The sequence below is a fragment of the Sapajus apella genome, unplaced genomic scaffold (assembly GCF_009761245.1).
Source record: "Sapajus apella isolate SASKATOON/1434 unplaced genomic scaffold, GSC_monkey_1.0 scaffold13, whole genome shotgun sequence".
NCBI classification, from domain to species: domain Eukaryota; kingdom Metazoa; phylum Chordata; class Mammalia; order Primates; family Cebidae; genus Sapajus; species Sapajus apella.
The window spans coordinates 33063402-33126951 of record NW_022436953.1 but is presented as its reverse complement, the minus strand read 5'-3'; the positions used below and the strand labels follow the sequence as shown (position 1 = coordinate 33126951).

Here is a 63550-nt window from a genome sequence, read left to right as displayed (position 1 = left end):
CACACACACACACACACACACACACACACACACACACACACACACACCCCAGGCACAGTGGTGCACGCCTGTCATCCCAGCTACTGAGGAGCCTGATGTGGGAGAATCTGGAGCCTGGGAGGTCAAGGACACAGCAAGCCATGATTGCACCACTGCACTCCAGCCTGAGTGACAGAGGAGACCCTATCTTAAGCTTATAACTTTTGACTGTCGAGATAGGTCTTATTTGTATAATTCTTTTAAATCAGGCAGGTAATGATTGCAAACTGTTTAAAATGTATTAAAGTTGTTTCAGAGATTAAACATTTTTTAAGTTATTAAAATGAGATTTTCTAATTATTAAAATATGCTATTTTTAAAAATTAGTCTACTCCTCAGTAGACTTAGACATTTTTGTAAAGAATGGAAATGGCAAATAATTTTTTTCTTTCCTTCTTAAGTTAATGATCAATCCAGAGGGACCACAGGGGACTTCCTGATGGTTCTACAAGGCTCAGTGTTCAACCAAAAGAGGCAAAAGCATGTAAGTCACATGTGGGCAAAGCCAACCAAACCCACCAGGTCCTGTTAGTTTAACAAAGAGCATTTACATTATGATAGCAAGTTTCAACACATTCATCAACAAGGCAGTCTTCAAATCAGGGAGTCAACCCCCAGAGTTTAAAAAGTAGAGCCCTGAGGCAGAGCTGCTCGGTTGTGCCCTCTAATGCGGCTAATGCCCTCTAATCCCCAGAAAAGGGGCGGATTTAAGCCAGAGCCAGAATCCTGGCAATTCACCAGTTTCTCATCACAGCTGAAAATGTAGCTGCATCCCACACAGCTCTGAGGGGGAGGCCTCGGAGGGGTAAGCCTCAGGTTTGGGAGTCCCAGACCCGGGATGCAAGCCCCAGCTCCAAGCCCGTGGCTGTGTCCTTGAAAGGGCTGCTTTCTCCCCTCACCTGCAAAGGAGAATTCCACAAACTATCTAGGCCTCTTTCATTGGTTTTCATTTTTCTTTCCATGTTTTATTACAAAGCAAAATCAAGAGTTTTTATTAAAATAAAAAAAAAAAAGTTCATTCCTGCAGGCTTATTTCCCTTAATTCCCTAAGAAGCCTTCCTACAAGGAAGGCACAAACATGCAAGAGGAGTTAACGGCCCTGCCTGTATGAGGGGCTTTCTGGTTCCTATTCTAAAAGGGAAATTCTGACATGTGAGGTTTGGCTTCTAGGTTAATGGGCAGATGGAGGGCAGCCCGCATCACCAAGAGCCGCCCACAGCACCAGCTCTATCCTAAGCACCACCGCTTTAACCCGTCAGATGCCACACAGAGCTCCACTACAGACTCAACAGAGCAGGTGGAGGAACGGAGGGCAGGCAGCGCTGGCCACAGGCTCTGCCAGGGTCCACACTCCCAAAAGCGCAGCAGTGCTTCTGGGGACAGAAATGTGTCCAGACATGAAAACCCTCCATGCAAAACCTGCCTGGAGGGTCCCTCCCGCCACAAGCACCCCACAAAGCCTCACGTGTGGGACAACATCCAAATGACACATTGTCATCTTTCCTTGTGAACTGATTTCTCCAATTCAGAAAACAACTTTGTCTAGAATTTGAGGATCAGAGAGGATTTCAATCCCAGCCTAACAAGGGCAGGCTCAATCATAAACCCATTCGCAAACTCTCTCGTTAGAAAATTCAGTAAGGGAAGTTCAGTTGGGCTCAAGAATCTTACTTGACTTCCTAAAATACACTAATAAAATCAGATTAGGAATGGCCATCAATCCCTTTGCATGAACAAGATCTCTTGAGTATCCCCCGCCGTCTGGCCAGAAACCACTGGAAAATAGAAATATGCTGCACTGTCACCCCAACTTACCTGGAGTCAATGGTGCCAATGACTATCAGAATTTAAGAGGATAAATTCATATAGGACAGTGGCAACTCCCCAAAAACTCTCAACACTCACCCTGACTCAGACCAGGATGGCTCAACAAAGGATGAACGTCACTGATGTCTTATGTCCTGCAGGAGTCAAAGGGAAAGGGGGTCTCCCTAAAATGCACTAACCAAATAACATTATCAGAGCAATGGCCTCTGGGCCAGAGCAGTGTTTCCCAAACTGGAGGTAGCCATTTGTGTTAAAAGTTGTGCATTCCGCACATATTGAAATTTAAAATGCTTAATTAAGAAAACCCACTGGTGGTGTTTTTCTTGTATACCAATAATTAAGCCACTACTGTTGGCACTGTTTGGTTTTCTATTTTAACACTGAAGGAGTGAAAGTACTTCCCATATTTATGAATTTACTACTAAAATCTTGGCAAAAAAAGAAAAAAAATGGTCTAAAATGTGTGGGTAAAAACTGTTAATCAAGTGTGTTTCTAGCCCCCCCAACTCCACCCCCGAAAGTTGGACACCAACTGTATACCCTAAGTTGCTTAAGGGGATTTCACCATTATATAAAGTCAACAAAAATGAAGTAGTTGTATATACGTAACATTGTATCCAGAGGGAAGATAATGAATATTAAAGAAACAGTCTCGTCTTCCTTTACCTTTTGTCCCCTAATACCTAGTCTACTTTTTAAATTTTCAGACTTCACTGCTTTTTGAATTCCTAATTCTAATTTTCACATTATTGTTAAGGGAAAAGCATATATAATAAAGGTTTGTTATTCCCATGCACAGTATGAAAACAAAAGTTGTACATTTTATTTATTTGTATGCACATTAGAAAAAAAACTGGCTTATTGAATCTGTGATGGCAAAGATATTGCTTAGGATAAAGTTAAAAGCTGACTTAGAGGGGCCGGGCGCAGTGGCTCAAGCCTGTAATCCCAGCACTTTGGGAGGCCGAGGCGGGTGGATCACGAGGTCAAGAGATCGAGACCATCCTGGTCAACATGGTGAAACCCCATCTCTACTAAAAATACAAAAAATTAGCTGGGCATGGTGGTGCGTGCCTGTAATCCCAGCTACTCAGGAAGCTGAGGCAGGAGAATTGCCTGAACCCAGGAGGCGGAGGCTGCGGTGAGCCGAGATCGCGCCATTGCACTCCAGCCTGGGTAACATGCGTGAAACTCCGTCTCAAAAAAAAAAAAAAAAAAAAAAAAAGCTGACTTAGAAAATATACTAGGACAGAAAAACCAGTATACAAATGATGTGTCTGAGATAAGTAAGCAAAAAAGTATGCAGCCCTCCTCCATGAAAACACATCCCTGCAGCCAATGGCTTCATAAAATTGCAGTTAAAATTCTATTTCTGTCTGCATTTTAAAAGTTTTACTTATACAATGATTTTCATGTAAAACAGAAACAAGGAAGTTCTCATGGACCAATGCACTAAATAAAGAGCCTTATCTAACTACACAGAATGCCAAGAAAATCCACCATCATGGGCATCCTAACTCCTAGCAGAAGGCAAGGCCACATCCAGCTTTATGACTTGTACAGACCACCCTGTGTAACACACAACATAAATCAGCGCTCCACTCTTTACACAATCAAAACAGAAGGAAACAGCCTGAGCTCAAGAGACAGCAGCAGTGCGCAGGTGGTGGGCTGATCTTACCTAGGAACAGATTCATTTCGTCCTCTTTATTCTTGTCTAAATTACTGACGTCTGCTCCCTTCCTTATCACCCCCAGACAGTACAGCGTCTTAACTACCCAGACAACGGGGGGGGGGAGGTAATGTAATGAAGGGAATGTGCCACAGCACAGAAAAAACTCGGAACCATGAGGTGAATTTAGCCATCCCATTTGAAGCCTGAACTGTGGAAGCCTAGTGGAGCAACTATTTCTCAAATATGTTAGATTCAGGATCAAAAACTGTGTTAAAATGTTCATGAACTTCAAACTGCTCTCAATAGAAGGACCAAAGGACTGTGAAGGACCAAATCAACATTCATTATAAGTATGTGGGCCAAGTGCAGTGGCGAATGCCTGTAAATTCTAGCACTTTAGGAGACTGAGGCAGGAGATCTTGTCTCTGCAAGAAATAAAAAAATTAGGTGGGCATGGTGGTGCATGCTTGGTGGTCCCAGCTGCTCAGGAGGCTGAGGCCGGAGGGTCACTTGGTCCCGAGAAGACGAGGCTGCAGTAAGCCATGATCGTGCCACTGCCCTCCAGCCTGGAAGACAGGGCCAGATCCCGTCTCAAAATATAGATGGATAGATAGACAGATAGATAGATAGATAGATAGATAGACAGACAGACAGACAGACAGACAGACAGACAGACAGAGGCTTACAACAAACACTTTTCTGTTCTTTTTGTCATGACTACCCATTCTTCTAGGCCTTATGAGAAAAGTGCCTGCTGTACCATATTCAATGAGAAATCATTTTCCTCTTAAATGTTTCTTGATAATTCACTACTAGTGCCTTGTGAAATGAGTCTGAACCTGCAAACACCCTACGCTGCCTCTGCAATTTAACCAGTGCCAAGCTCAGGCTCATCAATGACAGAAAAATATTTCGTTGTTTTTCCAAAGCTGTAAAGAGATCTTTCACCAGCGAGGGGAGCCATTGTGTTGGTGCAGGAGTTGTTCTAAATACTGCTGTGTACTGCAGCCCGCCACCATTCTCCATTTTCTGAAGACGGCCTTAACTGCTAGAAGGCACTCATGTACTAAGAAAAAGAGATTTAAGGTGGGTTAACTATAGTAGCTATATGTTAATATTGCTGTAAAGACACACTTTTTTCATACAATTATTGTTAATAATTTGAAGATGTTTATTGCATTCTATTTTTGGTGGGAAAAAATTCAACATACATTTATTTAGCACGACATTGTGAAATACACAAAACATGTAACTGAGTCAGCAGGATTTTTCTATTCCTAGTCCATCTCTGAGGACTAAATCATGAACTGCTCCCAATGTTATTAAATATGTCTTGCAATAGTTGGGCACCAAGTTTAAGATTAATTTTCTCCTCTCAGTATAGGCAGCAATTCACCATTTTCTTTCAGTTCCTAAAAATAAAAAACAATAATAATATGTATATGCATATATAAAAAGATGAAAACATCTAAAAATCACAGCTTGTATGTAAATCTGAGAACCAAAAGAAACACATATTGGATTAAAACTCCAGTCTTTTAACACTCTCAAACTAAATAATGCCATAAAAATTAACAAGGTATTCTTGGCCGGGTGAAGTGGCTCACACCTGTAATCCCAGCACTTTGGGAGGCCAAGGCAGGCAGATCACCTGAGGTCAGGAGTTCGAGAGCAGCCTGGCCAACATGGTGAAACCGTGTCTCTACTAAAAGTATAAAAATTAGTCAGGCGTGGTGACGGGTGCCTGTAATCCCAGCTACTCGGGAGGCTGAGGCAGGGACAATCTCTTGAACCTGGGAGGCGGAGGTTGCAGTGAGCCGAGATCATGCCATTGCACTCCAGCCTGGGCTATTGTGAGACTCCATCTCATAATTAAATTAAATTAAATTAAATTAAGTGAGTTAATGTATCCTAAAACCAACAGATTGTTTAGTATTAAGAAACGCAGCAAATGGAGCTAATGATCCCCTATTTAAACTATAGCAATAAATAAGGCAAATAAATCAAGTGACTTTCAAGGCTGAAGAATGAAGCAATGTGGCTAGGTGCAGTGCCTCATGCCTATAATCCCAGCACTTTAAGAGGCCAAGGGGGCAGATCACTTAAAGTGAGGAGTTTGAGACCAGCCTGGCCAACGTGACGAAACCCCGTCTCTACTAAAAATACAAAAACTAGCCGGGCGGGCATGGTGGCATGTACCTGTACTTCCAGTTACTTGGGAGACTGAGGATCGCTTGAACCCAGGAGGTGGAGGTTTCAGTGAGCCAAGATTGTGTCACTGCACTCCAGCCTGGGTGACAGAGTAAGACTCTGTCTCAAAAAAAAAAAAAGTAATGTGACATGAAAAGCCTACTCAAATATGATGCTTGTTCCCCTCCCACTCTGCCACTCACAGGGAGGAAACAGCCTTTGTTATTGAAACCCAACCTGGGAATATATTTCTGTCTTGGGAAAAGCTATAGTACCAGTAACATGGAGAGGCAGAAACTATTAAAAAGACCTAACAATTCAGAAACAGACATGGTATCAACAGAGCTACCACCAGCTTGACTGGAACTGCAGCACAGGCTCTACGCAGGCTCCATGCTCCTTGTGCCTAATTTCCAGATTTAAATTCTGGAGTATAGACACCAAGTTTGAAAGGTGACAAGTGATAAATAAGATTTTCTGGTTTAAAACAAACATTTAATATAACATTTCAGGTTATCACTGAGCTGCATAAACATCAATCAATAAAACCATTAAAATCCACATGACCTCCTCTCTGGATTAAAATCAAATATGAATGATGCTGTCACACCAAACCCAGACCACTTTCAGTAATGTCTAGGGATCTTCTACCTATTTAACGAGGAGACACCCTGCCGCTCCAAGGGACCCAGCAGAGGGACTTTTCAGAGGACACACTCAAGAAGGCAGAGGACCATGCAGCTCAGTGGGAAAGGGCAGGTGGCCCTCAGGAAGAATCTGGACTCAATGACTTACAGGTTATGGGATGGTGGACAACTCATCTGACCCCTCCATGTCTGTTTCCTCATCTACTGACTGAGAAGAAGAATTCTGCTCTCTGAGGCTGCTTGGGATATTACATGAAGCAGCCTCTTAAAAGCACCAAAACAGTGTGCCTGGCACATTGAGGGTGCTTCAAAAAGGCAATCCTCACCATCCTCACTGCTGTTAATGTGAGCCGGCAGGTGGAACAGCTAGACCTAACCAAATCTTCTAAATCTCTCTCAACAAAGTGTCTTAAGTCCAAACATTCTGTAACAGCAGTAGTTAACTGTTTACTCTTCAGAGGCAAGAATAACTCACAATTTTCTCAGGACACTAGATTGACCAAGTAACTAAGTCATTATTTATTCACTTATTTAACGAAACAAATGCTCATTGCTCCAAAGAGGCCACCCAGATTAGACCGTTTCAAACATCTTTTAACTGAACCATGAATTACTGCATTCTGCAAGAAACAGATCAAAATGGCATTGTAAGAGCCAGTCCATATATCTTCTCAAGGAAAAATGTTAACAATATCACACATTTCAAATGTATATGTTCTTAGCAGGTAAACATAAAAAAATCATATAACACTCTGTTATATAACTAAAAAGAAGTTACCCACACAGCTTAGCTTTAGAATTAAATGAGATTTATTGATTGTATCTTCCCAAGAGTTACCAATGGCTAAGGTACAGGCTGTAAAACATTCAGAGAAGAACAGGCTCAGGAGTATTTGGGGTTTGAGTACTGTTTGTGTCTTACAAAAATAAAATTATATCTATAGAGAGAGAGACAGAGAGAGAGAGGGAGGGGGACAAATGCAGATCTGTTTTAACTGCTTCAGGGCTATTCAAGAGCTATAGTATTAAACATTTTTCCCCCAGGAGTGAGGCCGTTCCCCAGGAGAAACGTCTCACTGGCTGGTTTAACAAGTGTGATATCAAACCTGGAACTCCACAGGAAACAAACCTGCACAGAGGCAACCACAGAACAAAAACAGCCTCTGCAATCGATGGAGCTCAAGCTTTGTTTCCATAAAACATAATGGTCCAAAAAAGTGCTGATGTTATTTCAGTGGTAAGCTAGTGCCTTCACTTTACAAAAGCATGTGTTAAACACTTTTACTCTGGCCGGGCACGGTGGCTCACGCCTGTAATCCCAGCACTTCGGGAGGCTGAGGTGGGTAGATCACCTGAGGTCAGCAGTTTCACCATGGCCAACATGGTGAAACCCCATTTCTACTAAAAATAGAAAAACTAGCTAGGCAAAGTGGCGGGAGCCTGTAATCCCACCTACTCAGAAGGCCAAGGAAGGAGAAACACTTGAACCTGGGAGGCAGAGGTTGCAGCGAGCCGAGATCACACCACTGCACTCCAGCTGGGCAACAAGAGTGAAACTCTGTCTCCAAAAACAAAAAACTTATTTTACAACGTAATTAGAAGCAGTACCACTTTGTTTTCCATATAAAACGCCAAAGATCTGATCTCAGAGAAAATTCTCTAATGGATCAAGGCAAGAGGAAGGCCTGAGGGCAATCAGCAGCCCGCCTTTGGGGCGGTTTTGTTCATGTTCCCAAGCAGAACCTGGCATTCGGCTAGCTCCTCTCTATACCCACTTGGCTACCACCCTCCTCCTTGACTCCACCATGCCCACAGTGGGCCTGGGGTGCAGTGAAGGGTTTGTGGGTAGATATTAAAGCTACAGTTTCTGTTTATTGTTTTGGGCTAATCGAGAGAACTATGGAGTACACAGGTGCTAGTTGGTGAGCCTGCCCTAAATTCTAGACATTAAATATAAGCTAAGTCACATCCATTTAAAACGCAATCAAAGTTTACTTAAAGCAAGAAGTAAAGTCATTTATCCATCTAACAACCATTTAATGAACTCCTAAAATACACAAAGCATCAGGAAGGACTCAAGGTATTTAAGAAATGGTGTCTTCTCTAAAACACTTACAATCTAACAGATAACAGATTTCCAAATATCTGAAAATCAAAAAGGGACCTATATTTCCGGGGCAGTGATCTTTAGTCTCTGTGGCACGGATGGGCAGCACTGGCCACAAGCCCCACGCTACTGTCACTCCACACACCCAAGGGCAGGTGAGTAAGGCAAGAAAAAAATAATCTGTTGGCCGGGAGCTGAAGCAGGATCTAACAGGGTGACAGGGAAGAGCACCCCATGGAAAGGAGCTGCAATGGCTAGTTCAGGTGTGGAAGTAAGAACAGGCTGCCACGTGGGGACAGTGAGAACAGCAGGATACTGATGCACACAGAAATGGTGATACTGGTCCAGAAATGCCTGAGAGTCAGGCTGGAAAGAGGAGTCAAAAACAACTCTTGAGTTTCCATTCAGGAAATAACTTTTACACATACCAAAATCTTTTCTGTTCTGTGGAATAGTGAAAGAGCTAGCCTTACCTTCACGATATCCAATCCTCCCACCAGCTCCCCTTTCACATACAGCTGAGGGTATGTTGGCCAATTTGAGTAAGCTTTTAATCCCTGCCGAACCTAAAGAAACAACAGGAATCCTGAAACCATTCCATCAGACCCTTATGATTCAAGCTAAGGCAAGGGTGAAACATCAAACACAAAACTTACTTCTTCATCCTCCAATATATCGAACGTTTCATATTCAACACTGCAAAAAAGAGAAGACATTTTAACAGGAAATACAATACAGTTGAATAAAAATTGTAAAACCTCTATGCATTTGATGTTTTTTAAACAATTAAGAAAACTACTTCATTGCTAACAAAATGTACTACAGACCAATGGAAATGATTTTACTTCTTAATCTGCCAAGTATTACACAGAATTAGTCATTCCAACATATGACTTTATCTGGACTTTTCTCAGACAATACTGGGTTAGACCAGGGGTGAGCAAACTTTTTCTTAAAGAGTATGACAGTAAACATTTCAGGCTTTACAGGCCAGACAGTCTCTCCTGCAACGGCTCAGCTCTGCTGGACAGCACAAAAGCAGCCACCGACATTTAAATGAAGGGATGTGGCTGTGTGCCAATATAACCTTACTTACAAAAATGGGCAGCCAGCTGCAACCTGCCAACCCCTCGGTCAGACTGACACGCCCATTGCACAAGCCTTCATTAACTGAACACTCTCACCCACTTCTCATACCTGCCCCACCCCAGGCTGCTGCTTCTTAACCTCCTGGAAGCTGCTCGTGGAACAGGATGGAGTAGTGCCTGTGGATGGAGGCTGTAGGGGCTCGGCAGCCAGACAACACCCACACTGCCAGCTCCCTCCACCATAGCAAGACACGCTTTCCACACTTAAATCAACTCATGTCAGAGAGGGTGCTGTTTTTAATGTACAAAAGACCAATGAAAGCTTTGTGGCTTTAAGCTGTACAGTGAACATTATTTGTACAAAGCATGAAAAAAATCACTGCATGAATATCCAATTGTATCTACTCAGAGCAATTTCACTGTTAGATAGTCAGGAATTAGCAAGCATGTATGCCTAAATCCTTGCAGGGTGACTGACAGTATACAGGTGCAATTCCCAAAGGTGGCCAAAGAAAATGCTACAGGTAAAAAAACTAGACTTTCCATAAAACTAAAACCATCATAGGGAAATCTTGTTTATTTACTAAACAAGTTCCCAAGGAAACTGTCTACGGGTGCAGGGAACAGTCAAAAAACTTAAATGATCAGATAAATCAGAAGCAATTATCAAAAAAAAAAAAAGGAATTATAAAAAAAGAGCAAAAAAAGACCCAATGTAAACCTAATTTTTTAAAAAATCCACTGTAAGTCTTCACTCAAGTTGAACTAACTAAAGGTGGCAAATCTCCTAACACTGTGATAAAAACAATGAGTTATAGAACTATTCATAAAGGATCCAGGAGGCACTGGGCCCAAGTGTGTGTACGTGGAGTCCTAACAGCCAATACACTTCCTAAAGGTTACTCGTAAAGGGTCCCTTTCAAATCTCAATATATACTTGGTTCTCAGCCCCTCATGCATGTGTATTTTGGCTACTAAAGAAATGAGAAAAAGTAAAAAAGAGCTTTGTCCACATACTTATGACACCCAGCAAGACCATGGTCTGTTCAAATTAAAAGAAGCTGAGGTCCTGGATGGCCTCACTCATCCTAGAGCCAATCATGCTTAGCAACTCCAGAGCTGGGAGGTCATTCTCTCCCAAGGCAGCCTCCTGCTCTGGGACAACAGGGTGTTTTCAATACAATGAAGATTAGACAGATAAAGGCAAGAAAGCCAAGTTACCAAGATGTTCCACCAAAGACACAGGCTGGGTCAGGCCCACTGTGTTGGCTCAGAAAACACTATTGCCATGAGGAAGCTGGTGCTGCTCTGCAGGATGAACTGTGTGTATCTCACTGTGGACCGCAGCAGAGGGTTGACAAAGAAAGGTGGAAATCAAAAATGACCAAAAGCAAGCCAGCCCCTACTGTACGGCCCAGGCCAGGGATGAAGAAAAGAGCAGGCTTGAAGTTACAATAAACTGACTATACTTGCCTCTATAAAGTGTCCCAATAATCTGAAGAAATCAGTCACAACTTTTTATTTTTTTTAGACAGAATCTCGTTCTGTCACTCAGGTTGGAGTACAGTAGCACAGTCTCGGCTCACTGAAACCTCTGCCTCCCGAGCTCAAGTGATTCTCCCTCCTCAGCCTCCCGAGTAGCTGGGATTACAGGTGTGCACCACCACACCCGGCTAATTTTTTATTTTTAGTAGAGATGGGGTTTTACCATGTTGGCCAGGCTGGTCTCAAACTCCTGACCTCAAGTGATCTGCCTGATCTAACTATAGCTAAAAGCTACAGTTACATGATTTTTAAAAGATGCAATCATGAAATAATGAGAAACAAACAAAAGTATCTGACAAACCCTGTGCTAAGTATCTCCAAATAAGGGGTTTTGTTTTTAACCACAAAAATCAATGGCAATGTTCTTTTTTTTTTTTTTTTTTTTTTTGAGACAGAGTCTCCCTGTGTCGCCAGGCGCCAGGCTGAAGTGCAGGGGCGGGATCTCCGCTCACTGCAACCTCCTCCTCCTGGGTTCAAGCGATTCTCACTACAGGCGCGCGCCATCACGCCTGGCTAATTTTCATATTTTTTAGTAGAGGTGGGGTTTCAACATGGTCTCGATCTTTTGACCTCGTGATCTGCCCGCCTCGGCCTCCCAAAGTGCTAGGATTACAGACGTGAGCCATGGCACCCGGCCTAATGGCAATGTTCTTACCTGACAGCTTCACCACTGAGCACATCAAAACTAGGAGCAACTGCAACTTAACCCACGCTACCTCGCAGATCCAGGTAACGGACCTTAACGTGCGTCCCTTCAGTGTTCTGTATTGTTTAGCAACTGTGATAGTTGAGAAAAATTTGAAACTACCTATATTATCCCTGAAATAGCTTCATGCATGGTGAGAACTCAGTTATTCACTTTCCTCTGGGAAAGTAGACAAAATAGTTATTCCAAAGGTTGCCTAAGGACGTCCTTTATGTTACTAATACTACAACACTGGCCAGAAAATTCCATGTTGGTCCAAGTGAAGACATTCACAAAACAATACAACAAAATATAACGAAAGATACAAATATTTATGGATAGATACAGATATGACAACTGAAAAGCATCAATGGCAGAACTGAAAAGTTGGAATATTCGGTTTTTTTTTTTTTTTGAGACAGGGTCTTGCTCTGTCACCGAGGCTGAGTCCAGTGGTGCAATCACGGCCCACTGCAGCCTCATCCTCCAAGACTCCAGTGATCCTACCACCTAAGTCTCTCAAGTAGCTGGGGCCACAGATGTACGCAACCATGCCTGGCTAATTTTTTTATTTTTTGTAGAGATGGGGTCTCACTATGTTGTCCACACTGGTCTTGAACAGCTGGACTCAAACAATCCTCCTGCCTCAGCCTCCCAAAGTCCTAGAATTATAGGCGTGAGCCACTACACCAGGCCAGGTTGGATTTTTTTTAATACACCATTTGAAAACAACATTTACATACCCAGTACTATTTAGTATTTCCAGAATTTGTTTGCTGAATCCACATTTTGCTTCCTAGATGAAAAAAAATTTTGCAAATATTACATTTGTTATATGACCCAAGCAGCACGGTTATACCTAATGCTCTGCCAACCAGCACAGCACTTGTCCCGTGTAGCTGCCACTCCTTTTACTTAGCTCCCAGGGCTTCTTCTCATCCCCTCTTCAAGTACAAACCCAACTACACATCAACCCAGGCACATGTGACCCACAGGCTTTGGTTTGTAACCACTTAAGATGATATGTGTTCCAACAGTTTATAATCTTTGTGGTCAAAAAGTTCCTCTAAGTGAAACCTAGAATTTCTACAGAAATGTCAGTTCATTCTTAACTTCACTCACACAAAATGATTTTAACTCAGCCTTTTTGCAATGATTATGGCAATCATTTTCCCATTTCCAACTAGACCCTGACTCCCATCTTTCTTTTTTTTTTTTTTTTTTTTTCTTTGAGACAGAATCTCGCTCTGTCACCCAGGCTGGCTGCAACCTCCGTCTCCCAGGTTCAAGCAATTCTCCTGCCTCAGCCTCCAGAGTAGCTAGGACTACAGGTATAAGCCACCATACCCTGCTAATTTTTTGTATTTTTAGGAGAGACGGGGTTTCACCATGTCAGCCAGAATGGTCTCCATCTCTTGACCTGGTGATACGCCCGCCTCAGCCTCCCAAAGTGCTGGGATTACAGTGTTAAGCCAACGTGCCCAGCCTCATTTTATTTTTACATTACAGAATACTAATACTTTTTTGAGGTTATGAAAATCTTAAGCCTTTTTTATGCCACAGGACTCCAAATTCCAGCACTCCTGTAGAAAACATGTGGTACCATGTAAACAGTTTAATAGCCCTAATAATGCTGTTTCCAAAATGTATTAATACTTTCTAGGCTTACAGGAAAAAAAAAGTTTTGAGAATAAATATCCGCTTAAACAATCACCAAGAATAAGAAAAAAATGTCACTTTATCATTACTAGGAATTATTAATGTGCTCTATTGTTTCAATACACTGAACTAAAATCAAATAATCTAGGCCTTAACCTAATGATCCCAAACATGCTGAAATGTATATTAACATTTTCTTTGTTACTGTTACTTCCATTACTTAATTATATTAACCGATTAGTTATATTAACTAATTAGCTTCATTATGACTAGTTATATTAACTTACACACTAGTTATGGCAACCAGGGTCTGCCCTGTGAAGAAGTATTGTGTCCCTTTACCAACGAGGAAAGTTAGGTTCTCCATGTGTTACTTGCCCAATGCAACCTGGCTAACAAGTGAAGTGTTTTCTTTATTCCAGCAGCCTCACCCTTCAGAGCTTTAGTTTCTTTATCTCTAAAACAGGCCAAACTCTGTCCAACCTCGCCTACTTCAACAACTGATTGAGACTTAAGTAGAAATTCAAGTGCTATGAAAACTACAAAATTAGATACATATGTGTATGGCTGGTTTCTGGAAATTACCACTCTGATCTCAATCTGAAAGAAAATTAGTTTTGCTCAAGCTATTAGTGGAAGTAATCTATCAAACTTGATATTCAAAATGATGCACAATCCATATGCACTTTCGTCAAAAAGCTACAAGAACCATCCCATTACAAATGAGAATTGCTCATCATTTCACTCATTCATCAAACACACACGCAGCATACCTGCTACACAGCCAGGGTTTGCTCCTCCACTGTCACAGAAGGACAATCAGGGGGTGCAAACTCAAGCACTGGACATTCAGAAAGCCCAGTGAGTGACTCAGCTGAACACTCCAGCGGTCCACACACTCAAACAAAAGGTAATGAAATAACAACTCACACAACCAGTAAAGTGTTAACAGTGTTGACCACGTTAGCTGACAAAGTTTGGCAGAAGAAAGAAATGCACCCCACTGAGATGTTGATGATAAAGTCAAGCAAAATGTAGATTACTTTGTTTGATCTCTGTAAGCACCAATTAAGGCCTGGATAACTTCCTGATACCGCTACAGCTTCATTAGCTAAAGCTAGGAAAAAGAGATTTAACTGTCCCCTTGTTGCAGACGTTAACATGGAAAGAAATTACAAATAAAACCATTTTTGAGTTCTTTACCTGTTTGTTTCCTTTCATAAAGAGCATCACAGAAGCTTTATTTGTCAGCACTTTGAGCCTGAAGAGAGAAAATTGATATAAAATGGCTCAGCTCAATTATGCAACACCACTTTTCCTCTGCTTCGTCAGTAACATGCATATTTGAGGGATGGCAGGATGACAGTTCACAGCTTTGAGTGGTATTAAACAGGCAAATGCATTGACATTTTCCTTGATTTCATTCCCTCCCTAAGCCACTGTAAAACACAATATGGCTTTTAAGGCAAGGAATGTTCCTTCAAGTTGCAATTTAAGCCCATCAACTCACAGTAATAAAAAAAAATAATAATAATAACCAATTCAGTAAGGAACTGTTCAGTAAGGGGCTTATATATTAAGCCCATCCAAAACTTCCAGAACTAGATCTTGTGTGCACCATCTTCCATCATGCTGCTGCATACCACTGTACACATGTAAAGCTCACAGGGTCAGATTGCAGGGTGACACCGTTAAATAACCCTCAGAACATCAGCTAATGCCAGCTACTAACATCAAATGCTCTCAATATTATGTTTTATATTTTATATAGTCTTTCAAACATCATAATCTAACATGCTGTCAGGAATTTTAATTATCTGTATGCAGCCACAAGTTTAGTCACAAATCTCAGGAAAGTCAGTGTTGGGACAACGGGTCACTAAAGAACCTAAGCCCCATGGGGTCACGCCACCATGTTCTCCCAACTCATGGCTCAAAAATCTCCTTATAAGCTCATCCCAAATGAAATGCATAAATCACGCACAAAACTGTATCACTTACATTGCCAACCAAGTAGGATTAGCTCAAGTTCAGAAAAACATAAACAGATACAGGAATACAACAGTGACCCTGACAACCCAACTAACTCAGCCACCTGGACACAGGGACCACAGGTCACAGTATACTGCCCAAATACATGTCACGAGTCCACAAACTCCACTTTCTGCACTCTGCTGCTCACTTGGAGCCCTTCAAATTATTACTCAAAATATGCTGAATTTTATTTTCTACCTAATTCTAGCCAGTTACCTTTTGGTGTCTGAAAGCACAGGAGATTTAGAAGCAGCAATTAGGAAAACGGAGGTCTGACAGAGACAAGGCCATAAGCAGCAGCAAGTGTACTCAGCAGAGAAGAAGAATCGGCTGAACAGCAAACACAAGCATATAAAAAGTGCAGCTGTCCTTGGAGACCACACAGCCTCCACGGGCCAAGGGCATCACCAGGCTACAGCCAAGAACCACACATGAAGACAACCAGAGTCAACAAAGGGATGAGGAGCATCACTTTCTCATGAAGAAGGCAGGAAATGGTGCAAATCACAGGACAGAACGTGGCACGCAAAGATCAGCTTGATATATGGGGAATGGAATGTGGTTTATAGAAATTATTAATTAAGGAGATCAGCTTGATGTATGGGGAATGGAATGTGGTTTATAGAAATTATTAATTAAGGACAGACAAATGAGGTATTTATTACTATTAAACACTTTTAGAAATTCTCAAGATGTTACATGGCAAAAAAAAATTACCAAAGGAAGATTTACGAATCACTGATTGCTGACAGAACAAATTCCTTTTTAAAGTTCGATATTAATTCACATTTACTGCAATAAAAATCCCATTTAGTCGCCTTACACACCAAAGTCCAACATTTCTGTAACAGAACTTCTCTAAAAGCCCAGTGAGATCCTTGATAAAACAAACATAGGTTTCACAGCTCCAAAACCTGCTCGTGTTAAGTTCTTGTGGTCTAGAAAGCCCATGAGAAGTGCCCAAAGCTTATTGCGAGTTGATGAGCTTTTCACTCTCACCACTTGTCAGTGCCCTGGCATTGGGGCAGCACCCGCAGCAGTCACCAAGGCTGCACCCAGGAAAACACGAGTGCGCTGAGGTTATGCGAAGGAGCAGTGACAAGAAAACTGGACCCTGGCTCTGAAATGCAGACAGGTAAGCAAAATTTGGTTGTTCCACAGAAACAATGACATTTCTATAAAAGCAAAGAGTATCCTCCACATGATCAATAAGTTGGTGCTAAAATTTCTCCAATCCAAATTAGATCTGCCCAAATTTGCATGGCTAGTTTGATTGTAAACAACAAATTATGACCTCTGGCATACAAATACCAAATCCTTGATTTCTACGCAGAAAGAGCAATGCAAAACCTGAGGACTTTAAAATATTTTTAACATATCAAATGATAGGCTATTTGAAAGTTTCTAAAGCACTTACCTTTCCTCTAATTTGGGGGCTTTGGGACAAATTTTATCTAGTTCTTCAGATGCTTCTAGCTCCTAAAATAAGCACACGTCAGTTTTAAGAAAAAAATTTATTATAACATAAATCTCCTTGATCATACCATAACATAGAATACTGATCAATCAACTAATCAGAAATACTGTGTATTCATTGCAAGTTCTTATTAGTAAATACAGATTCATAGAAATTTGTACCCTAGATTTATCACAACATTTTAAACAGTATGCTTTAAATGGAATTTCTTTACAAGGCACAGACTTCTCCATTCTAACCTTAATTATATCAAGTCCTCCTATGAGCTCTCCAGAAACGTAGAGCTGAGGATAGGTAGGCCAGTTGGAATAGGTTTTGAGTCCCTGTCGAACCTCTTCATCTGAGAAGATATCAAAGCTGCTAAACTGAATATTATGTTTGTGAAGAATTTCCACCATCTGCTTGCTGAAACCTGTACACAAAAAAAGAAAATAAAGCACTTTGCTTCTCTCTCTCTCTCGAAACACATACACATAAAACATTAGTTCAGCATATATATGATCTACTGGACATACAGACACCTGCCTCTTATGTTGCCGGTGATTTAATTAGCATGGCTCACTAGTATACACAAAGAGAAAATATACTCCTGGATCCCCTTATTTGACCTTGAACCATAGCACACATTCAGATATGACTTAACTTTTTGACACAACTATGAGTATTTAAAAAAAAAAAAAAAAAGTGGTGTATTTATTAAAGCTCCTCTTAATTATCATGGACATTTTTTTTTTTTGGTCACAAGAGAAGCTGCACTAGCCAAAAAGCAGAGAGCTGGGAGTGATGGTGCACACCGTAATCCCAGCAACTGGGGAGACTAAGGCAAGAGGATCACTTGAGCCCTGAAGTCTGAGGCTGGAGTGAGCTCTGAGACTGCCACTGCACTCCAGCCTGCAGTGTGAATAAACAGCAAGACCCTGGCTTCAAAAAAAAAAAAAATACACAGAAATCTGAATCCCTGACACTGGCTCCCTCCACCCACCAAGGTGACACAAGATGAGGCCATGGCCTCCACTCAGCACTTTCCTAGCAATCAGGAGACTGACCTGACACTCTGGACAGTCCCTCCCAGCCTTCCTATTGTGAATCTATGAGAATCAACTCTGGGCAGAGGAAAAAAAGTTCTACAATTGTTATTTTAACTACTACTTGACTATACTGTACTGAAAACCCAATGTTCGTTTCTACTGCCATTTTACTACCTCCTGAGTACCCACTTCAGTAGTGCTCAATCTTCACTATCTCTAAGCAGGATAAATTAAAAATCATGAAGGATGTGTTCTCCTGTAGTCTAAAATAGGCACAGTACATTGAATTTTAAAGCCATCTTCTCTGTTATATATGAACCATCAATAGATTGACAGTATTCTTTCTCATCTCATGTCATAACTTGACAGTTTCTTTTTTAAAACTATTTACATTCCCTAAAGTATGTAATGTAATTTTTTTACTACACTATAGTGGCAATTTTATGTTCCATGATTTTATTATACTTTTGTGACACATTTTTATTCTGTACTTTTTTGACATCATCTTATTATGACATTAGAACTGAAGAATAAGAGTGTGAATATCAGTCTTTTATAAACCTATTAGTCTAGTCTGAAAAAAAAAAAAAAGTATTTTTCTTTCCATAAGCTAATTCTTCTCCATTGTTCCCAATACTTTGTATGGCCCTACTCTCTCACGCCTCATTCTTCTTCTCAAACACAGTTGTAATTCACTGGAAAAGAACCTATTCTTCAGATTCAAAATTTCTATAAGACTGAGCAGGGTCAGCAATTATTTTTAAATACAATGAAACCATAAAATTCAATATAAGATTAATTGCAAGAATGGGCTTTACCTGATGTCACCCAAAATCACATTTACTATTGAAACACGGATCTACAACTGAGCTGTAAACATTTTCCAAATCTGCAGTTTATTTAGATGAAGCACTAGTATTTATTTGTACAGCATGTAAGTTGCTTTTCCTACATCTGAAGTGTTAAGTTCATGTACAGCCTCAAGTAAAACACTGATTCTGACATTTTTTTATTCATCTGGGAGTTCATTAGTAAACAGCTAAAGGCTGATTGCTGATGGTTATTCTGTTGCCAATATATTAACTTATTTTTACTGTAACTGGCTGAGAAAAAAGCTTTATTTTAGCTTTAGGCAATTACATGCAGACTAGGAAGATTGATTGGTAGTGTTTCATTTTTAAGGGTTAAAGTGGCAGACTAGAAATGTTATGCTTAAGGATAACATGGCAAGAAGGCTTTATTCTAATAACAAAATATTTACACACTTTTTTTTTAAGAAAAATGCATGCATGCAATAAAAACATTTAAATGTAGAAATGTAATGTTTAACTACCACAGAATCCCCATTTCCATCCCCAGTCATTTCTACTCATGACATGAATAGGTGCCTAACACCACACCTCATCACTACCTAACAATAAACCCTAAAAAACATCTCTGAAACCTGCTGATTTTGTGGCTGATTTAAAAGTAAGAGCCCGGCTGGATGCCTCTCACTGCAGGAGGAATATCTCTGACTATGGTTCAAATGCCTTTTGCTTTCCTACAAGCTTTGTTAACGGAACTAGTTGTAAGAATTCCCAAATAGTTAACCTATTCAAGGATTTAAGATTCTGTTTAAGATGACATACACCTCAGTGCTCCTGGAAACTCTTCCTAAAACAATCACTTTCCTGTCTTCATGAGGAGCACAGAATAAGGACAATTCAATTCTTTTCGACTGAGACCCTATCCACATGTCAGGCTCATAACATACCATCCAATTCTGCAGGTAGAGTACATGTGGAAAATAAATTGATGGAGATGACCTGTGTAGAAGCTGGGCTGAATCCAACAGAGCTCCAGGAGAGACCCTAAAAATGGCTTTCAAGGTTTTCTAGATATACAATTTACATGTTATTCATTCATGTTTTTCTGATTAGCAGAAAGCAAGGTGGGGACCAGCTAATCAAAAAACAAATACTGTTATACTCCACAGTGGGAGTCCAGCAGTGTTACCAGAGGTAGCACCTTCAAAGCTAATTTGGTGCAAAATAAGGAAAGAACAGCCACGTGAGTGTTCACCAAATTAGATGGCCAATGCTTCTACAAAGAGGGTTTTGCTTACACCCTTCTCTAAAATGCCAACAGAAGAGCAAAAACAATGCTCTACTAAGCAGGCTTGGAAAGGAACAGCAAAGGGTTGAAGTGACTTATATTCCCTTAAGAAAACAGTTTAAAAATATTTTCCAATTAATCCTAAGTAGGTGTTTTATTAAAAAACAGCAACATCCTTAAATGATCTCTTTACTGTACATGACAGAAAGACATGTAACAATATATCAGGAAACAGAAAAGCTCATTGAAAATGTAGTTACAAAAATTATATAGAAAACAAGTACTTTAGGCCGGGCGTGGTGGCTCAAGCCTGTAATCCTAGCACTTTGGGAGGCCGAGGTGGGTGGATCACGAGGTCAAGAGATCGAGACCATCCTGGTCAACATGGTGAAACCCCGTCTCTACTAAAAATACAAAAAATTAGCTGGGCATGGTGGTGCGTGCCTGTAATCCCAGCTACTCAGGAGACTGGAGATTACAGGAGAATTGCCTGAACCCAGGAGGCGGAGGTTGCGGTGAGCCGAGATCGCGCCATTGCACTCCAGCCTGGGTAACATGAGTGAAACTCCGTCTCAAAAAAAAAAAGAAAAAAAAAAAAAAAAAAAAAAAAAAAAAGAAAACAAGTACTTGAAAAGAAGAAACTATAATTGTTAAATTATATGTAACTCAAAATCTTTCTTTATTCTGTCTTTTATTAATTAAATATCTATAATACCATGTTGTCAGATGGCTCTGATATATTTTTGTTTTGTTTTTGTTTTTTTGAGACAGAGTTTCACTGTTGCCCAGGCTGCAGTGCAATGGCACGATTTTGGCTCACTGCAACCTTGGCCTCCCAGGTTCAAGCAATTCTCCTACCTCAGCTTCCCAAGTGGCTGGGACTACAGGTGTGTGCCACCACGCCCAGCTAATTTTTGTATTTTTAGTAGAGATAAGGTTTCGCTATGTTGGTCAGGTTGGCCTCGAACTCCTCACCTCTAGCAACCCGCCCACCTCAACCTCCTGAAGTGCTTGGATTACAGGCATGAGCCACCACACCTGGCCCTGAAATGTTTCAAAACTTCATTTTTATTCTATTATTTGTACAGTCCTCCAAATGCCACTCTGTTAATATAAAAATGTCTAGAAGTAAATTCTAAATTCAGTTTAATAGAGTAAAAGGTAAGCAGAAAAACTATAATTTCTAAGTTTCTCTCTAATTTACTTGAATAATCACACAATATCTGCACTGAAAAGGCCCTCCAAGTTTGGCTCCACCCCCAACAGCACTAGAAGGAATTAAAGGCACCAAGAGGGTCCCTGACTTGTCCCCAAAGCTGCTAAGGCTGCAGGGTTGGCCTAGGGCTCACCTGGCATGACATCCAGTCTAGCACACTTCCCAGGATATCCTTCTCCTCTGAGCACCTTCCCCAAGCTTCCCCAAGCTTCAGTGTTGCCAACTGCCCTTTCATTAGGTTTATCATTCAGAAAAGACTGAGACTACTACTGTTCAACTCCAAAGGAGAGAATACTGTAGAGATTCCACTGTAAGTATTCTTCACCCACATTTCACAGCCAGTTCTACTGTACCTGAGATCTGAGAGAAGGTGCTGAATACAATCCACTCGGCTGAAGTGGTAAGTTCCCATTATTAGGCTACCACATAAAGTACAAGAAATGAGTCTCATGTTTCATGGGAGAAAGTGAATCTGAACCATGTGCGACCCCCATTAAAAACAAAATAACAAACACAACAGAGACCATCTGTTCCTACCTTTAGTTTAGTGCAGACCAAGTTAGCTTTACAATACATAAATAGTAGGCAAAATACTGGCAAGGAAATTTTTTAGGCAGAACTAAGAGATACTTTTAAGACAGAATTCATCATGAAACTCTATTTTTAAAACTACACATTATCATAACCTAATATGTAATTTAATAACCCTACAGGGAAGAATTCAGAATTAAATTCACACTGGAAGCTTGGCTATCTTGGTAAAGTCACAGCGGACATGCTGTAATCATATCAAGAGCATACTCAATGTTACTGCCCCATCTTAATAAATTCCCTCCTGTGTACTTGATACAAATACTCTTAGAGTCTCAACAGCATCATCAAATGGTATTAAATGCTCAATTACGCAGCATACTAACGTTGTACTAGGCACAGTAAAAAGAAAATAACATAAACCCAGTACCGGAGGGGTCAAATAACTCTAAAACTTACTTAAGGACAAAATTACAAGCATCCATGTGTACAGAAAAGGAGAGTGACTACAAGCCAAGAATTCGGCATCTTTCCATTACTAGCAGCTATAAACTGGAAATGACAGCAATGGGGGAAGAGAATCATTAGATAGTGATGACACAGGGAAGGCAAAAGCACACAGGGTGGACACAAAAACACGAAGAAAATTCTGCAAATTTTTTAATTGCTGAAACTAAACTAGGTGAAAAACAGGAGATTGGCAAGAAAGAAAAGGCAACTGCTAACAGCAAAAGTAGCTAGTAACAGGCAAAGGGCCTGTTAACAGAGACAGCAATATGGTAGTTGGAACCTAATCCTAACTCTGCTTACCAGGTGACACTGGGCAAGTCACCTCTATCTTTGAGTCTGAGGACTTACATATAAAACAAAACTCTGAATTAGATGAGTTCTGAGGCTCCTTTTGGTTCCAACATTGAGTCTATAACGCAAACTAATTCTTATCACCTAATCATAGAGTGTCCTTGGGAATTATAACCTTTCTGATTTTCTAAAGGTATGTGAACACAAGTATAAGATGTATGGTATAGCTTGGAAACAGGATGCCCATATCAAACATACCCTATTCTGGGAAAGCACCCATTTTGTTTATATTATCTTAAAGGCAGCTTCTTACCACATCGTGGTTCTTGAGGAGTTCCTTTCATAAACAGCATGCAGGGGGCAGCATGAATCAATTTCTTCAGGCGAAGGTTGAGATCTTTAGGATGTTCATTAGCGCTGGGTGGGAAGGAGCCACTAGATGCATGTCGCTGAACTTTTTTGGTCAACTCTGGAGCATGTGCACCATCTAGTCGGTCGATTTTCTGAGAATTCTAAAGTTTAAAAAGTTATTTAGAATACATGCAGCATTCCAAACAGTTACGTAGTTCAAATTTTTAAAGGAAACAACAGTATTACTGGAGATGTGAAAAAAAAAACCCTCATTGCCAATTGCCTGCACTGCAACTCAATTTTAGAAATATATAATAATTTTTTTCTTTTCTTGGATAAACACTGAGAAAATATTGCCACATCTCAGAGTCAAATCAGGTCAGTCTAACCAAACACAAAAAAGACTGCCCCCACACTGGCTGGGATGAATCTGTTATTAAGTATAAATGAGGTATTTGGGGAACTACTATAACACCCACGGGTGCCCAGAAGCTCAGATTTGCACCTGCTTCCTAGAGTCATTCATCAAACTAGAACCAGCCAGAGGTTCCACTATGTCCAGGCACATGCTCTAAACAACCAATTCAACCAACTCAGGTAGCACTGCGGTTCCACAGCCACATATCTGGATTTTGATCAAGAAGCTCTGATTCTGGCTGCTGGCACTACACAGTCCATGCCCCTTTCCTAAGATGTTGGCAAGCAGCTGGCATGGTCTTCTTTCTCAGCATTGGTGCAAAAATTGAGACTATCAGAAGAAAGGCAAAGGGCCAGAAACAGCCAAATAACCTAATATTCGGGGTTAGACAGAGGGTGAAGAAACAAACAGGTAGCCGCACGGCACCTTATAATGGATGATCTCTTGCGCCACCTTTATACTTACCTTGAAAAACAGAAAAGTGGGAACAGAGCTAATTTCATATTTTTCAGATACTTCAGGAACACCTTCAGCTTCCAACTTTAAAATGAAAGAATTCAAACTTGATTATTACAAGGTCCTTTTTCACTACTTCAATATGTAAATCAGTTTCACATGCATTATCCCTTCAAGTAGCTGGCATTTTTAAAGAGTATGGTACAAAAGTTTATGACACATTTACATTTAAATGAGACTCACTGGGCTGGCATGTCATCCACTGAGTCTGCAGTGTCAAAACAGGTTCAGAGGTTTTTATTTTGTTGCACATTTCAAAAGATGCCTGGAGGCTGTGAATAAAATTTTTGGTGCACTAGTGACCTAGTAAATTTTCAATCATATGCAGCTACTACTATATTGAAATCCATAAATCACTGACCCCAGTTATGTCATGATTACAGTGCTTATTTTCTGCCCACAGCAATTCTTGCTGTTTGCTCTATTGACTAATTTCAAGAGGCAGTACATCATGACTGACAGTTGCAGCCTTCTGCAAATTATGAAGCAAAAAGGACTATTTCTTCAATAAACTATTGATGTCTGATACATTTTGCTTTTAACTCCTGCAAGGCTGCTGGACACTAGGCAGATACCTTGCTAGGTTACTTGTTTCCAGTCTATTTATAATGCAAATGCCTTTTAAATGCACTGTGTTTGATAATTTCCTTGAGGCCCCTCAACAAGACAGGATGTGATATCTGATGCATGAATTTAAAACATATTTAGTGACACAATTTCTAAATTATTAGAGCACAATTACTGCAAGCTATTCATGTAGATCTTTATAAATGATATACTGTACTTTGAGAAATACCAAGATATATCCTTCCCTCATAGGACTGTCAATTTAATATAAACTTTTTGAAACCAATAAAAATCTGTATTCACATTATACCTATAGGAAATAAAATTTATTGATAAATTATATTGTTAAAAGTTTTTAAAATATATATGCTATATTTTTCCAAGAGTGAAAGATTTCCACTGAGCCTGAAAGACTATTGTTATCTAGAGCCTTACCCGGTCAGGTTATATCTACCCAAATAAAGCTCAGAGGCAAAGTGGGAAGCAGAGTTACCTGTCTTTGGTTTTTATCTTCTATCTGCTACATTCTTGGGTGCTCTTTCACTATCTTAATTTTTAATTTTTTAGAAAACCCTTTTGCAGAGCTGGGTGCAGTGGCTCATGCCTGTAATCCTAGCACTTTGGGAGGCCTCGGTGGGTGGATCACGAGGTCAAGAGATCGAGGCCATCCTGGCCAACATGGTGAAACCCCATCTCTACTAAAAATACAAAAATTAGCTGGACGTGGAGGCACACGCCTGTAGTCCCAGCTACTTGGGAGGCTGAGGCAGAAAATCGCTTGAACCCAGGAGGTGGAGGTTTCAGTGACTCAAGATTGCACCACTGCACTCCAGCCAGTTAATAGAGCAAGACTCTATCTCAAAAAAAAAAAATAAAATAATAATAAGAAGAAAACTCTTTTGTAACAGCATTTTTAATTATTTCCATTTTTAAATGTACTTATACGAAAATTCTATAAATTTTAAATCAATAGTCAAATAATCTGAAAAAAAGAACAAAAAGATAAAAGCATTCTGAGACAGCTATTTAGAACAGACTCTCAAAAGTTTTAAAGACATTTGTGCTACTTTCTTTCACATACACAACATCACACTCAGATCAAAGATGACCAGAAAAGCTGATGACCAGGACATGCCTACACTAGTACCCTCCAGCTCGTTATTTTCTGTCTTTCAACATATATGGAGTGCCCACACGCACTGGGCACTGTGCAAGAATCAGAAAAGGGTCCTTCCTTTAGTACTACTGAATTCTAACCAAAAAGTAATACAAATCCAAAAAAGGATAATACTAAGTAGAAGGAAGGTAACATGGTCTTAAACCAGTACAAAACAGGTAGCACCCTGACTCAGAAAAACAACTTCCTATCTTCTTTTAAATCTGGTTTCTTAGCTGAGCATGACGGTAGATGCCTGTAATCCCAGCTACACAGGAGGCTGCGGCAGGAGAACCGCTTGAACCCAGGAGGAGGAGGTTACAGTGAGCTGAGATCACACCATTACACTCCAGCCTGGGAGACTGAGCGAAACTCTGTCTCAAAAAAAAAAAAAATCTGATTTCTTCTTATATTCCTGCTGGTTTCCAGTGGAGCAGCAATTCTTCTGGGAAGCAAACGACCTCTTACAATTCCTGCTGAAAGCTGAGAACTGCCATAACTGCCTCCACTCAATCAGCTGCCAGAAGGAGATCTTCATAACACAGAGGCAATGGTAACAGACAAATCTTCAGAAGAAGGGAACAGGAATCCCATTTAAGGCAAAAGAGTTCTCCAGAAGCTCAAGGGCATCTGAAGTCCTAAACTCCTGCAGCACTAAAATTCATTAGAAATATTTTTGTTGTATTTAACATAATAGTTTTAACAATGAAAATAGAAAATAAATATATAAATATGTTTAAAGGATCTGCATTCAGAAGAGCTTAAAAGATGATGAGAAATAGCTATCATTCAGGGGCGACTTACTCTGTGCCATAAACCATGAGAAGACCTTAACATGAAACAGCCCAGCCTACAGACTATTTTGAAAGGTGCAAAATTTTAGCATGTTATCATCTCAACTTAATCAGTGGTTCAAGAGGAGGTGCGATGGTTGTTTAAGGTTTCAACTTGACTGGGTTAAGAGATATCCAGGCAGCTCTTAAAACATTACTTCTGGCCATGGCTGTGAGGGTGTTTCAGGGAGAGACCGGCATTGAATCAGTAGAGTGAGTAAGGAAGATCCATTCTCACCCAGTAGGGGGGGACACCATCCAACAGGTTGATGGCCTGAAAAGGACTAGAAAAAAGCAAATTCTGTCTTTTTCCCTTGTTCTCTCTCTCCCTCCCTCTCCTCCGCACACATGCTCCCCCACCCCCCAGCCCTCCTGCCCCATCTCTCCCTCCTGGAGCTGGGCTATCCACCTTCTCCTGTCTGTGGACATCACAGCTCTAGGTTCTCCAGCCGTCAGACTGCAGAACTTGCCCCAGCGGCCCCCGGGGTTCTCAGGCCTTCAGAGTTGGACTGAGCTATGCCACCAGCTTCCCTAGTTCTCCAGTGAGTGGAGGGCAGATGGTGAGACTTCTCAGCCTCCTAAATCCCCTCCCATCTATCTGTACCTACCCTATTAGTTCTGTTTCTCTAGAGAACCCTAACACAGAAGGTAACTTGGGTAACTTGCCCAAAGATACATGGCGAATAAATGGCAGAGCTGAGAAAGAAAACCAAGTTTGTTTGACTGTAAAATCTGTGCTTTTATCACTATACCGTGGTTAATTTTTTTCTACTACTACAATCAGAAAGAAAGATTACATGTCAAAGTAGGATTCATACACGACTTCAAGACCAATCAAACACGAATATTTCCAAAATAGAATCGAGATAAAATGCCTCAAGTGGAAACCACTTGCTTCCTACACTAAGAATTCAACCTTTGGAACCAATCCCACCGGCTGTGTCTTTGTAGAAGGAGAGAAAGTGCAAGAGAGGCATCAGGTAAATCCAAGGTGGGGAATCCTCTCTCTGTTCTACTTTTACTGAGCAGGGGTCATCAGCGACCACTATGATAGTAATAGCGACTAGCTACAATTTACTCTGGGTCAGACACTGTTCTGAGTGTGCTTCATGTGTAGACTAATTTAATCCTCACAATAAAAGAAACTGTCTTTAACCTCCATTTTACAGAAGAAACTGGAACTTAAAGAGGTTCCATAGCTTGGCCTAGATCACTGCCATCATTTGAATGTACATGTCCCTCCTAAATTCATAGGCTAGAAATTAACATCCAAGGTGATAGCAATTAAGAAGGGCCTTTGGGAAGTGATTAGGCCATGAAGCCTCTGCCCTCATGATGGGCATAGTGCCATGATAAAAGGGTTTGAGGCTGGCAAGTCCCTTTTTGCTCTTCTTCTCCCGCTGCCCTGTGAGGAACATAGCAACAAGGTGCCATCGTGGGAGCAGAGAGCAAGCCCTTGCCAGATACTGAATCTGCTGGTGCTTTGATCTCGGACTTCCCAGCCTCTAGAACTGTGAGCAATAAATCTGTTACTTAAAAATTGCTCAGTCTAGGCCGGGCGCGGTGGCTCACACCTGTAATCCCAGCACTTTGGGAGGCCAAGGCAGGTGGATCATGAGGTCAAGAGATCGAGACCATCCTGGCCAACATGGTGAAACCCCGTCTCTACTAAAAAATACAAAACTTAGCTGGGCATGGTGGCACGCACCTGTAGTCCCAACTACTCAGGAGGCTGAGGGAGGAGAATTGCTTGAACCCAGGAGGCGGAAGTTGCAGTGAGCTGAGATGGCACCACTGTACTCCAGCCTGGTACCTGGCAACAGAACAAGATTCTGTCTCAAAAAAAAAAAAAATTACTCAGTCTAGCCAGACATAGTGGCTCACACCTGTAATATCAGCACTTTGGGAAGCTGAGGCGGGCAGATCACCTGAGGTCGGGAGTTTGAGACCAGCCTGACCAACATGGAGAAACCCCATCTCTATAAAAACACAAAATGAGCCAAGCGTGGTGGTACATGCCTGTAATCCCAGCTACTCGGGAGGCTGAGGCAGGAGAATCGCTTGAACCTGGGAGGCGGAGGTTGCAGTGAGCCGAGATCACACCATTGCACTCCAGCCTAGGCAACAAGAGCAAACCTCCGTCTCAAAAAAAAAAAAAAAAAATTACTCAGTCTAAGGCATTCTGTTACGGCAGTACAAATGGACTAGGACAATTACAAACCTGTTGAGTGATGCAGGCAGACAGTGTGTGTGTGCAGCCAAGCACCTCCCTACACCATATGTTCCACTTCAGGGCTGCTGCCCTTTCCTCCTTCCACTGACCCTTCAGTACCCTTCACTAACAGTGACCACACCACCTTCCTGCAACACCTTCCACTTGGCTCTCCATGCTTCCTCTGCCCTCCCTAGCTGCTCAGACTCAGTGGCTGTTTCCTTCACCTCTGGCAGCCTCTGAACACCTGCATGTGCCAGCCTTGGTTCTGAGTCTCTTTTATGCCTATCCACACTCATTCTCCTGGAGTGGGTTCGTCCAGTCCTATGGCTCTAAATGACCCTGCTCTGACAAATCCCAAGTTCTTCCCAGCCCAGGCCTCTCCCCTTGCCTCCAGACTATATGCTCAATATCTGCACTCAGAACTCTATCAAACACTTCTCACTAAACCTGCTCCTCCTCAAGGCATCTCTAGCTCACAAAATCCATCCAGTTGCTCAAATCAAAAAGGAGCTAACCTTGATTAATCCATTTCTCTCACTCTCACAACTATTCCATCAACAGGTATTCTGGGCTCCCCTCCAAAATATAAGCCCACTCAGACCATGACATCATTTCATCTCTCACCTGGCCTAGTAGGCTCCTGACCAGGGTACCTGTTTCTATTCTGTATCCTTCCCACTTCAAACCATTCTCCTCCCAGTAGCTGTGTAACTGATTTAAGATAGGAATGCAACTGTGTCATTGCTACTGCATTTGGAATAAGATCTGAATGTTATCGGTCCCCACAAGGTCAATGACCCTTGCCTGCCACTCCAACCTCATGTCACACTCTCCCCTCCCTCACCACCCTCCAGCCCCACTAGCCTTCTGCTTGAACAGTCTGCACTTTGGTTAAAAGCTCTTCCTAGCTCTCCCAATAGCTAGTTCCTTTTCATTTTTCAGATGTCCCTGCTGGCACAGTGGCTCACACCTATAATCCCAGCACTTTGGGAGGCCAAGGTGGGAGGAATGCTTGAGCTCAGAAGTTTGAGGGTGCAATGAGCTATGATCATGCCACTGTACCCTAGCCTGGGTGAGAATAAGACCTATCTCTTAAAAAGATCTCTCTTCGGGCCGGGTGCGGTGGCTCAAGCCTGTAATCCCAGCACTTTGGGAGGCCGAGGCGGGTGGATCACGAGGTCAAGAGATCGAGACCATCCTGGTCAACATGGTGAAACCCCGTCTCTACTAAAAATACAAAAAAATTAGCTGGGCATGGTGGCGCGTGCCTGTAGTCCCAGCTACTCAGGAGGCTGAGGCAGGAGAATTGCCTGAACCCAGGAGGCGGAGGTTGCGGTGAGCCGAGATCGCGCCATTGCACTCCAGCCTGGGTAACAAGAGCAAAACCCTCTCAAAAAAAAAAAAAAAAAGATCTCTCTTCCTTAGATACACCATTCCAGCCCAACCTAAATAAAGTAACCCACCTATCCCAGTTCCCATCTTTCATGGCCTACAACTTTCACGGTTCTACAACTTTCATAAGTTGTAGAACGTATAACTACCTAAAATTACCTTGATAACATATACGACTACTATTTGTTGTCTGTGACCCTTAGTGTTATGTTCTGTATCCTTAATGCCTAGACTACTATGTGGCACTTAGTGTTTGATAAATAAATTTTGACAGAATATTTAAAAAAGGTTGTCACTATACCTAAGCTAAGAATGAGGATGGCCACTTGCCAATGACGGCACTGAGGTGCAAGACTAAGGAGAGAACACTTAAACCTGTTATTCAGGGACATTTGGTTAAACCTCATAAAGAGACTTCCTTCTACTCTGTAATGTGTGATATTAAAAAAAAAAAGAAATAGAATATCAGCTGGACGCGGTGGCTCATGCCTGTAATCCCAGCACTTTGGGAGGCCGAGGCAGGCAGATCACGAGGTCAGGAGTTTGAGACCAGCCTGTCCAGCGTGGTGAAACTCCATCTCTATTAAAAATAAAAAAAATTAGTCAGGCATGGTGGCGCACACCTGTAATCCCAGCTACTCAGGAGGCTGGGGCAGGAGAATCACTTGAATCCGGGAAGCGGAGGTTGCAGTGAGCCAAGATCAAGCCACTGCACTCCAGCCTGGGCAACAGAGCGAGACTCCATCTCATTATATATATACATATATGTATGTATGCGCACACACACACACATACATACAGGTGTTCACATACACATACACAAACACACACTTTTTTTCCAAAAATCCTTATCAGACAGCCAAATATAAATTTCAAAACAGAAATTTAAATTACTAGTTTTGATAACTTCTTTAAAGTTTCGCCAAACTTAGCTCAGAAACAGCTAACAAAACCATGTTAGTTGTGGATTTTTTTAAATTACCAAGATAGCACAGATAAAAACCTACAGTCTTTTTAAGATTTAACAATTCTACCAGAATTATCTGAGAGGCATTTTTAGAGTTCCTTCCTGGAGAATAAAATCCAACATACACTAAGATGCCAAATATATCGGCAACATTCTTTGACACTGAAAAACTGGAATTCCACTAGTTAGCTTGTACCTGGTTATGCAGCTAGTTGGTACCCTTATAAGATTGCCCAACACTATCTGTTTACATATAATAATTATACAGACACTCAGAAATTAAACATATACATTTACATTTATAATAATTACATACACCTTTAGAAATTAAACAGTGCAATCTGTATCTTTAAGATAGTCGCACTTTCAAAATAAGGATAAATTAAACCATAAAGATTCCTGTTTTTTAAGAAGCAAAAATACATTTAAATATGTAACTCCTCCATACCCTTGATCGTATATTTTAAATTACAATGAACATAAAAAGCAAGTACAGCAGCTACTATATAACAAAATTAATGTCAAATGAAATACAATAGTATAAAATCTCACCAACCAGCTAGCTGGTAAGTCTGACTTTGCGAATGTCTGCACTGAAGTGCATATGGTAACGTTAGTACACCACCGCCTAGCAGGAGGGGAGTACTAAGCTAAGCTGAAGTGGGATCAGGAAGGCTTGCATGGAAAGCAGGAGCCACCCGAACAAAGGAAAGTGTTTCTTTTTGGTTTTTTTTTTTTTTTTTTTTTTTTAAAAATGAAAACCAGACAAGGTAAAGGTCCCCCTATCTCAAGTATCTCACCATCTGGTCAAGGAGGCAATAAAGAGGAATTAAATGACAATATAGACAAAAATACAGGATTTCCTGATCCAGCCAACCAATGGCACAGACTAAGTTCAGAGACAAAAAATAGCTAAGATTTCATACAAAATAGGCTTGATTTGGATCTGAAATACAACCACCAGCAGGCATCCAACAAAGCCTTGTGCTGTTCTTCCTCTCTCCCACCCTCTCTGCCAGACACCATATTTTAGAAGATTCTATCAATTAATTAAATGATAAAGGTATACTCCTATTTTAGGTAAAGACACAAACAAGGATCAGTATGAGAGAAGGTACTGACTATGTAATTTGAAAATAAAAGGCACTAAGGCATTTTAACTAGTCCATTTTATTCTGAATAAACATAAGGTTTCTCTAAGACTTCTTCTTTTTCTATTTTTTTTTTTGAGACAGAGTCTTGCTCTGCTGCACGAGCTGGAGTGCAGTGGTGCGATCTCAGCTCACTGCAACCCCCACCTCCCAGGCTGAAGCGCTTACTGGCCTCCTGAGTAGCTGGGATTACAGGTGTGCACCACCATGACTGGTTAAATTTTGTATTTTTCGTAGAGACGGGGTTTCACCTTGTTAGCCAGGCTGGTCGTGGACTCGAACTCCTTTTAGTGATAGAAATACATCGTTTCCTCTGTTCCCTTGGAGATGTGACAGCCTCAGGATGGGGCCCAGGAAAGCTTGCTAGATATGGCAGTGACTCAGGTAAATGGAACACCACCCATTGTAAATACGGCACCCAAATGGAGTACAAATGCACTGTTTAATTTTTTTTTTTTAAGAGACAGGGTCTCACTCTGTCACCCAAGGTAGAGTGTAGTGGCACAATCACAGCTCACTGCAGCCTCAAACTCCTAGGCTTAAGCAATCCTCCCACTCCGGCCTTCCAAGTAGCTGGGACAACAGGTGTACACAGCTAGGTTTTTAAATTTTTATTCTGTAGAGATGAAGTCTCACTATGTTGCCCAGGCTGGTCTCAAACTCCTGTCCTTAAGCAATCCTCCCACTCAGGCCTCCCAAAGCAGCCTCCCAAAGTGCTGGGGTTACAGATGTGAGCCACTATACCCCACTCTGATACACTTTACAAGCACATCATCGATACAGAGAATAAGGGATTCCAACCCAATAAATGTGCAAACCTTGTCTTTCAGCATTCAATTCTAATGAGCACAAACTAACTACTCTGACCAAAAACAGGTGACTAACTCTTCTAAGGTGTTATTTTACCAGCTCCTACAAAACAAGAAATTGTTGAGTCACAAAAATTTACAATCTGCTTTAAAATATCTAGTTTATGACCACTTATTTAAATGATTTTATAAATCCCAGTCACAAAAATGAACTGATCCCTTTACTTCACAAGCCAAAAATGCCAAACTATTTTATCATTTAAAAAAAAGGCTGAAGGGCCTGGCCAACAGAGAGACCTTGTCTCCAAAAAAAGACTAAGAAATCAAACAGACACAAGATGAAGTAGAACATTAGTTCATACTCTAGAACTTTCCAAAAACTCTCCTTAACAAAAAGAAAGCTGTTTTAAAATGAACTACATACCTCTCTTTTTTTTTAAGACATAGTCTCACTCTGTCACTCAGTGGTATGACTGCCTTGAGACCTGAGCTCAGGGGATCCTCTGCCTCATCCTCCCAAGTAACTGGGACTACAAGTGCATGCCAACACGTACAGCTTTTTCAGATTTTTTTTCCTTTTTTTTTTTCTGAGACAAAGTCTCTCTCTTCCCCCCGCCAGACTAAAGTGCAATGGCGCAATCTCGACCCACTACAACCTCTGCTTCCCAGGTTCAAGTGATTCTCTTGCCTCAGTCTCCCAAGTAGCTGGGATTACAGGTGCCTGCCACCAGCCAGATAATATTTGTATTTTTAGTAGAGACAGGGTTTCAACACGTTGGCTAGGCCGGTCTCAAACTCCTGACCTCAGATGATCCGCCTGCCTCAGCCTCCCAAAGTGCCGGGATTATAGGCATGAGCCACCACACCCAGCCAGTTTTTCTTTTGTAGAAATGGTCTTGCTATGTGTGTCAGGCTGGTTTTGAACTCCTGGCCTTAAGCAATCCTCCCACCTCAGCCTCAAGAGGTGTTGGGATTAGAGGTGTGAGCCACAGCGCCCAGCCTGTATGCCTCTCTTACTGGGAAAGACCAATGATATCTCATTCTACTTCTCTTTCGCTTACTATTGTTCAGCAAGTAGCTTTTAATTAGCTACCTTACAAATGCCATGCATATTACCTTTACCCTTAATGATATCTAAATGAAAGAAAAACTATGTTACAGAGTGAATTTCTGGAAAGTCATGACTCCTGGAAGAATGACCAATCTTATGCAGTCATCATCCTCATGAGTGGCAGGTGCAGTAAAGCTCAGGTATCCCCCAAAACCCCAAAGCACTGAGGGCTCCTCCAACCTTTGGCTCACAGAGATACTTAAGCACTTGAACAACGTAAAATCTCACTGCCAAGTCTGGTACCAAGGCGAGAAGTAATTCTATAGTCACTTTAAATAAATCATTCAGATAGCAACGAAGAACAATGTGTTGCCTAAACCAGTAACATGATACACATAAAAGCAGACTTAGAACAATTACCATCATCTTGATTAATCTTGTGATTGAAATGTTTAATCATTCATTTCACTTGTAATCATTATCTTTTATCACGGACCAAACATGCAGTTTTAATGTCCCCTTCTATTATTTATATTGGACATTTTAGGGTTACAATCTAAAGTTACATTATACATTTCATTGGAATTTTAAATAAGTCCTTAAATTTTAAAAAGCTAACCACTATATTCACATCTGCCCTATTTGCATAAAGAAACACTAGAAGGATTCATACAAAATTAATACAAGCAGTTACTTATGTGGTGGGATACAAGGGTGACAAGGAAGGAATGGGGTGGGCCTTCTGAATGGACACCTCTCTATAATGTTTGGCATTTTGAGTCATCTGAGTATAATACCTATTCAAAGCAAACTTACCTATACAGAAACTGCCTGAACATTTTATCACCTACTACACAAATGAATTATCCTGTCAGAATTCTGTGTTTTTCAGTTTACATAAAAAAAGGCATACAGACCAACACAGTTGACATTATTTTTATAATTATATAAAATTAATGTCGACTATATTGGCTAACATGTACTCTGAACTCATCAATTCTTGTTTTAAAAAATAAGACTTTGATTTTTCATTTGTTTTTTAAATCTTAAGGACTCAGGCTTTGGAATACAAGGTGCATCTCCCCTCCCCATAATCCATTTCTGAGACTCTCCACATATATTTTGGCCTTGTTGCCTAAACCAGTACTAAGTCCTGAATAATAACTTTAATATGCTAAATTAATTGAGTTAATTCACAGTCACAACTACTGCTTTCCTAGTAGGTATCCACTGTCAAGAGACAGTTTTGTGTAGGCACACACAAAACCAGAGTGAAAAACACAAGGGGTATGGAAGAGACTGACTGGCTTCCCTCTCCCTCTGCATTCTCAACAGGTTAGAAAGACTTTCACCCTCATCTAAACCAATATAGTAACTTCCTGTTCCCTGGTCCCAGCAGCCTTTACATACCCTTTCTTATTTTCCACAGCACACCTAGGTTTTTAATAACGTAACTTCTGTTACTATTTTAAATGTCTTAAAACCACAGTTACCCATAGGGAACTAACTCTTCTGCCTGTGCACTCCAAAACTCCAGCCCACAGCTACCTTGGCATTTGGTAGTCATGCCCGATACCCAAGGATGGTCGAGGAAAAGTATACATAAGGAATGCAAAATTGGCCAGGCACAGTGATTCCCAGCACTTTGGGAGGCTGAGGTGGATCACCTGAGGTCAGGAGTTCGAGACCAGCCCGACCAACATGGATAAACTCTGTCTCTAAAAAATACAAAAGTAGCCAGGCGTGGTGGCATGCGCCTGTGATCCCAGCTACTCGGGAGGCTGAGGCAGGAGAATCGCTTGAACCCAGGCGGTAGATGTTGCAACAATCCGAGACTGCGCCACTGCACTCCACCATAGACGACAGAACAAGACTCCGTTTCAAAAAAAAAAAAAAAAGAGAAATGCAAAATTGTTTTAAAATTTTTAAGAATAATTTGCAAAAATAGGCCTGGCGTGGTGGCTCATGCCTATAACCCCAGCACTTTGGGAGGCTGAGGTGGGCGTCACCTGAGGTTGGGAGTTCTGAGACCAGCCTGAAAAACATGGAGAAATCCCATCTCTACTAGTAATACAGTATTAGCCGGGCATGTGGCACATGCCTGTAATCCCAGCTACTTAGGAGGCTAAGGCAGGAGAATTGCTGGAACCCAGAAGGCAGAGGTTGTGGTGAGCCGAGATCGTGCCATTACACTCCAGCTTGGGCAACAAGAGGAAAACTCCTGTCTCAAAAAAAAAAGAATTTGCAAAAATAACAGATCCCACACCAATTATAGATATTTGGAATTCCACACCACGCCTTCCTTATACTAGTTAATAAAATCTAATCTTTCATTGGTGCTATTTGTTTTGTTTTGTTTTGTTTTTTGGTGGAGTCTCGCTCTGTCACCCAAGCTGGAGTACAGTGGCACGATCTGGGCTCACTGCAACCTCCGCCTCCTGGGTTCAAATGATTCTCCTGCCTCAGCCTCCCACATAGCTGAGATTACAGATGCCCACCACCACGCCCAGCTAATTTTTGCATTTTAGTAGAGACAGGGTTTCACTATCTTGGCCAGGCTGGTCTCAAACTCTTGAACTCAGGTGATCCGCCCGCCTCAGCCTTCCAAAGTGCAAAGATTACAGGCATGAGCTACCACACCCAGCCCTAATCTAACCCATAAATCACAAATCAGAATTAAATTCACAAAAGACATGACACTGAAATATAAATACCTTCACAAATGAAACCTCTGGGTGTTCTTTAGCTAACTCTGCCATAACTTCGTTCATCTGTGCACATTGTGGAGCCCATGGTGCCCAGAAATGGACCACAAGGAGGGACCTGTAAATCAATTAAATGCATTGATTTAAAATTATACCAATTTTGGAAACAAACAAATACTGATATAAATTACGAGAAAGGAAAAAAAACCTTTAAAAGAACTACCTGAATTTTTTCGTACTGCTAGAATTTTGCTGTATATAACATTGGAATACAAAAGGACTCTGCAAGTCTTGAGACTCTTTCAGATAAATTTTCAAGTCAATGATATTTCAAGTCAAGCCCATATGAAGTAGATCTGAACATTCATCCACCTCAATTAAAAGTCATGTAAATCACTGTTGGTGGGAGTGTAAATTAGTTCAACCATCGTGGAAGACAGTGTGGTGATACCTTAAGGATCTAGAACCAGAAATACCATTTCACCCAGCAATCCCATTACTGGGTATGTACCCAAAGGATTATAAATCATTCTACTATAAAGACACATGAACACATATGTTTACTGCAGCAGTATTTATAATAGCAAGGACTTGGAACCAACCCAAATGCCCATCAATGATAGACTGGATAAAGAAAATATGGCACATATATACCATGGAATACTATGCAGACATAAAAAGGAATGAGTTCATGTCCTTTGCAGGGGCATGGAAGAAGCCAGAAGCCACCATTCTCAGCAAACTAACCCAGGAACAGAAAACCACATTTTCTCACTCATGTGTTGAGCAATGAGAACACACAGACACAAAAGGGGGAACATCACAAACCCGGGTCTGTCAGGGAGTTGGAGTAAGGGGAGGGAAAGCATTAGGACAAATACCTAATGCTTGTAGGGCTCAAAACCTAGATAACAGGTTGATAGTTGCAGCAAACCACCATGGACATGTATACCTATGTAACAAACCTGCATGTTCTGCACATGTATCCCAGGACTTAAAGTAAAAGAAAAAAAGAAAAAAAAAAAAAGCCAGGTAAATCAACCATATTTTCAGACCCCTGAGGAAAGTGGAAACTGAATTTCTGTATTAAATGGCACAATGTTTGTGAAAAATGATTGTAGACACATTACTAGTAATATAATTGTTTACTTTTTAAATGTGGTATAGTGATGAAGAAACATAACCCTGACCATAGAAACAGCAATAAATGTTGATGAAGGCATGCCAGTGGGAAACACGAAAAAGAACAGAACTGCTTTTTACAAACACATTCTTTTATACTTTTTTTTTTGAGATACCCAGGCTGGAGTGCAATGGCGTGATCTCGGCTCACCGCAACCTCCACCTCCTGGGTTCAGGCAATTCTCCTGCCTCAGCCTCCTGAGTACCTGGGATTACAGGCACGTGCCACCATGCCCAGCTAATTTTTTGTATTTTTAGTAGAGACGGGGTTTCACCATGTTGACCAGGATGGTCTTGATCTCTTGACCTCGTGATCCACCCGCCTCGGCCTCCCAAAGTGCTGGGATTACAGGCTTGAGCCACCGCGCCCGGCCTATACTTTTTAATATTATGCTACAAAAGATTTTTCTAGGCCAGGCACAGCGGCTCATGCCTATAATCCTAGCACTTTGGGAGGCCGAGGCGGGTAGATCACTTGAGGTCAGCTGTTCGAGACCAGTCTGGCTAACATGGTGAAACCCCATCTCTATTAAAAATACAAAAAATTAGCCAGGTGTGTTGATGCACACTTGTAATCCCATCTACTCAGGAGGCTGAGGCTCAATCATTTGAGCCCGGGAGGCAGAGGCTGCAGTAAGCTGAGATCACACTACTGCACTGTAGCCTAGGCAGCAGAACAAGACTCCATCTAAAAAAAAAAAAAAAAAAAAAAAATTCTCTAGGCCAGGCAAGGTGGCTCATGCCTGTAGTCAGCATTTCAGGAGGTTGAGGTAGGAGGATCATTTGAGCCCGGGAGGTCGAGGTTGAGCCATGATTTTACCACTATACTCCACTGTGGGTAACAAAGCCAGACCCATTTTTAAAAAAAAATTCTGAATATTTATAGTATGAACACACAGAATAGTAGAGTAATAATTTGTATCTATTTTAGTTAATTTTCATACAAAATGTTCTTGGCAAAAACATCTATGGGTATATCCAACTGAAAAATCCTTCAGTTTTATAGAATTCTGTTCAAATATACCACCTCCTAAAAAACTCTGAAAAATCACGAACAGAGTATGTTCCATGGTGAAACATGGAACCAAGGACAACTAACCTGGGGGTAAAGAAAGGAGTAACTGTAAAAATCAATCAAATAATACCCGTGAGAAAGAAATAAGCTTACAATAAAGCGTCAGGAAAGCAGAAGCAAAGAGAAGCATTAGGATTTCGAAGGTAGAAGTGGCAGGATTTGGTGACAGATGAGGTACCATCTACAGCTGGCTCCAAGCTCTGGCTTACGGGCTGATGGTGAGTGGTGGCACTATGTCTCAAATCATAGTGCAGAAGCGGCCAACCTGAGGGAAGGAAGTTTAAAAGGCTGTTTGTACGACATCTAGAGTTCAGGGAAGTCTGCACTTGATATGCAGATTTGGGAATCAAGAAAGGAGCAGTGCCAGCACCACAATGCAAAGAGATACAGAGGGGCACAGAAGAGACCCGAGGTCAGCGACTCAGGGGCTTATCAATAACAAATTAGGACAGATGGAGGAGAAGGAACTCATGTAGTAAAGCAGAGACGGGGTCCAAAACGGTACTGGAAGATTAAAGGGTCTCACAGGAGTCAAGAGAAGAGCATCAAGAGGGAGTGACAATCATCCAATGCAGCGGGAAAGGAAACTAACAGAGTAACTTCAGTGAAATAATGGAAGCACAGGTCAGACTGCAGTCCACTGAGAACGGAAGTGAAGATGAGGAAGCAGAGATCCACTCTAAGAGATCTGTACAGGCAGAGGAAAAGACAAAATCAAGGAATGGCATTTTTAATATAAGAATATTTTCATGTTTTCTTCGCCTGGGGATAGTGCAAATGGAAAGGGAAACGCTGTAGACACAAGACAGCTGAGGACGCAAGGACTCAGAAGGGGTAAGGAGAGGGGAAATCCAGAGCAGAGAACAGCTTACCTTGCAGAAGAAGGGCAGTCTCCTCTGAGTCAGGAGCCAAGGAATTAAGAATGAGTAAGGCTATGAATAAATGGTATGTGTTGGGAGAGGTGGGAGTGGAAGGAGGGCTCAGGGAGAAGTCCTGTTTTATCTCAGGTGGGAAGCAAAGTCATTTGCTGAAACATAGGAAAACAGAGGGCAGAGACCACTGGTAGGACTGATGAAGGGCACACAAAAGGAAAGCAGGAAGCTCCAAAGACAGACCCACCTAAGGCAGGGAAGGACACATATAGGGGCCCCCTAGCCACTGGGTGTTAATCTGCATCCCACACAACGCAGCAGCTTCAATGGTTGAGTAGGTGGGTGGGGCCTCAGGTCCAAGGCAGAGAGACTACACTGTTTCAATCAAGCACTGTTTCATCTTCCCCTGTGCATTCAGCTAGATTACATTTTTCAGTCTATCTTGCAGTTTTCTGGGGCCCTGGAACTGAATTCTGGCCCTAGAACTAGAGCAAAGGCCTGATCCCCTCAAAACCCTCCCTCAGGAGCCTCTGTCCACTATAGCCTCCAGCAATGAAGAGGATCCAGGGAAGCTCCATGGCCTAAGAATGGCGAGAACAAAAACAGAGGTTTCACAGTGGCCTCATGCGAGAATGCTCACAGCAGCCCTACAGACAATAACCCAAAACTGGAAATTAGCCAAATGTCCGCAAATGGGAGAAAGTTATAGATATTCATATAACGGAATATAACTTAGCAGTAAAATGAAACCAACTACAAACATAAGCAATGACACGGATGAAGCTCAAAAATATGTGAGCAAAAGATGCCACAAACATGAAAAAGGACTGTATGATTCCTCTCACACAAAGTCCAAGAGCAGGGAAAACTCATCTACAGTGACAGTAAGAGATCAGTAGTTAAGGGAAAGGGGATAGAAAACTTCCTGGGGTTCTACATTCTTCCTGTGAATGGTGGTTACTGGTGTGCATACAACTGTCAAAATTAATCAATCTGACGATTAAGATCTGTGCATTTTGTTACTGCCTTTTGTTGGTGCATTTTTTTTTTTTTTTTTTTTTTTTTTTGAGACGGGGTCTTACTCTAATGCTCAGGCTGGAGTGCAGTGGCGTGATCACAGCTCACTGCCGCCTCAACTTCCTGGGCTCAGGTGATCCTCCCACCTCAGCCTCCCAGACTACAGGTATACGCCACCAAACCCAGCTATTATTTTCTGAGTTTGTTTTGCTTTGTTCTTTGTAACGATGGGGTTTCGCCAGGCTGGTCTCAAACTCCTGGGCTCAAGCAATCCACCTGCCTTGGCCTCCCAAAGTGCTGCAATCACAGGCATGAGCCACTGTCCCCAGCCAATAAGAGGATTGTTTAAATCATAATATTCAATGATAAAAAGGATGGCAAGAAGTACTTTCATACCCTGTTGGTAAAAATTAAATTGAGATCTTTCAGAAATTTCTTACACATAAGTATCAATCCTAAGGAAGTAACTAAGAGACAATATTTTCCCACTATTTTACGTAGCAAATAACTAGAAAATTCTGATGCTCAACAATACAGTTTTTAAATGGTCATAAGAAAATACTATAAAGCGCCGGGCGCGGTGGCTCAAGCCTGTAATCCCAGCACTTTGGGAGGCCGAGGCGGGTGGATCACGAGGTCGAGAGATCGAGACCATCCTGGTCAACACGGTGAAACCCCGCCTCTACTAAAAAATACAAAAAATTAGCTGGGCATGGTGGCACGTGCCTGTAATCCCAGGTACTCAGGAGGCTGAGGCAGGAGAATTGCCTGAACCCGGGAGGCGGAGGTTGCGGTGAGCCGAGATCACGCCATTGCACTCCAGCCTGGGTAACAAGAGCGAAACTCTGTCTCAAAAAAAAAAAAAAAAAGAAAAAGAAAATACTATAAAGCCATTACAAATCAAATTTTCAAAGAACTTTTAATGCCACAGGAAAATACTCATAATATAACTACATTTTTCAAAACTTAAAGTAGGTTACCCAACTTTCTAACAGTATGAACCCAAAAAGTAAAACAGAGAAGAAGAAAGTATGCCATAAAACCTGAATTTAGGCTGGGCTTGGTGGCTCACACCTGTAATCCAAGCACTTTGGAGGCCAAGGCGGGTGGATCACCTGAGGTCGGGAGTTCAAGACCAGCCTGATCAACATGGTGAAACCTCATCTTAAAAAAAAAAAAAAAACCTGAATTTGGCCCAGTGTGGTGGCTCACACCTGTAATCCCTGCACTTTGGGAGGCCAAGGCTGGGTAGATCATGAGGTCAGGAGTTCAAGACCAGCCTGGCCAATATGGTGAAATCCCATCTCTACTAAAAACACAAAAATTAGCCAGATGCGTGCCTGTAGTCCCAGCTACTCAGGAGGCTGAGGCAGAAGAATCGTTTGAACCTGGGAAGCGAAGGCTGCAGTAAGCCGAGATCATGTCACTGCACTACAGCGTGGGGGAAAGAGGGAGACTCCCAAAAAAAAAAAAAAAAAAAAAAAAAAAAACCTGAATTCAAGTTTCATTTTCACAATTACAAACATGGCTTTGAAGAGTAATAACTTCCACATCTGTAAAACAGCAATACCCAGCACCCTGCGATGTTGAAAAGAAGAAACAAAAACGTTTGAAAACATTAAAACATGGTATAATGTTAGCAGTTAGTTGAAATTATTCACAATATTCTCCTATTTAGATGCTTAACTTTCATTTCTTAATTAACCACATAATGTCCAATATTATAAGGACATACTCTATCTGAAACAAATATAATCTTTTGGATTACATGTAACAGTGTTCTTTCCCTCTTCATGGATAGCCCAGTATGCCTGCATTGTTGAAAAAATGCATCAGACAAAAACCATTCAAATCCTGACTAATGTAATTTTATACAACGTAATAAACTTCAGCTCTTCATCAGTAAGTAGTTGTTTTTCAATTATTATAGTATTCTACTACTTCAGTTATTCATCTGCAGATAATACCAGCTACTACTTATTAAACATATCATATACTAAGCAAACCTGCTTAATTACTCTGCAAATGGATATTAATAACCCCACAGTATAGACCAGCTGAGATTTCAGCAACTTATGTAAATATCTGGCTCAATTACTTAAAAAAAAAATTTCAATGCATGTCACATTTTAAAATTCAAGAAGCAAAGATTTGGAAAGTAGATTTAAAATTATTACAGCCACATAAGTAGTAAAATGCGGGCACTTTGTGTTTGTTTTTTGAGACAGGGTCTCACTCTGCCACCCAGGCTAGAGTGCAATGGCAGGATCACAGCTCACCAAAGCCTGGAACTCCTGGGCTCAAACAATCCTCCCACCTCAGCCTCATGAGTAGCTGGGACTACAGGTACGCATCACCATGCCTGGCTACTTTTTTTAATTTTTTTGGAAAGCTGAGGTCTCACTATGTGGCCCATGCTGGTCTCAAACTCCTGGCCTCAACCCATCCTCCCAAACTGCTGGGATTGCTGGTGTAGCCACCACAATATTGTTAAATGTTTGCATCTTCACCAAAAAAGCTGCAGAGACTTGCTCCTTCCCCAGATGCCACACATCATTTCCCATGTGTCCATTTAAACTAGTCACTAAGGAAAGTGTACATTATTTTCTAGGTCATTTCAAGCACAGGCCAGTGGCAAGGGTACATCCAAATGGTGTTTACATTTAAACTTTTATCCATTTTGGCCACATGCAGTGGCTCACGCCTGTAATCCCAGCACATTGGAAGGCTGAGGCAGGCGGATCACCTTACGTCAGTAGTTCTAGACCAGCCTGGCCAACACGGTGAAACCCCATCTCTACTGAAAATACAAAAATTAGCCAGCTATTATGGCGGGCACCTGTAATCCCAGCTACTCGGGAGCTAAGGCAGGAGAAGTGCTTGAGCCTGGGAGGCACAGGCTGCTATTGCACTCCTGCCTGGGGGACAGAGCAAGACACCATCTCAAGAAAAAAGAAAAAAAAAAAAAAACTTTTATCCATTTTGATAGTTTAAGGACTTTTTAAAAAATGAAGCATAAAAACAAACATAAAACACACACCCACAAAACAGTCTTTTCAGGTGATGTAAATTCAAAACGTTTATTTAGGGCAGGTCCACACAAGAGCTGCTTACTTCAAGAGGCCACTTCTGGTGACTCCTGTGACTTGTGCTGACCTGTACTGGATGATTAAGAACTCAGCTTCCATCAGTGAGTAAACTTTAAGTGTTCCCCCCAACCCCTGCTTTTTTTTTTTTAACAATTTCTCAGGTAAACGTGAAATGCCTAAAGCACAGTTTTAAATAACACTTTTAATTTCATCACCCCCATAAAGCATTTCTAACCATTAGTAAAGCATTTCTAAGCATTAGTAACTCTCACTCCTCCCCATTTCCAAAGGCAACACCCCCATCTCACCTGCACTCCCCATGACAAAATCATAGTACTACCTGTCTCTAATTCAAATTCAGTCAGCAAAATTTCACTCAATTTAGATCAACAGGGCCAGTCTAGGGGCTCAAGCCTTTAATACCAATACTTTACAAGGCCAAGGTAGGTAGATCACTTGAGTTGAGGTGTTCCAAAGACCAGCCTGGGCAACAGAAGGAAACCTCCTCTCTACAAAAAATACACAAATTAGCCCAGCATGGTGTCGGCACATATAGTCCCAGGTACTCAGGAGGCTGAGGTTAGAGGATCGCTTGAACCTGGGCGGTCGAGGCTGCAGTGAGCCAAGATCACACCACTGCACTCCAGCCTGGGCAACAGAGCAATAGCCTGTCTCCAAAACAAAACAAAACAAAATTTACATCAATAAGTATTTTTGGATGGGCGCGGTGGCTCATGCCTGTAATCCCAACACTTTGGAGGCTGAAGAAGGCAAATCGCTTGAGTCCAGAAGTTCGAGACCAGCGTGGGCAACATGGCGAGACCTCGTCTCTACAAAAAAATATAAAAATTGGACAGGCACGGTGGTTCTCACCTATAATCCAGCACTCTGGGAAGCTGAGGTGGGCGGATCACTTGAGGTTCAGGAGTTCGAGACATGCCTGGCCAAAATGGTAAAACCCAGTCTACTAAAAATACAAAAAATTAGCCGGGTGTGGTGGTGGGCGCCTGTAATCCCTGCTACCTGAGAGTCTGAGGCAGAACTGCTCGAGCCAGGGAAACAGAGGTTGCGTGAGCTGATATTGCGCCATTGCACACCAGCCTGGGAAACAAAGCGAGACTCGGCGTCAAAAAAAAAAAAAAAAAAAAAAAAAAAAAAAACCGTAGTGGTGAAAGCCGTGTGGTCCCAGCTACTCAGGAGGCTGAGATGGGAGGAGGAGATGGGTGGGATCACTTGAGCCCGGGAGGCAGAAGCTACAGTGAGCCGTGATCGCGCCTGGGTGACAGAGCCAGACCATTTTTTGCCTGTGAATTCCATGAACCACTCTGCTCCCTACTGAAATAACTAAGGGCCAACATCTATTGAGTGTTTCCTGCATACTAGGCATTGTATTAATAACATTTTACGTGTATCATCTCATTTAACCGTCACAACCACCCTGGGGTACTAATAGGCGCTAATCTATTTCACCGCTGAGAAACTGAGGCTTGGGTATGAAACGTGCCCAGGGGTTACACGGCTAGTGAGTGGCTGGGTTAGGACTGGATCCCAGGCAATCCAACGTTAAGCGTTCCCTTAAAAGCCACTAATATGGTGTGTGCCCGAGGAGTAGCCATCATGAGCAAAGCTCACCCTCCCGAGTTGAAAAAATGTATGGACAAGAAGTTATCATTGAAATTAAATGGTGGCAGACATGTTCAAGGAATATTGCGGGGATTTGATCCCTTTATGAATCTTGTGATCGATGAATGTGTGGAGATGGCGACTAGCGGACAACAGAACAATATTGGAATGGTGGTAAAACGAGGAAATAGTATCATCATATTAAAAGCCTTGGAACGAGTATAAATAACGGCTGTTCAGCGGGGAAGCCCATGTCCTCTCTCCACAGGGCCTGTTTTACTATGATGTAAAAATTAGGTTATGTACATTTTCATATTAGACTTTTTTGTCAAATAAACTTTTGTAATAGTCAACAAAAAAAAAAACACGAATACAACTGAGGGAACAAGTCAGTCCTCGGAGTGGTCTACAATGTGGTGGTATTAATTACCACGGAGAGTCCACGTGCAGACCTTTCCCTGCAGCAGCACCGACTCGTCAGCATGTTTGCAGTTCAGAGCTTCTAGCACACCCCGAAAACATGTCCTCTGCCTTCCCGTGGATCTCCTGTGGTGTCCCCAAGGCTTGCAGGCTTGACACCGGTGCCAAACCTGAACGGACTCTCACTAAGGCAGTTCAGCGAACAGGAACTCTGTCTCCGGCAACAGGTTCCGTCTGAACACTGGCTCTACCTGCTGACCAGCAAACTTTAAAGGCGACTTCAAAAGCCGGCCAGGCCCAGCGAGCGCCGCGGGGCTCCCCAGTCGCTCTTCCCGCCACAGGGGCGTTCCTGGAGGGAGGCGACGTGGAAGGGGCCGACGCCGAGCCTGCAGCACCCTCCCGGCGGGCGCAGGAAAGGCGGAGCCCGCAGCCGTGGCTCCCCGCTCCCTGGCGGGGGTCCAGCAGGAGGGCCGGGGTCTCGGCGCCGCCCCGTACCCCGCCCCGCCCCGCGGCGCAGCTGAGTCACCGCCTGCGTCCCCCGCCGGGCCGCCCAGGCCAGGGGCCGGGAAGGTCGCGTCCCTCGGGCTTGGACAGCCGTCGCCGGCGTCGGGCCGGCTGGGGCTGGGGCTGCGGGGCGAACCCCGCGCCCTGCTCGCTGTCCCGGGGCGGGAAGCCCGCGGCTCCGGCCAGTCAGCGCCTGAGGCTCGGGGGAGTCCACGGGCGGCGCCGGGCCCGGTCCCCCGAGGCCGAAGCGAGCCGGGCGCCAAGGAGCCGGGCTGGGCGGCCCGCCGTCCCACGCCGGCCCGGTCCCGCGGCCACGCCTGCCCCGACGCCTCACTGCTGCCGCTCGCCTCCCCGCTTACTTGGCTTTGAGGCGCAGCAGCTCCTCAAACTGCCCGACGGAGCCGACCTCCTCCACGGCCGCTGCAGCCGCCTCAGCCGCCCCCGCCGCCATGCTGCCGCCACCAGACAGGAGCAATCGAGTGCCCGCGGCCGGATGTGGGCGGGGCAGCGGAGCGCGGAACGGCTGCGCGGGGCATAGTCCCGCCCCTGTGTGCCCCGACCGCTGCAGCGCCTGGGAAATCCCAGAAGTGGCGGCGGACGCTGCGGGCCGCCGGGCGGCTCTGACCCTGCCAGGTCTGCGCACTCCGCTGCGGGCCTCCTGGCTCCCGCGGTTCCTGGCTGTCGTGGCTCCCTGGCTCTAGTGGCTCCTGGCTGTCAGGGTTCCTGGCTGTAGTGACTTCAGGCCGTCAAGGCCCCTGGCTGTGGAGGTTCCTGGCTGTATTGGCTCCTGGCTGTAGGGGCCCCTGGGTATTGAGATTCCTGGCTGTAGGGGCTCCTGGGTGTCGGGGTTCCTGGCTATACTAGGGACTCCTGGGTGTCGGGGTTCCTGGCTATACTAGGGACTCCTGGGGGTCGGGGTTCCTGGCTATACTAGAGACTCCTGGGGGTCGGGGTTCCTGGCTATACTAGGGACTCCTGGGGGTCGGGGTTCCTGGCTATACAAGAGACTCCTGGGGGTCGGGGTTCCTGGCTATACTAGAGACTCCTGGGGGTCGGGGTTCCTGGCTATACTAGAGACTCCTGGGGGTCGGGGTTCCTGGTTATACAAGAGACTCCTGAGTGTCACGGTTCCTGGCTATAGTAGGGGCTCCTGGGTATCAGTGTTCCTGGATATAGTAGGGGCCCCTGGGTGTTGAGATTCCTGGCTGTAGGGGACCCTGGGTATCGAGGTTCCTGGTGGTAGAGGCTTCTGACTGTTGGGGTTCCTGGCTGTCAGGGCCCCTGGGTGTTGGGGATCCTAGGTGTCAGGGTTCCTGGCTCTCTGGACACCTGACTCCTGAGGCTCCTGGCTCTTGGGGCTCCAGACCTTCCTTATACCTCCTGTGTCTCCTGGGTGTGTAATAGTGAGAAGGGGCTGGTGGAGGCACGAGGGTGAGATGTGAGTGAAAATGAAGTCAGATGTGTACATTTAGGAAACTGAAATTATCAAAAATGAAATTGCAAAAAAGTAAGGAAGAACTGAGAGGCCTGGGAACAAAAGTGGTAGGTCTTGAACTTCAACACAGACAGGGCCCTTCCAATTCAGACCTGGGATCTGAACCTGGGACCCACAGCATGTCTCTCCTCCCCTGGCCCTCCCTGCATGCCACTTCTCATTGCAGCCCCACCGAGCCATCACCTGTTGTAACCTCAGAACAGAAGGGGCTGGGGTGGCTCCACTGGGCTGGGGGCCTGCCTCCAAGATCCCTGCACTCCTGCCTGGCCTCCTCAGGTGGTCCCTGGTTTTTCTTTCTCCCTTGGGCATCCCCCTGATGTTGGCTGTCCACGTGGTGGACTCTGTACCCCACTCTCCATGCTTCCCACGCACTTTCTGGCCTGAGTCATCTCCACACCTCCAGTGACATCAACCTCCAAGAAAACTTCAACAGCAAGCCCAGAATCCTGCCCTGCACCCCAGAGTCCAGCGTCCATTCACTTTGAGGAGGGGCCATCTTTTGCTGTATGTCCCCAAACCACACTGGGCCTTCCCTCCAAAGTGCCTCTCCTCTTGAGGGCTCCCACACAGACACTTGGGGCTCCCTCTGGCCGGTCCCCCTGCTGCCACTGGGCTTTGAGGCCAAGCCCCCACGGAGCCTTCCCTACTAACCAGGTGTTCCCAGCCCGATGTGCATGCTTCTACCATGGCCTGTCTTGTGTTCTGGAACTGTGCTTGTCCCCTCCATTTGCCTGTGTTCTCAAAGGGCAGGAACTGGTCTGTGTCCCAGGCCTGGAATGGAGTCAGGCACATAGTAGGTGCTCAATCCATGCTAACAGATGGCAGAGGAGCAGGCTCACTGGATTGCAAAGACTGTATGAGAAAAGTAACAAATCATTCATACTTTTTATAGTGACTACATGTTGAAATGAGGATATTTGGATATATTGGGTTTTCTGAAATATATTATTTAAATTGGCCTCTTTTACCTTTGGCTCCTGGGAAATGTCTAATTTCATAGGCAACTTTTGTTTGTTTGTTTTTTGTTTTTTGGGGTTTTTTGTTTGTTTTTGAGACAGAGTCTTGCTCTGTTGCCGGGCTGGAGTGGTACGATCTCTGCTAACTGCAGCCTCTGTCTCCTAGGTTCAAGCGATTCCCTTCCCTCAGCCTCCTGAGTAGCTGGCACTACAGGCATGTGCCACCACGCCTGGCTAATTTTTTGTATTTTAGTAGTGACGGGGTTTCACCATGTTGGCCAGGATGGTCTCCATCTCCTGACCTCATGATCCACCCGCCTTGGCCTCCCAAAGTGCTGGGATTACAGGCGTGAGCCACCGCACCCGGCCATAGGCAACTTTCATTTGTGGCTCTTGGGTTTTCTTGGGCAGTACTATTGTAATGATTAAAAGTGGCCTTTTGGAGCCTGTCACCTGTGTACCTCACCTGGAGAAATATATGGTATTGAACACGGCAAATCATTTTATTTAAAATGCAACGGGAGAATGATGAAGAACCATTTTGTATCTTGCCTGTGGTGGTGGGAACACAAACTAAACATGATAAAATTGTGTAGAACTTGGCTGTGCACTCTGACTCACGCCTGTAATCCCAACACTTTGGAACGCCAAGGCAGGAGGATTGCTTGAGCCAAGGAGTTGGAGACCAGCAGGGCAACTTAGGAAGACCTAGTCTCTACCAAAAAAAAATTAGCCAGGCATGGTGGCTCACACTTGCAGTTCCAGCTAGGTGAGAGGCTGAGGTGAGAAGATCACGAGAGCCTGCACTGCTACTGCCCACTAGCCTGGGCGGCAGAGCGAGACCCTGTCTCAAAACCAAAAATAAACACACACACACACACACACACACACACACACACACACACTCGCACACAAGAACAAGTAAAATGGGAAAATCTGAAAAAGATCCCTGGATTGTTCATAAATATCAACATCCTGGTTGTAATATTACAGTTTTGCAAGGTGTTATCATTGGAAGAAAGTGTACACAGGATTTGTATTATTTCTTACAAGCGTATGTGAATCTACATTTACTTTTAAATAAAAAGTTTAGTTAAAAACGGCTGAGTGTGGTGGCTCACACCTGTAATCCCAGCACTTTGGGAGGCCAAGGCAGGCGGATCACCTGAGGTCGGGAGTTTGAGACCAGCCTGACCAACATGGAGAAATCTTGTCTCCACTAAAAATGCAAAATTAGCTGGGCGGGGTGGCACATGCCTGTAGTCCCAGCTACTGGGGGGGCTGAGGCAAGATAATCGCTTGAACCCAGGAGGCGGAGGTTGCGGTGAGCCGAGATGGCACCACTGCACTCCAGCCTGGGCAACAAGCAAAATGCTGTCTCAAGAAAAAAAAAAAAGTAAATAAGACTTTAAAGTTTACTATGAAAAGAATGTAATAGGCAGGAAAAAAAGACACCATGTCATAAAACAAGATACATTGTTCTGATTATCATTTTTAGGCAGAACTGAATGTAAATGAGACATAAAACTATATCAGTGAGTGGCACTTAGAAAAGGGTCTCAGAAGAATGCTCCCCAAATTATTATCAAGCTCACTCCAGAGAGCGAAAGCAGACGAGCGCTAAAGGGTGGCCCCTCACTTTCACTTACACACTTCCTGTGTCATCTGCATGTTTTCCAATAGCATGGACTGCTTTTGAAATTTAAAAAATAATGAAATTGTAATGCACCAGGGAAATGTGCTATAGTGAATCATTTTCAAAAAAAGCAGTAATCACCCCTCAAATGTGGCTGTTTTATAAATGCTGATTTTTCTTTTAAATAGAATTTGCTAAAAATAGGACGAACCAGCTGCAGAGCAGACTCTTAAAAAAAATGCTGTGAAAACTTCTGGATAACACTTTCATTTCTGCCCTTTTAGTAGTTATTATTGTAGGGGCTGAGAATCACTGACAAAAGGCAGATTGATAGGAGAAAGATATACAAATTTACAGATTTATTTGATCACAGTTTTCTCGTGACATGGAAGCCCACAGAGTGAAGACTCAAAGATACAGGGAAAACTGTCTGTTTTTATGCTTAGGTTCAACAAAGTATGGACAGAAGTGTAGAAATACAATTGGACAAAGGTGTCTGCCCTTATGCTAGCAGAACTGACTGGGGCTTCGCAGATGCTGACGGATGTCCCGTCCCCCAGCCCCCTGCTACCCACCATGGTCAGTCCCACCAGGTTCTTCAACACGACCATCAGTGGCAAGCCCTGCGGCCATCACAGCCCTTCAAGCTGTTTGAAGACAAGATTCCAAAGACAGCAGAACACTTCTGTGCTCTGACCACGGAGAGAAAGGATTTTGTCATTAAGAGTTCCTGCTTTCACAGAATTATTCCAGGGTTCCTGTGTTAGGGTGGTGACTTCACACGCCATAATGGCACTGGTGGCAAGTCCATCTACAGGGAGAAATGTGATGATGAAAACTTCAGCCTGAAGCATACAGGTCCGGGCATGTTGTCCATGGCAAATGCTGGACCCAGCACAAACGGTTCCCAGTTTTGCATCTGCACTGCCAACACTGACTGCTTGCATGGCGAGCGTGTGGTCTTTGGCAAGGTGAAAGAAGGCACGAACACTGTGGAAGTCCAGGCGTGCTCCAGGTCCAGAAATAACAAGACCAGCAAGAAGATCACCATTGCTGACTGTGGACAACTCCAATCAATCTGACTTTGTGTTTTATCTTTTAAAAAGAGCAGACTGGGAAAACCCAGCAAGGCCTGACTGGTGTTCAGATTCTTCCTGGCTTCTGTGCAGCCTCTTTTCTCTTCTGGGTAATGGGGCAAGACCCTCTCTAGAATGGGGTCTCATGACGTATACAGTCAAACAAGATAGGTCAGATCATATCTTTTTGGCCAGTTTTTTTGTTTGTGTGTGTTTGTTGTTTGTTTTTGAGACAGTCTTGCTCTGTTGCCCAGGCTGGAGTGCAGTGACACAATCTCTGCTCACTACAACCTCTGCCTCCCAGGTTCAAGCAATTCTTCTGCCTCAGCCTCCTGAGCAGCTGGGACTACAGGCATGCGCCACCATGCCCGCATTTAGCCATGTTCTTTTCCTTCTTGGGAGTGGTGGTGGGGTTCCCATAGCCTGAAGAATAAAGACCTGGGGCTCTGGGCCTGGGGGCTGAAGCTTGGGCCTGAGACCTGAAGCACAAGCACCAGTGGAGGATGCTTTCCTAGCAGCAAAAAAACTCCACCTCTTGCCTGTGAATTGACTGTATTTTAAAGGGGGTGTGTGTGTGCGTGCACGCGCATGTGAGAGAGAGAGAGAAATTGAGGTGTAATGATTTTGCTGGGTAATGACAGCTAACATTTACTGCTCCTAAACAGGCAAGGAAATGATTTAGCCATGAACTTTTCATGATGCCTCATTCCCTCCTGCGGCCCCGTGGTCCTCAGCCTGCCAGTGTGGAAGAAGCGGGGTGGGGGCTACAAATAACCCACATGGAGAGGAATGCCCAGTCAGCCTCAGGAAAACTGGGAGGGGAGGTCCCACCTGTTGGGGGTCTTTGTAAACCCTACCAAGGGAAGCCGAGAAACACAAAGAGGTGCAGGGAGAGAAAGAAGGAGAAAGTGTTTTAAAGAGTAAATCCTGGCATTAAAAAGTGTTGTTTCGAGTGAAATGGCCAACGTTTCCTTTCTTTTAAGAGAGACTCTTAAATTCCAATTACTCCGCCCCCAAAGACCAGTTGAGAATAACCCCAACTGGAGGGAATTAATTTCCTTAGGAATTTCACTCTTACAAGATTAATGGAGCCCCCTGCAGAGAAACAGTAAAACTGTAAGTACAGTAGATTTGCACCTGAAGGATACATATTTTAATTTCTCTTCTCAAGCTGCGATAACATCTTCTCCAGCTACTATAAAAAGCATAAATGAGCACCCGCACTTCTGCTGAGAACTTGCAACCCCAGGCTCCCCGGGAGCAGCCCCGCGCTGGCCCCCCACGCTGCTCGCCCGGGCGCGGGGACCGCGACGTGGGCGCAGGAAAGGCAAGGCCCGGAGCAAACCGCCTCCCCGCGAGCCGGGTCGACCCAGCCCACAGCAGAGCCCCTGGACCAGATTGTCCTAAGTGGACCTCCACCCACCCCCAGCCCCGCCACCCACCCTGGCACCGCCCTCGCTCAGGGACAATTGGCCTGGACCGAGAATGGGGGAGCCGGAACAGTGGTCGGCCTCCCACTGGCCCCTCTGGAGCCTGCAGCGGGGTTCAGCCTCTGTCCATCAGACTTCCTGGCCCCAAACTTGAGCCTTGGGAAGGGTCTCCCCCGACTCCACCTTGAGAGCAGCCCGTCCCTTCTCCTTAGCCCAAGCCACACTGGCAATGGGGACCCCCTGCCTCCCTCACCCTAACCAAGGACCGGTCTGGGATGGGGAGTTGGGGATGGGCTGTGAGGACTCTTCTCTCAGCCCTTAGGGGTCCAGAGCTTATCTGGAAACACATGAGCCAATTTTTTGTTCTCTTTCTTGCCAGGAACTGCTTTTATTGGAAGAACTCTATGCATATGCCTGCTATAAAGGTTGTTTATGCTGTCATAGCTAGATTTTTATTGGTTGTATTTTTGCTGCAGTTGCTTGAAAAATAATTATTTTCAAAGAAAAGAAGAATTACATATCCAGTAAACTAAATAAGACTCACTGTTTATTAGAGACCTCTGACAGCTCCTCAAACGCGAAGAAAGATTTCCAAGCAGTGGATGGACAATTTATGTGTAAGTTTATTTGTAAAACAGATTTCAAGCCATACATCATCTTGGCTCTGCCAATAAAAATGCATTCCATTTCTTTTCAGAAGTATGTCTTATCTGATGGCTTCACAGTCATCTGGTTTCCCCTAAGACGCTAAGACTATCTGGATAAGTATGTGCCCAGTAGCCTCATCTAGCTTTGGGTTCAATGTTGCATGTTGCCATGCAGCAGGGGAAAAGTGATTACGTCCCATAAGAAGTTCTCTAGAAGAAATGCATTTATAAGAAATGTAGTTTATAAATCCTAAGCCAGCTGCTGCAATCTCTAAAAATAATTTAGTTAAAATCACTTTTAAACATGGTTTTAATTGTTTACAATTTATGGGAGGGGGACTCATCTTGGGAGTTGTCTCCCCGTTTTCCATTCCCTGCATAAATTCTAATCTCCCACCTGGGGTGAGCCCGGAGTTGGGCATGAATTGTAGCGTCAGATTCCAGCCCGTAGGTGGCATCAGTGCCTCTTCAGGCTGGAGAAGCAGCGGCCTTTGTTCAGTGCCGCCTTTATTCAACCTGAGAAACCACAGCTGAGAATTCACACAAACTGATGCTGTATTTGTGGAGGCTGTGCCGACCCATCCAAAACACGTGCTTTTCCCCTGCCCTGTGAACTTTTAACACCTTCTTCTTCCCTTCCCATTTCAGTAGGCTGTGTATTTGAGATCCTGCAAGGTTTATCAAGACTGCACTGTCCGTATGAAAGCATGTGAACACAGGAGGGAGAGAGGAGAGCCCTCCACATGTTGTGACTGGCATACACGCTTCCAAAGCGTCCTTACTAACCTGAAGGCCCTGTTCCTGAGGCGACGCCCCAGACACACTGAATGCGATTTGTTGGTCACTGAGTGCGTGCACCCAATCACCGCGGATGCTCACATGCAGCTGCTCTCTCTCTCCTTTTGTTTTATATGTAAATAGTATTGTGTGCCGTTGTGTCCTTATGCTCCGAGTCCAGCTGGAGTTATTTTCTGCTGTTATTTGTAGTTCTTGTTTCATGGACACAGATAAGCTTTCCTCTGCGTCACAAACCTTTTTTTTTTCTGAGACGGTTTTGCTATGTCGCCCAGGCTGGAGTGCAGTGGCACAGTCTCAGCTCACTGCAACCTCTGCCTCCTGGGTTCAAGAGATTCTCTGGCTCAGCCTCCCAAGTAGCTGGGACTACAGGCGTGTGCCACCACACCCGGCTAATTTTTTGTATTTTTAGCAGAGACAGGGTTTCATTGTGTTAGCCAGGATGGTCTCGATCTCCCAAACTCATGATCCACCCACCTTGGCCTTCCAAAGTGCTAGGATTACAGGTGTGAGCCACTGTGCCCGGCCTTTTTTTTTTTTTAAGTAGAGATGAGGTCTCGATATGTTGCCCAGGCTGGTCTCCAGCTCCTGAGCTCAAGTGATCTTCCTGTCTCAGCCTCTCCAAGTGGTGAGATTACAGGTGTGAGCCACTGCACCTGGCCAACAAACTTCTGATTCTTACAGAATCAGATGTAATTCCTTAGAGACCTGAGAAGCTCTATAGTCAGTTTCTTTCATGCCGTCTGGCTGTGAGAGCTCTCGTCCGAAGGAGGTCCCTTCCCAGACGCTATGTCCCAACCCATGCTGCCTCCTTGGAATGTGCCCTCTCTTCCACTGACCTTGGCGTTCTTTCACAGGCTGCTTTTGCATCGAGGCGTGACCTCCCAGAGGGGACCTCTGGAGTGGCCCCTGGCACAAGGCACAGTCGACTCCTCCTGCCTATAGAAGGAAATCAGGGTAGAAAGGTCTGGGAAGCACTAAAAACATACACAGCCCTTACAAACACAACTTGGGGTACACGCTAAAACACACAGCCCTTACAAACACAACTCGGGGTACACGCTAAAACATACACAGCCCTTACACGCACAACTCGAGGTACACGTTAAAACACACACAGCCCTTACAAACACAACTCGGGGTACAAGCTAAAACACACACAGCCCTTACAAACACAACTCGGGGTACAAGCTAAAACACACACAGCCCTTACAAACACAACTCGGGGTACACGCTGAAACACACACAGCCCTTACAAACACAACTCGGGATATGCGCTAAAACACACACAGCCCTTACAAACACAACTCGGGGTACACGCTAAAACACACACAGCCCTTACAGATACAACTTGGGGTACATGCTAATCATTCTGGGCTTCAAGCTGGGGCCAAAGCACAGCCTCCATAGCTAGTTCCAGCCTGCAAGTGGAACACTGTGTGGCCACTGATTTAACTAAGTTTCAACCAAGTCGTGTTCCAGGTTGGGTGAGTAGAATGCGACTTGGTTGAAGCTTAGTTAAATCAGTGGCCACACAGTGTTCTACTTGCCCAGGGTCCTCCAGTGTCCGCCACACCTGCAGTGGCTTCCTTCCCATTCTCTCTCTCCTCTAGAATACAAGTGGCATATCCCCCCAGGTGCAGGAAGATGGAAATGGACTATTTTGGTTAATCATCTAAGTTTGTGCTCCTGAGTTTCCTCTGGAGTCGTCCATCCTGGGGCTGCATGCACACTGGCCCACCACAAATGCCGCCCCTCCCGTGGAGAGTGAGATGGGCTGGTCAGGGCAGAACGCCCGCTTCCCACAGCACCCACTGCTCGCTCAGCTCTGGGAGCCCTCCTGCCGTGTGCCAGAGAGCTACTCTAAATGAAGTTCGAGTTCCATTTTGGGAAGGTGGTGAGATGATGAAATAACCCAGGATGCCGTGAACAGTTTTGTATTTGCTTCAAACTCTGAAAGGATTCATGGTTCCCACACTCTCCAGACTGAATGGCCCACTTCGGGTTTCAATGGCAGAATGATTTTTCTGTAAAACAATGGCTGGCTTTAAGTTTCTTCTTCTAGAACAAACCGAAAGAGAAAAGAAAAAACAAACCACTAATTTTTAAAGGATGCGTATGTATAAAGAAAGAGAGGAATGCGGCAGTAACGCTCTGCTGAAGGAGCTAATTTCAGGAGAGTCGAGTGGAAGCTTGGTGTTGACTCCATTCTTATCCTAAGTTTAAGGTCATATCTATGCCTTGGCCATCCTATGAAATATGCTTTACTTTAATCAGAAGAAACATCTCACTGAAACACTTCCATGCCAAGATTACCTTCAGACTTTCCCACCATAGCATACACTCTTTTTCCAGTTCACCTTTGGTTTAAATAGGAAGTGGAGATGCAGGAAGAAAGTCACCCTCCTATGATGAGAGACTAATGTGTGAGGCCCTATTGAGGAGCCCTTTATGCCATGAAACCGAGGGAAAAAGCCGCGCAGAGCCATGACTGGCTGACTCTGCACAGACACAACAGGGCAGCTCTGCCGGCCACCAAGCCCATCAGCAGCCAGGTGGCCAGTGAGCAGCAGCTGCCCTGAGAGCTGATGGTAGGAGGCAGAGAGCCCAGAGGCTGAGGCCGGATGACCCAACCGAGGGCTCGGTGCGCTGCTCCCTTCTCCTCAGCCCCTCCGTGGGGCAGCACAGTTTGGCTCTGTTTTCAAAACCACTGTGTTTTATCCCTATTGTCCCCAACTCCCTGGCCTTCTTCCTGGAGGAATACTCTCACCAGTTTGGTTGAAATTATTTTTAGTTTGTGCACATTCGATATCACTGTCACAGCTAAGAGTAACCAGATGTATTAGTCAGTTTTCACACTCCTAATAAAGACATACTGGCCAGGCGCGGTGGCTCACACCGGTAATCCCAGCACTTTGGGAGGCTTAGGTGGGCAGATCACCTGAGGTCAGGAGTTCGAGACTAGCCTGAACTACATGGAGAAACCCTGTCTCTACTAAAAATACAAAATTAGCTGGGCATGGTGCCACATGCCTATAATCCCAGCTTCTCAGGAGGCTGAAGCAGGAGAATTGCTTGAACCCGGGAGGCAGAAGTTGTGGTGAGCAGAGATTGCACCACTGTACTTCAGCCTGGGCAACAAGAGCAAAACTCTGTCTCAAAAAAAAAAAAAAAGACATGCCCAAGACTGTGTAATTATAAAGGAAAGAGGTTTAATGTACTCACAGTTCCACATGGCTTGGGAGGCCTCACAATCATGGCGGAAGTCAAAGGAGGAGCAGTCACATCTTCCATGGTGGCAGGCAAGAGAGCTTATGCAGGGAACTTCCCTTTATAAAACCAACAGATCTTGTGAGACTTCTCACTATCAGGAGAATAGCACAAGAAAAACCCACCCCCCATGATTCCCACAACATGTGGGAATTATGGGAGCTACAATTCAAGAAGAGATTTGGGTGAGGACACAGTGAAACCATGTCACCAGACTGCCTCTTCAGGGAGTGAATCACAAATGCATTTTTGACCACCCAGTTTTCTCCCCACTTGAATCAGGTAAGTATATAATTCCTTGCCCAGGACTGATATTGGTCATAACTGTATTTGCCTTAAAGAAATATGCCCTTTTGCCGGGCTCAGTGGCTCACGACTATAATCCCAGCACTTTGGGAGGCTGAGGAGGCAGATCACCTGTGGTCAGGAGTTCGAGACCAGCCTGGCTAACATGGCGAAACTCTGTCTCTACTCAAAACACAAAAATTCACCAGGCTGGCAGGCACAGAGATCGTGTCACTGCACTCCAGCCTGGGGGACATGAGCAAGACTTTGTCACACACACAGAGTAAAGAATATGTCCTTTTATGAGGGATATATTTATTAAATAACAGTATTCTGTTATTTAATGACTACTTGGCCATTAACACAGCTTGATGAAGTTGAATTCCAAACGAATCCCAAGGCCTAATCCTATCCTTAAATAAAATATTGTTTTTTTTTCTTTGAGGAAGGTCTTGCTTTTTCACCCAGGCTGGAGTGTAATGGCATGATCACGGCTCACTGTGGCCTAGACCACCCAGGTTCCAGGGATCCCCTGTCTCAGCCTCCCGAGTAGCTGGGACCACAGGCCCGTGCCACCACGCTTGGATCATTTTTTAATTTTTATTTGTCATAGAGATGGGGGTCTCCCTGTGTTTCCCAGGCTAATCTCCAACTCCTGGGCTCAAAAGATCCTCTGCCTCTGCCTCCCAAAGGGGATTACAGGCAAGAACCCCATGCCTGGCCTAAAATGTTCTTTTTTAGGGGATGGCTGTAAGAATCTTTAACTACTTAGCAATCCTTTTTTGGTGGGGAGGTTTGTCTCTTGTTTATCAGCAAATGCAGTATGTGAGTTTACATCTCTTTGCTTTCATTTTATAATTTCAAATAGTCAGAAAATATTGCATTCACTGGCAATCAATTTATTTTGATTGATAAAAGGGGTTAATAAAAACCCCCTTAGAAATAAAAAGAAGGTGAATAGTAATATATCAGTCATGGTGCCTTCTTTCTGCTATGCATAAAGAAAACAAGCTTTTTTACTTCTCCCCAATAAGTCTTTTCCCCTTATTTTCTACACCTATGGAGTCATTTATAATCTTTATTATTTCCAACCACACACTAACACGGCATCAGTCATATTTCCACATGCTGGTTTTTTTTTTTTCTCCTTACTATGTATGTTGTGAGAACTGAGAGGCAAAAATGTCCTATAATTTATATGAAAATACACGTCCAAAATGGATTATCAGACATAACCAATGATAAAATATAAAACATCATGCTAAAATTTCAGTCTGTTGTTGAAACAAAGCGTAACACAGAAAGGACGCTGGTGTGTGGCATTCCACAAACATTGTCAGGCTATGAGAAGCAGGGGCAGGTTAAGATGGGAGACAGTACTTTCCAAACATAAAGCTATTGACTTTGGAAGGCACATTTGTGGTTTATTAATATTTTTATTTATCTACGGCACCTATGAAGAAAATGCAAAATGACAGACTACAAAATTCTTACCTTCTGTATGTAGTGAGTGCTTATGGTTCCATTGTGAGAGGGACCAGGACATATACATTATACAGTGTCATGCAGATCTCTACATTGCACTGGTCATAAAGCCTTTTTATTTTATTTTATTTTATTTTATTTGAGACAGGATCTTGCTCTTTCGACCAGGCTGGAGTGCAGTGGTACGATCTTGGCTCACTGCAACCTCCCAAGTTCAAGTGATTCTCATGCCTCAGTGTCTTGAGCAGCTGGGATTACAGGTGCCCCCCATGACACCTGGCTATTTTTTTTGTATTTCTAGTAGAGACAGAGTTTTATCATGTTGGTCAGGCTGGTCTCGAACTCCTGACCTCAAGTGATCCACCCACCTCAGCCTCCCAAAGTGGTGGGATTACAGGTGTGAGCCACTGCACCTGGCCTAAAATCTTTTTATAGTAAATAATTATCTGTTTCTTTATCATCCTTAAAAAGCACATTTACAATGTCAGAAAATAATTTAGGGAACTGGCTTAGATTACAAAAGTCTACAAGTAGAGATATTATTTTGAAAGTTGAAAAATAGTGGATTGTTACTTTCTTTTTTGTTTTAATGAAGTATTCCTGGATTGTTATAAGGATTGCATTTAGAAAAGCCTTTCTCTTTTTTAATCTCATTTTTATGAGCAGGTAGAAAAGTCTTAAACAGAGTCTTGTAAAAGAAAATGCAGCCTAAGCTAAAATGATAGAAACCATGACCCTCAAAAAACAAACACGTGGCTCCCCCGTAGGGAGAAGGGCAACCTTCATGTTCAAATCCTCGGGCTAGAAACCTGCCTTGTCCACAGGGAGAGGAGAGGGCTGAAGACTGAGGCTAGACAGGAGACACCAGAGACAGCAAAGTGTGAGACCCTCCGTAGACCGTCCTATGCAGCGCCTCTTTAGTGACGTGATTTGAACACACGAACATCAGATGTCATTAGAAAGTCAAGAAGTGGCGCCTGGGTGTCTTGTGCATTCTCACCGTCTTGCCTCACTTAACATGGAGCTGTGTCTGCTTCTCTGGAGTCTCTCCTGCAGAGAGGGCAGGAGGGCAGGGGTACCCCTCCTAGGGGCCCTCCCAGGGCTGAGCCTGAGTGGACACCCCATAGCTAACTGCCGAACTCACCCATCCCTCGGCCTCGAGCAGGCACCCACTCTGTGCCCCACCTGTGCTGGGCACCAGGACACACCAGGGCGTTTGCACACCTGGACTTGCTCAGGGAGCTCAGTGCCCTGCGTGTGCTTATCTTGTACATCTCAGTAAGATGAGCAGACATGGTGCTTTTTAGAAGACGTCATGGGAGTTTGAAAGGGGGAAGATTAGGTAAATGGAAGAACAGAAGTGATGGCTTTGCAACAGCTGAGTCAGAACTGCTCCTCGGCCCCTCCCACCACACACACAGACCCCCCTTGGCATGGCCAAGCTGAGTGTGTTCACTGGCAAATCAGCAGCCACTTTCGGAAGCTCTCACCTCTCTGGAAGGAGGCGACAGGGGCAGTCTATTTTATTCCTTTTTATAGATGAGGAAACTGAGGCTCAGAAACAAACACTCATCAGTTGAATACAGGAGCCATTACTAAATCCAACCTCTCTGGAAACTTCCTGGACTCTGTGTGGTCCAGGAACGGGAAAGGCCACGTGCTCAGTTGGAAAAAGGCCAGAGTTAGTAACACCAGCTACCGTTAGGTGAGAGCTTACCAGACACAGGGCTCACCACTCCACAATCACAGACAGCACTCACTTAAAACTCAAAAGTATTCCACTGAGGTAGATACCATTAGCATCCCAATTCTTAATTTTACTTCTTTAGCTTTTAGACAAGGTCCCACTTTGTCCTCCAGGCTAGAATGCAGTGGCCATTCACAAGTTACACCATAGCACACTGTAGCCTCAAACTCCTGGGCTCAAGTGACCCTCCTGCCTCAGCCTCTCGAGTAGCTAGGACTACAGGCATGTGCCACCGTGCCAGGTTTTACTACTCCAATTTTACACACCAAAAAGGGAAGGGGACTTGGAGGTTCAAGCAGCTTTGTCCAGGTGCTGGAAACTGGCAGGGTGGAATTGAACTCAACTTCCATCTGAGAGACACTTCCCTTGAAGGAGGTGTGCAAGATGACAATTAGTGGTACAGAAACAGTTTTTTTTTTTTTTTTTTGAGGGAGAGTCTTGCTATATTGCCCCAGCTGGAGTACAGCAACATGATCATGACTCACCGAAGCCTTGACCTCCTGGGCTCAAGCGATCCTCCCACCTCAGGCTCCTGAGGAGCTGGGACTACAGGTGCACGCCACCATGCCAGGCTAGTTTTTATATGCTTTTTTGTAGAAACCAGGGTCTCCCTGTGTTGCCCAGACTGGTCTGCAACTCCAGAGCTCAAGTGACCTCCCCATCTATGCCTCTCAAACTGCTGGGATTACAGGTGTGTGTCACCATGCCCAGCCATAAGAAACGACTTTTATTTTTAGAGATGGGGTTTTGTCTTGTTGCCATGCTGATCTTGAACTCCTGGGCTCAAAGTGCTGGATTTACAGGCATGAGCCACTGGACCCAGCTGGGAAACAACTTTCATTTTAATAGTTAATGTATTTTTTATTGTGGTAAAATAGACATAAGATGAAGTTTGCCACCTTAATGATATTTAGATGCATGATTTAGTAGTGTTAAGTACATTCCAAACGTTGTGCAAACATCGCCATCATTTATCTTCAGAACTTTTTCATCTTCCCAAGTGAAAACTCGACCCACTTCACAGCACCTTCCCATTCCTCCTCCTCCCAGGCCCTGACAATCACCACTTGGCTTTCTGTCTCCGTATCTTTCTCTACCCTAGGCAGCTCATATAAGTGGAATCATAGTTTGGACTATTTGTGATTGGCTTATTTCACTTAGCATTATGTCTTCAAGGTTCATCCATGTTGTAAAATGTGCCAAAATTCCCTTCCTTTTTAAGGTTGCATATTATTCTACCGTATTTTTATATGGTAGGATATTACATGTATACACATACAAACCACTTTTTAAAAATTAATTAATTTATTTATTGAGACAGTCTTCTGTATCCCCCAGGCTGGAGTTCAGTGTCGTGATCTCGGCTCACTGCAACCTCCACCTCCCAGGTTCAAGCGATTCTCCTGCCTCAGCCTCCTGAGTAGCTGGGATTACAGGTGCATGCCGCCACACTGGGCTAATTTTTGTATTTTTAGTAGATATGGAGTTTCACCATGTTGGTCCGGCCGCCTCGGCTTCTCAAAGTGCTGGTATTACAGGCATGAGCCACCACACACGGCGACCACATTTTGTTTATCCACTGATGGACATTTGGGTTGCTTCCGACTTTCGGCTACTGGGAATAAGCCTGCTATGAACACAGGCGTGCAAAAATCTGCTTGAGTCCCTGCCTTCAGTTATTCTGTGTATATTCCCAGGTGGAATTGCTGGATTATATGGTAATTTTGTTTTTAATTTTTTGAAGAAACACCACACTGTTTTCAGGAATGGCTAGAGCATTTTACATTCCCACCAACCACGTGCAAGGATTCCAGTCTCTCCACAGCCTAGCCAAAACTTGTCATTTTCTTTTCTTTTCTTTTTTTTTTTGAGACAGAGTTTCGCTCTTGTTGCCCAGGCTGGAGTGCAATGGCGCGATCTCGGCTCACTGCAACCTCTGCCTCCTGGGTTCAGGCAATTCTCCTGCCTCAGCCTCCTGAGTAGCTGGGATTACAGGCACGCACCACCATGCCCAGCTAATTTTTTGTATTTTTAGTAGAGACGGGGTTTCACCATGTTGACCAGGATGGTCTCGATCTCTTGACCTCGTGATCCACCTGCCTCGGCCTCCCAAAGTGCTGGGATTACAGGCTTGAGCCACAGTGCCCGGCCTCTTTTTTTTTTTTTTTT

The 63550-nt window shown here is 43.6% G+C and overlaps 1 protein-coding gene, 1 long non-coding RNA gene and 1 pseudogene across 2 annotated transcripts; 1 reads left to right on the top strand and 2 right to left on the bottom strand.

Annotated features, from left to right (window-relative positions):
• Positions 1-4688: 4688 nt before the first annotated feature.
• On the bottom strand, positions 4689-47055 carry GLRX3 (glutaredoxin 3). The gene is made up of 11 exons (XM_032282025.1): positions 46919-47055; positions 36787-36895; positions 23881-23955; positions 22960-23158; positions 17213-17385; positions 16914-16975; positions 14666-14723; positions 12547-12599; positions 9142-9181; positions 8959-9051; positions 4689-4953 (listed from the first exon to the last, which is right to left on the bottom strand). Exons 1-11 carry the CDS (start codon positions 47008-47010, stop codon positions 4903-4905), a joined length of 1005 nt encoding a protein of 334 aa, XP_032137916.1. The 5' UTR covers positions 47011-47055; the 3' UTR covers positions 4689-4902.
• LOC116554151 lies at positions 30665-35760 on the bottom strand. Its single transcript, XR_004270079.1, has 3 exons — positions 35037-35760; positions 31300-31304; positions 30665-30674 (listed from the first exon to the last, which is right to left on the bottom strand). It is a non-coding gene; the product is annotated as an uncharacterized LOC116554151 (long non-coding RNA).
• Positions 45614-46000, top strand: LOC116554150 (annotated as a pseudogene).
• Positions 47056-63550: the final 16495 nt, after the last annotated feature.

What these genes read in the sequence shown, in the direction of transcription:
- GLRX3 (XM_032282025.1), bottom strand. Translation starts at nt 47,010, where the DNA reads ATGGCGGCGGGGGCGGCTGAGGCGGCTGCAGCGGCCGTGGAGGAGGTC. An exon ending in TCCTCAAGAACCACGATGTG is followed by an intron (nt 17,386 to 22,959) that starts GTAAGAAGCTGC and finishes TTTTGTGTACAG; the next exon opens with GTTTCAGCAAGCAGATGGTG. An exon ending in GAAATACTAAATAGTACTGG is followed by an intron (nt 9,182 to 12,546) that starts GTATGTAAATGT and finishes TCTTTTTTGCAG; the next exon opens with TGTTGAATATGAAACGTTCG.